The sequence below is a fragment of the Schistocerca gregaria genome, chromosome 9, assembly GCF_023897955.1.
Source record: "Schistocerca gregaria isolate iqSchGreg1 chromosome 9, iqSchGreg1.2, whole genome shotgun sequence".
NCBI lineage: Eukaryota > Metazoa > Arthropoda > Insecta > Orthoptera > Acrididae > Schistocerca > Schistocerca gregaria.
The window spans coordinates 131020497-131080922 of NC_064928.1; the positions used below are offsets into that span (position 1 = coordinate 131020497).

Sequence of the window (60426 nt, forward strand, 5' to 3'; positions counted from 1 at the left end):
AAGATAATTTACAGAATCTTGAAATTTAGCTTATAAGAGTTTACTCAAAGAAACTTTGTTTCGAAAAGTTGCAGAAAATCCAAAGAGATTCTGCTCGTATGTAAAGTATGCTAGCGGCAGGACAGAATCAATTCCTTCTCTGCGCGATAGCAATGGAAATACTATCGATGACAATGCTGGCGCCGGCCGCTGTGACCGAGCGGTTCTGTGCGCTTCAGTCCGGAACCGCACTGCTGCTACGGTCGCAGGTTCGAATCCTGCCTCGAGCATGGATGTGTGTGATGCCCTTTGGTTAGTTAGGTTTAAGTAATTATAAATCTAGGGGACTGATGACCTCAGATGTAAAGTCCCATAGTTCTCAGAGCCATACTGAAACATACAATGCTGGCAAAGAAGAGTAACTAAACTCAGCCTTTCGAAATTTCTTCAACAAAGGAGACATAATAAATATCCCAGAAATCGAATCAAGAGCAGTTGCCAGCATGAGGTACTTAGTAGCAGATACCGTGGAAATAGTGAAGCAACTTAAATCATTTAATAAAAGCAAGTCTTTTCATCGAGACTGTGTACCAGGTAGGTTCCTTTCAGAGTATGCTGATGCAATAGCTCCATACTTAACAATCATACATAACCGTTGGCACGACAAAAGATCCGTACCCAAATTCTGGAAAGTTGCGTAGGCCACACCAATATTCAGTAAAGGTAGTAAGAGTAATCCGCTACATTACAGGCCCATATCATTAACGTCAATATGCAGCAGGACATTGGAACATACCAGGTGGCTATAATTACACTTTCCCTATTTAATACGTTATAATAACGAAACTAATTACTGTACGAGTACCAAACTTGATAGCATTAATGCCAAAATCATACGGAAGAGAAATAACAGAGAATCAATTCAATTGAATCACTTGTAATGTGCTGCTACGGTACATCATGCCATTACATACCAGTACCATTACTGCTGCAAAAGGGGTTCAATATGGCGCCAGTCATTGTCCAGAAGAGTCTGAAAGGCCATGGTTGCCTCTCTTGATATGCTGCGCTTCAGATTAGGGACCCTGTCCTTTACGTAGCCACACAACCAGAAATCACAGTGAGTGAGATCAGGTGAGTAGTACGGTAGTGGGGTTTGTAGGATACTTTTGATATCAGATTGATATTCAAATCAATTAAATTGATCAATTAATAACCCCCACCCCTGTCTACCCGTCCCCTGACCACGCCCCCCTCCCCCCGCAATGACAACACGTGCTTTCTCAGCTGCACATGTGCTTCAGCTCCCTCCTCCCACACTCCTCCCCCACCGCCCTCTACCCAACCTACCCTATTGGCGGGAATTTGTCTGACCTGTATGGAAGTCCGAGAGCGCTATATCTAAGACCGTTCGGTAACAGGTCTCAGAAGCTTACTGAATAGGAAATTCGGATAAAGAACCGAAAATGACGTCACTACCTTGACTAACCTACTGCACCGATCGGTGTGAACGATATCAAATAGGGCCCGTGCTAGCCTTGGGGCCTCATCCGTAGTCTACTGGGCCAGCCATCTCTGTAAACACTGCACACGCACGTGCCCTGTTGATCGGTATGCAGCGCAGGTGGTAGGCTGTCCGTCACAACAAACTACGTCACGGTAGCCACATACGTTTATGCAGGACGGGAGGTGTTTCTGCACATCGACGTTAAGCGCACACCGTCCAGAGCTTTGGAATTATGGCTACGGTACCAATGCACCGCGATATTAGGCATGAGTAGATACCGGATTATATGCATCACAAAAACTTTAAAATATTCGTGCAAATATGCATGAAAAATGCTTAAAAAGCATGAAAAGGGTCTTAATATGCAAGATCAAATAATAGAAAAGCATGGTAGTTTCTGTGTGCATTGTATCTCAAAGCTGAACCATTGCATATCTGACCAGGCAGAGCCATACCGAAATCAGTAGCCTCTCGGTACAGTTGTCGGCTGTAGGACCGTTCGGTAACACGCCTCAGAAACTTAATGTATAGGAAATTCGGATAAAGAACAGAAAATGACGTCACTACACTTTTGATATCAAAATGATATGGAAATCAATTAAACTGATCAATTAATAACCCCCACCCCTGCCCACCCGTCCCCTGACCACGCCCCCCCCCCCCTCCCATCCTCTGATGACAACACGTTTTTTCAAAGCTGTGCTTCAGCTCCCTCCTCCCACCCTCCTCCCTCACCACTCTATGCCCAACCTACCCTATTGGCGGCACTTTGTCTGCCCTGTATGGAAGTCCGAGAGCGCTACATCTAAGATCTTCTGCATCCTGTGGGGAAACAGTTGAGTTAATGCGGCAGGAGCGCGTTTTGACCACCCGGTGGAAATTGGAATACGGTGTCATAGCTCCGAAAACTGTGTACAGTCTGTAAGGCCAGCGCCAAAGGAAGCTTTCCCCTGCAACACGAGTTAGTAGAAGAGATAGTACGAGCAGTTACAGTGGTTGGGAAAATTAGGAAGACTACCCATCATACATGGCATGGAGGAAGGATGAATATTTTGCTATACATCTCCAAACTACCTACAGGTAGTCATAAGGAGATCTATGTCCCTCAGTGTGCATTCATGTCTATAACCAAAACATATGTGACGATCCACTAAAAAGAAAAACAGGTATTGGTATACTGGAGCAGGTGATTCGTCACTTCCACAGACCTGTGTAAAGTTTCATCACCTGTACTGTAGGATGACCATATCCAACAGACTATCAATCACACAAGAGGGTTCATGTATTGCTCCTTCATAATCACTTTAATAAATTGTTTTTTTCCGGTTGTAACACACCCAATCAGTGTACACCACCATACACTGTTTTTTTTTCTACCATGAGTTAGAGATCCATGTCAGCTTCTGCTAAACCAACAATAACACGTTTTGATCCTCTGGCTCTCACATAAAACTGAACATCGTATGGCATAAACTATACAGGTGCAACACAGGCTGGTAGAAATAAAACATAGGCCCCATGTTTCTCATTGAGAAAATTGTGGAAGACACCCCAACATATGGAAACTGGAATAGTTTGTGGTATTGTAGAGCGCTTCAAATAACTAATCGAAGGTGATTACCTGTGCAGTTAATCTCATCTTCCCATCCTCAGATGTCTCGGTGCTCCGTTTCGAAAAGCATTATTCCCTTATTTTGCAGACATGTACTTGATTACTGTTCCGGTGTTGACCGTCACCGGAAGGTGTTTTTCACAACACGTGTGAGGTAGCAGAAATAAAAAGAGGTACTGTTGTCTTACTGGTGAAAAAAAAAGATATGTGTAGGGTATCGCAGCATATAGAAAGGGGACGAGTCTCTCCCATTGAGGAACGCTTCCAAACAACTGTACATTTAATCCCAATTTCCACAGCAACAAGTAGCAGATACCCAGTGTTCCGTGAAAGTTGCCTTCATCTCCACGGAGCAGTGTCAGTTGTTCATTATCTGGTAATCAACAGCGTATCCAGTGGATTATCGATATTGGAAAGACGCCATTGATATGGAGCGATGTACTGTAATACACATCGCAGTTGTCAGCGAGATCAGTTTCAGCAATTTTACCCAGAAGTCGGAGAGAGCTATATCCACCACACTCTGCAACCTGTGTAGAAACAGAGCGGCCTGAGTTAATGCGATAGGAGCGTGTTTTGACCATTCGGTGGAAGTGGGAACATGTTGCTATACTCAGGATCCATTCACGTCTAACATCCAAACATTCTACACGTGTTGTTTTTTTTTCACAATAGGAAAACAGTACCTCTTTTTATTTGTGCTACCTGACGAGTGTTGTGAACAGCACCTTCCGGCGATTATAATCAGGGGCACAGTAAACAGAACAGTAATCATGTACGTGGCGGCAAAATAAAAGAACAATGCTTCTCGGAACGGAGCACCGAGACACCCGCTACCCTGTCGATCGGAAATAGAGATTAACTGTACCTTCGAATAGCTGTTGGAAGCGCTCTACAATACCACAAACTCTTACAGTTTCCAAATGTTGCGGTGTCTTCCACGCTTTTCTCAATGAGAAACGTCGTACCTATGTTTTGTTTCTAACAGTCTGTGCCATGCCATGCGACGTTCAGTTTTCTGTGAGAGCTGGAGGATCGAAAGGTGTTAATGTCGGTTTAGCAGCAGTTCACATGGACCTCTAAGTCATGGCAGAAAAAAAAACTATGGTGGTGTACACTTTTAATATTTCTGTTTTAATCAGCCATCATATTAGGTTCCAAGGAGCTGTTCCCAGAGCAGTGGAGATGCAAGAAGTATATAGATGACGAAATGTGGTGTGAGGTACCTATGACAGATGTTAGTTTTGGTACCATTCCCGTGAGAAAGACCGCCTGCATAATGCTACTGCTCTGTGATATTGGCTGCTGTGTTCGGAGCAAGGGCGCCAAAACGTTAAAGTATAGTTATTATTACTAGTTAAACTACTTCGTGGGAGGAATTATCAATCATAAGAAGCAGTGGTGCAGGATGCGGAGGCGATTATGAAGGACCTCTCAAAACATGGTTTCCAGCTATATTTGGCAGAAACGCTGGGACAGATGCATATCATTCGTGGGAGACTACTTTGAGGAGGACCATCAAAATTATGAGGATGAGTAAAGGTATGTTCTCAAAAAAATTATGATCATTCTTTACTTAACAGCCCTTGTAGATGTAGATGTTCTGAGTCCTTCTGCAAGCAGACGATTCGCAATCACATAGAAGGTGCTAGAAGTGCCCGCATTTGCTAACTGGAGGAAGTTCGTTCGGCCGCCGCTGTTGGGATAATAGGTTCAAAATGGTTCAAATGGCTCTGAGCACTATGGGACTTAACTTCTGAGGTCCTCAGTCCCCTAGAACTTAGAACTACTTAAACCTAACTAACCTAAGGACATCAGACAGCCGGCCGGAGTGGCCGAGCGGCTCTAGGCGCTTCAGTCTGGAACCGCGCGACCGCTACGGTCGCAGGTTCGAATCCTGCCTCGGGCATGGATGTGTGTGATGTCCTTAGGTTAGATAGGTTTAAGTGATTCTAAGTTGTAGGGGACTGATGACCTCAGAAGTTCAGTCCCATAGTGCTCAGGGCCATTTGAACCATTTGCCATCACACACAGTGGGTTGATCTTGACGTGCGTCCGTATGCCGACGGCCATAACGTGGTCTACAGGTGTGGGACTGTTCCACAGACCACTGATAAAACTCGCGACACACCCACATGTGCAGCAATCCGTCTGTACGTCTATCCAGCTTCCCATAGTCTGAAACTGTTCAGCAGGAGTTCGCACTAGTCGGTGAGACCTAGCACGAACGATGCAAACACTGTTTACGTCTTAATTCAGGACAGTTACTCAAAACAGAGGGTGTATGGGCAGTCCTCCTGAGCGCCAATGACCGTGACAAATTAATTACTGACACTGCTACTCCTCAGTATGCACGTATTATACCCTGGTGCAACTGAAGAGACTCCTTGAGGATATTGAGGTTTTTTTATTTTATTACTTTATTTATTAGAGTGTACTTCAGTCTGGCGCATTTATATTTTTACCGTATTATGTTGAAGTTTGATCTCATTTAGTAAGATCGACTTTTTCATAATAATATTTGTGTTTATACAGGATGCAAAGAAAACTACATATACAGATTTGTAGAGTTATTAGGGGAGATTAAATAAATCATTTTCATTCTGCTCCACAAATGTCACTGGCGCATCGTTTCCCCACTATCAGGGGAGATTAAATGAATCATTTCCATTCTGTATCACATTGTGTCATTGGTACATCGTTTCCCCAGTATGGGCGGGCTGTACATCCATTATGTCAACGTCGACAATTGTTTTGACTGCTTGCTATGCAGCACCTTGACAATGGAATTTGGTTTTCAACATATCTTACTGCCATGGAGGGTGAGCTTTCATTACCGCCAGCAGCGTTGGCGTCTCTGTGTAAACAATTAATTATTTCTGTTCATACAAATGAAATGACACAATTTCAGTACTGGTTTCATACAGATACGATTTCTTTGTACATAGACCGAAGTGGCGAGTGAAATCTTTTACCGAGTCCAGGAATTGAACCCGGCTCTTTTGCTTTGCAGGCAGGTGCGTCATCCAAGGTGGCTTAGCAGCTAACGCAGCTCCCTAGTAAGCCTAGAAAGCAAAAGGTTCGATTCCCGGCCTTGGTAAAAATTTTCACTAACCGCTACAGTCTACGTACGTAAAATCATTACTTTTTATGTTATTCTGTGTCTACACTAAGTATTATGCTGACGTTTTCAAGTTCCTGACGACCGATTACTCTGTTAGATGACTTGTACCTCGCTTACCAGGAGACACCATGCCACAGTTCAGCAGCAAGGTGCAGAGCGGTTTCCAGGGAGGAGGTTTCCAAATCGCGTCACGTTTCAAAGACTTGGTGGTAGTCTTCGTGGAGCAGGATACCTTAGAGGCGACTGACGGAAAACAGGTAGACCTCGCAGTGCTCCGACTGTCCAGTCTGAGGGAGCTGTGTTGCAGCGAACTGAGGACAACTCCAGCACCAGCACACCAGCCATAGCCAAGGAGCGTTTCAGAATATGCAGATTCAACAGTTCCATACTTAACAATCGTATACAACCCCTCGCTCGACGAAATACCCGTACCCAAAGACGGAAAACTCTCACAGGTCATACCAATATTCAAGAAAGGCAATAGAAGTGACCCACCAAATTATAGGCACATGTCATTGAAGTCGGTATGTAGCAGGATTTTGCAACATATTCTGTGTTCTAACATTACGAATTACCTCGAAGAGAAGGGTCTATTGACACACGCTCAACATGGACTTAGAAAACATGGTTCTTCTGAAACACCATTAGCTCTTTATTCACACGAAATGTTGAGTGATATTGATAACGGATTTCAAATTAAATCCGCGTTTCTAGATTTCCAGAAGGCTTTTGACACTGTACCTCACAAGTGGCTTGTAATCATATTACATGCTTATGGAATATCGTCTCAGTCATCTGACTGGATACGTGTTTTCCTGTCAGAAAGGCCACAGTTCGCAGTGATTGACTGTAAGTGATCCGGTAAAACAAAAGTGATTTCTGGCGTTTCCCAAACTGGCGTTACAGTCATCTGCTGTTCCTTATCTATGTGAGCGATTTATGGGACAATCTGAGCAGCCGTCTTAGGTTGTTTGCAGATGATGCTGTCATTTAATTTCGTTTAAAGTAATCAGATAAACAAAATAAATTGCTAAATGGTTTTGAAAGCATATCTTTATCGTGGGAAAATTTGCAATTAACGCTAAATAATAAAAAGTGACAGGTCATTCACATGAATGCTAAAAGGAATCCGTTCAACTACGGTTACAGGGTAAATCAGTCATATCTGAAGGTCACAAATTCAATTAGGAAAAAATTAAATTGGAAATGTTGTGGGGACGGCGAACTAAAGCGTGTGTTGTATTGGCAGAAAACTTAGAGCATTGCTGCGTGGTGTGGGATCCTTACCAGATAGGGTTAACGAAGTACATCGAGAAAGCTCAAAGAAAGGGAGCACGTTTTGTATTATCGACAAATAGGGGAGAGAGCACCACGGACGTGATACAGTATTTGGGGTTGTAAATCGTTAAAACAAAGGCCTTCTCACCTTCTCACGAAGTTTCAATCATCAACTTTCTCCTCCCAACGCGAAAATATTTTGTTGACGCCGACCTACTTAGGGAGGAAGATCATCTTAATAAAATAAGGGAAACCAGAGCTCGCACGGAAAGATATGGGTGGAATGTGGGAGTGAAGGGTACTCACGACCAGTCCTATCAATTCCATTTTTTAATCATTATAATATAATGTTTCAATTAGATACAGAGTTTCAGAAATTAGCTAGAAGACATAAAAATGTCTTTTTATACGAAAAGCTCAAAGAAGTTGAAGATTATAACAGAATGGAGAAGACAAGGGATCTTCACAAGATAAATGGAAACATGAAAGGAAAGTTTCAGGCAAAAATTGGAATGATAAAAGATAGAAATGGGAAAGATTTAACAGGAGCAGAGGACGTTAAGGAAATATGGGCAAAATATATAGTAGATCTATATAAGAAAGAACTGCATACTGAAATGCTGATGATTATGTTACTTTAGACCTAGAGACATATTTGGGAGAATGAAGGAAAATAGGATCTCGAAATATGGCTAAACACAAAACCAGTGGACATGATGGAATTCCAGCAGAGTTGGTGAAAGCGATAGAAACAACCCCGTGAAAGTGCTGCATTGAACACGTCAGAAAATATGGAGCACGCGACAGTGGCCAGAAGACTGGAAAAGATCGTATTCATCACGATCGAAAAGAAGGGAAACTCTAAAGAATCCTCAGATCACCAAACAGTCGCACTTATGTTATATGCTAGCAAATTCATGTTGATAATCTTGCAAAATAGTCTTCGTCAGTATCTAGAGCAAGAACTACCCGAAGACCAAGCTGGATTTCGTAAAACAAGAGACACAGAGATCACATTTCCAACATTTGGTGGATTATGGAATGGCAAGAGAATTCCAGAAAGACGTGTCTCTCTCCTTTATGGATTGCCCCAAAGCCTTTGACTATGTCGATTACGATAAATTACGGGAAATACTCAAAATTATGGGAGTACCAGATCACCTCAGTCATCTCATACCGAGTTTATACTCTAACCAAGAAGCCACTGTGAACATTGTGTATGGAATAACTAAACATAAACAACCTTAGATACGTAGATGGTACTATACTGTTGGCTGAAAGTGAAGAAGAGTTAAAGACTCTCTTGCTGAAGGTGAAAGAAGAAAGTGAAAAAAGCTGGACTTAGGCTGAATGTTAAAAAAACGAAAGGTATGCCAAACCACAGCCATCATTTCATGGCACGTAGGAGGAGAAGCAGTGGAGGTAGCATCTACATTCAGTTAGCTCGGTTCCCAGATTTCTGCTGGTGGTGACTGCAGCCATGAACTCAGGAGACACTTGCTGCTGTGTAGAAAGGCAATACCAAACGTTGACAAGGATTTAAAGCGTAGAAATATAACTTTAGCACCAAAGATCCACATTGTAAGGGCTATGATCTTTCCAGTTTTGATGTATGGATCTGAGACCTGGACCATTAGAAAGGTGGAACGACAAAGAGTATGCTCCTTTGAATTTTGGTGTTGGAGGAAGCTTCTAGTGTCCCAAGGATTGAAGAGGTAAAAAAATTCGTCATTTCTTCTGTTTTCCGTCGTTCCTTAGTTGCTTCAAAATTCATGGAGGTACGTTCCTATGCAGCTAATTGAAGGCAGTTTGTTTATTGCCATACGAGTTTTGCATCCTTTATTCGTGATGAAACTTCACAAGAAACAGAATCAAAACGCTTATGGGAATAAACTGCATTCAATTAGGTGTATAGACGGAAAACATCTCCATGAACCCAAATAACTGTTTAAGAGAGTGTCAAAGAATAAGAAGATGCACAGAATGTGGTTGCAGCTCGCTCCTAGAGATCCAAATGATGAAGTAACCTACTTCCCTACATGATACATCAACGATTTCGTTCATAAAACAAATTTAAAAAATCGCCTTTTCGAGAGTGCGTGGCGAGTGCAGCTATACAAGTTCGTTGTAGTTTATAACATGCATCTGATGAATCAAAATGTTTCATATCAGCTGGTATAGTCTGTGGCGGAAACCTTTCATCTCTGCCTACTGTTGTTAACGTTTCGATCGCAGAAAAATTCTCGTGATAAGCTAGACGTTTGCTGCTAGTTTCATTTGTAGTAATCTACGTAGTGCTCTTAGATTTCTGTCTGACCACACTCTCGGAAATCGCTATATATTCCGAAAGAAGTGGTGACTTATTTGTGACAAGAAGTAGTATAAATGTCAATAAAATTTGTTTCACGAACAGTAATGTCATCTTTAATTTCTTAAACACATGAAAGTCATGAAATCAGAGATACTCGTTACTGAGAAAGCGCGCTCTTACGTGTAAATTACAACGGATATTTCAGAAAAATGATTAACTTTGACGAGTAAGGAAGTGTTAGAATGTGTATCAAACATGAAGGAGAAAATATCGTCGCATCGAGTGGTATACGAACCTGTGCCCTTTGCCCTTTGCTCGTTGGCAAATAATGTGAGCGTAAGCTGTAAATGCATGAAATTTTGGAAGTTTTCCTCTACCAGAATTCAGAAAATTCCTTTGCATTGTTACTTAAAAGTTTTGAACGAGTTTCGATAGTTAATAAGTAAATCATTTGCGGAAACGAGTAAGCGAAGTCACTAGTAATTTCAGATAACACTCATGCAATATATGTAAGCAGAGCCGACGTCTTGATATTTAATGATCTTTAAACACTTAATTGCATAAAATAATGGGTATTTTGAGAGAATATTGACCGAAGACTTTTTTTTTCTTTTTGGATATTGTAATCATTCACAGCAACAATATAACCTAACCATATTTCTAACAAAGGAAAATAGTCGATTGTGAACTCACTTTCCAAGCAGACGCGTTCTGTGGTGATTCTTTAGTAACACAATCACTGAATCCAAAGCTAAAACTCCTCAAAATGTTTAAAATAAAAAATTATAGGTATAAATAGATTACAAAATGACAGGGCATACAGAAATCCAGAACCTCTCGGTACAATTGTCGTAAGATCGGTGGGAGGACGTTCGGCAAGAAGTCTCAGAAGCTTACTGAATAGGATTTTTCGATAAAGAACCGAAAATGACGTCACTACCAACCTACTACACCGATCCGTACGAGCAATACAGAATAGGGTCCCAGGCCCAAGCACCTGTGCGCACCTGCTGGTGCATTTGACTGCCGTGTGGCGGGTTTTGCTACTGCGTTACACACGCAACCTGCTGTGACAATGCTTTGGCCCCACCCACAATGCGACAACTGGCGGAACAACTGAGACAGCAGTCGCTCTCTGGTGCATGGCGCCCCTTGCCGCTGTACTCGCAGGCCTTCCGCTGTCGCTTTGGCGGCATGCGTTCTGTCTGGCCAGGTCTTAAGCCTCGCCCCTGCCCCCTCCCCTTCTCCAACCACCCTCCTGTCTTGTCTACCTTTTGTATAGCAGTTTCCCCCCTCCTCTTTGCTCTAAAAACAGACGCATCGCTCATCAGTCGCAGTCCACCTGTCTAGGCTACAATCCGACTATTATCAAAGTCGGAAACGTGATGGTACGCATTTCTCCTCCTTACACAAAACAACACAACAACAACGTTTCACTAGGCAACACTGGTCAACTGCTGTTTGTGTATGTAAAATCGGTTGGAAACTTTCCTCACGTCAGTAAGTTGTAGGTTTCGCCACCGGCGAGAACCTTGTGTGATGCTTTGAAGAGTTAATCATTTGCATATCACAGCATCTTCTTCCTGTCGGTTAAATTTCGGATCTGCAGCACATCATGTTCGTGGTGTAGCAATTTTAATGGCCAGTACTGTAACAAAAAAACGAGGGAGGAGTTGTCGTCCATTTCTAAAGATCACTACAAAAATGTTTCGAACAGTGGAAGCACTGGTGGGACATATGAATTAGTTGTAATGGAGACTGTTTTCAAGAGAACGAGGTTATTTTGTAAACAATTTGAAGATACGTAGCTTTTGAGAAACAATTCTCGTTTCTTGGGGATACCTCCTCGTATTCATGAGCGAGGCCTCCCTTGCCATGTACATCTTACTTATGTCTGGACAAACTGCAGTTACGACCAAAAAAAGTCATGGGGCAAGTTCTCAGACAGTCGCTCTCTGTGAGTTAAGAACTCCAATGCAGGCAGCAGGTTCCATCTCTCGATAGGTGCTTACTGTAGCTCACGGGCAAGAAAAACCACAGCGGCACTGTCGGAAGAGCTCAGAGTGCTCAGTTAGTGCTGAGCGCCCGTATTGCGTCCCAGCTTTGTGGCGTATTTCACAGTTCCTATGGTAGCCCCTCTCGATAATATACTTTGCAGTACTCATGCACACATTACATGAAAGAGTTGATGAAAATCTCGATGCTGCTGAAAAAAACTAATGGACGTGTTCTGGTAGGAGGGATGCGTGCGTTCTAGGGCAGCACCTACACAATGAAAGTAGCACAGCACAGTGAACAGTAAAATATATTCCTCAACTTTGGATACTGCAATTGTAGACTGCAGGTTTATCCTATTTGTTCTGCATTGACTACAGTTCCACACACACACACAACCTAAATAATGTTTTCTGAACTAAGGTAGGAGTAGGTATTAAAATCCGTGGAGATGGAATAAAAACTTTTAGGTTTGCCGATGACATTGTAATTCTGTCAGAGATAGCGAAGGACTTGGAAGAGCAGTTGAACGGATGGACAGTGTCTTGAAAGGTGAATATAAGATGAACATCAACAAAAGCAAAACGAGGATAATGGAATGTAGTCGAATTTAGTCGGATGAGGCTGAGGGAATTAGATTAGGAAATGAGACACTTAAAGTAGTAAAGAAGTTTTGCTATTTGGGGAGCAAAATAACTGATGATGGTCGAAGTAGAGAGGATATAAACTGTATACTGGCAATGGCAAGGAAAGCGTTTATGAAGAAGAAAAATTTGTTAACATCGAGTATAGATTTAAGTGTCAGGAAGTCGTTTCTGAGTGTATTTGTATGTAATATAGCCATGTATGGAAGTGAAATAAATAGTTTGGACAAGAAGAGAATGGAAGCTTTCGAAATGTGGTGCTACACAAGAATGCTGAAAATTAGATGAGTAGATCACATAAATAATGAGGAGGTATTGAATGGTACTGGGGAGGAGTCTGTGGCACAACTTGACTAGAATAAGGGATCGGTTGGTAGGACATGTTCTGAGGCATCAAGGGATCACCAATTTGGTACTGGAGGGCAGCGTGGAGGGTAAAAATCGTAGAGGGGGACCAAGAGATGAATGCACTAAGCAGATTGAGAAGGATGTAGGTTGCAGTAGGCACAGGGAGATGAAGAAGCTTGCACAGGATAGAGTAGCATGGAGAGCTGCATCAAACAAGTCTGAGGACTCAAGACCACAACAACAACATGGAAATATCCTTGCGCGAAGTGTACGACTACCATCGTCACACCTTAGAAGAAGATCTGGCAGAGAACCCGAGAAAATTCTAGTCCTATGTAAAATAGATAAGCGTGTCCAAGATTTCTCCTTAGACCCTTGTTGACCAGTCTGGTGCGGCAGCTGATGATAGCAGAACGAAAGCCGAAGTTTGAAAGTTCACGTTCAAGAGATAGTTCACCTCAGAGACATCGTACAAACAAATCGTCATTTGACCATCAGACGGACTCCCGTATGGACGACATAGTAATAAGCATCGCTGGAGTAGAGGAACAACTGAAAGTTTTGAAAGCAAATAAACCACCAGGTCCGGATGGCATCCCAGTACGATAAGAGCACTCTACGAGACTGGGCCCTCACTGTTGCAGCTTCTGAAGGAAGATCCTCAACAATACCTACATTTTACCTCGACTGTATTTAAGGCGAATCTCTCGCCCAGCACAAAGTCCCAGTCGACTGAAAAAAAGCGCAGGTGACGCCAGTAGATGAGAATGGTAAAAAACGGACACGAAAAATTGCAGACCAATATACCTAACTTCTGTCTTCTGCAGGATCCTTGAACATAATCTCAGTTCGAATATAATAAGCTTTCTTGACAATGAGAAGCTTATGTCCACGAATCAGCATGGTTTTAGAAAGCGCTGAGAGCTATGGATGAAGGGCAACAAACTGATTCCATATTTATATATTTCCGGAAAGCATTTGGCACGTCCGCAGCTCGTGGTCGTGCTGTAGCAATCTCGCTTCCCGCGCCCGGGTTCCCGGGTTCGATTCCCGACGGGATCAGGGATTTTCTCTGCCTCACAATGACTGAATGTTGTGTGATGTCCTTACGTTAGTTAGGTTTAATTAGTTGTAAGTTGTAGGCGACTGATGACCTCAGCAGTTACGTCGCATAGTGCTCAGAGCCATTTGAAGCATTTTTTTTTTTTTTTTTTTTTTTGTTCTCAACGGCGAGTATCATCAGGACTGGCCGTGGAAATGTGATAGGACGGCTGTTGTTCTCTGTGTGATAAACGATTTGGCAGGCGGGGTCGTGGACAGCAATCTGCCATTGTCTGCTGATGACGCCGTGGTGTACGGTAAGCTGAGTGACTGTAGGGAGATACAAAACGACTTAGACAAAATTTCCAGTTGGTGTGATGAATGGCAGCTAGCGGTAAAAGTGGAAGAATGTAAGAATGCGGATGAGAGTGAAGATCAAACCTGTAAAGTTCGGATGGAGTATTACTAGTGTAATGATTGACACAGTCGTGTCGTTCAAATATATGGGCGTATGGCCGGTATTACACTATCAAACTTCTTTGTCAAAGATTTGTTCAAAGATGTGATCAAATATTCCGTCAAATATATTGTATATTGAGAAAATTTAGTGAAGCAGCATTTGAAGCTGACTGCAAACTATTCTACTCCGGCAACATACATTGGGCGTGTAAGTAGGCTGTTTACGTTTCTTATTGGTAACGCCACGTAGCGCTCTGTATGAAAAATCACTGGCTGTGCCATGTGCAATCTGTGGCTGGTTTGCATTGTTGTCTGCCATTGTAGTGTTGGGCAGCTGGATGTTAACAGCGTGTAGCATTAGGCAGTTGGAGGTGAGCCGCCAGCAGTGGTGGACGTGGGGATAGAGATGGCGCAGTTTTGAAATTTGTAAGAATTGGTTTCATGAACTGATATATATATATATATATATATATATATATATATATATATATATATATATATATATATATATAATGACTGTTAAGGTAAATACATTGTTTGTTCTCTATTAAAATCTTTCATTTGCTAACTGTGCCTATCAGTAGTTAGTGACTTCCGTAGTTTGAATCTTTTATTTAGCTGGCAGTAGTGGTGCTCGCTGTATTGCAGTAGTTCGAGTAACCAAGATTTTTGTGAGGTAAGTGATATGTGAACGTATAGGTTAATGTTAGTCAGGGTCATTCTTTTGTAGGGATTTTTGACAGTCAGATGGCGTTGCGCTAAAAATATTGTGTGTCAGCTAAAGCACAGTCTTGTATAATTTTTCATAAAGGGACGTTTCAGGCGTAAGAACCACGAAGATAAGATACGACAAATTAGGGCTCATACGTAAGCATACAGACAGTCGTTTTTTCGTTTTTCCGTCGCTCTTTTTGCGAGTGGCGCGAGAGAAGAAATGCCAAGAAGTGGTACAGGGTACTCTTCGCCACATGTAGATGTAGAAATAATTTCGTCCACATCCATCCCTGCTATTTTCGTAAAATTTCGGTGTTGTCGAGGATCTTTCATCAGAAGCTCCACAGTGTGATTCTTGCGTGCTTCACAATCACTCCGCCGCCTAATGCACTCTCTTATCCAACACAAACAGGGTCACTTACGTTTTCTATTTGCAATTAAAAGTACAGCTGCAGCCCGACGCTCTTCCATGGCAATCTGTTTCTTCATGCACAGATCTCTCACCTCTCACAAACCCTCCACACTCCAAGAAAGTACTCGCAAGGAGATATCAGATAGTAGCTGGGAGCGAAAATTCGTCCCTAGAGTAAGCTATACTACGAGTACTATCTGATAGTACTAAACTGTCAGATAGGAAAAACTTCTCCCTGTTTCCCAGCCATTCCTGTCTAGTTGTTTACTTCCATTCTTCCTGGCAAAACGCACATAAAGCCGTGAAACAAATTATAGTCAACATTAATTAATACCACTGCCAACCGCAAGGATTGTTAATCCATAATTCACCTGTTAAAGTAGGGCAATAACGATTTTGCCTGTGATGGAGAGTGCTGCATCGCACCCTCAAGAGTCAGTTCTCCATCTGCTGGCAGATTGTGTGATTGCTCGCCTTGCGTGTTTTTTGCCGAGTGTGCTGACCTGTTACGTGTTATCTGTGTTGCATCAGATCAGGGGAACGCCCAGATAGGCTAGGGGGTTCCCCTGGGTGGCAGGCACTGTTCTTACGGCCGGCTGCTGCAGACAGCTTCAGTACGAGAGTGGAGCTCCCAACATGAGGTCGGCGACAGTTGCTATCCTGCTGTGTTTGCTCGTGACCTCCCAGGTACAGTGTGCGTGCAGTCTGCTCCATCACGCCCTCGTATTTCGTACATACTATTACTAGAATGAAACATGCTCCTATCTTAGCACAAAAAAGGCGAACTTGTCTTGGGCAGAGTTAGGGGTCTAAAAGAAAACATTTCGACTTAGCTGGCAGCTTCAAAGCCATTTAAATCATTTTGATATATTTGAGCATTTTTATACGTTAGTATTAGTACCCTTGCGTGTAATATAATGCATCGTGTTAAGTAAAATAACACAATACATGATGTCATGGCGTGTAACATGGCACATGCCTTCATGTCATCCGACACGGCATTTGTCATATTGTGCAGCATGACACAACGTATCGTTAGGCTTGCATCTCCACTCTGGTATACTTCCTTTTATAGATATACAGGCAGTCTCGGATACTTCCTGTTGTAGATCTAACCCACTCTCTAGAAGCACATAAACTCCTGTCTGTATCCTCTTAACACACTTCACCATATCCGTAACAGGGGTTGGGTATAACTGAGCTCATTGCGCTGGGGAAGCAGGGTGGACTCTTTAAAGAAGCACCAGGGCGTCAAGATGTTTTGATTTAAATGTCTTTGAAGCTTCCAGATAAATCGCAAAGCTGGTTCCTTTCTTTTACATACCTAACTCTGTCCAAGACATATTCGTCTTCTAATGAAAAGAGCGTTTTTCGTTCGGGTTTCCAACTTTCACTCGAACGCAATTTCGACGTTAGATCACCATAGTTTGGCAACCGTTGTAGATTTTTGATGACTCGGGTAGCGACTGATCTAGTACAGTTTTCTTACTGTCTTTCGAATCATGTTGCTTATATCGTAGCAAAGGATAAAGCTTTCACGAAGCAACAGGACGGTCCTGAATTGTATTTGTCTATCCGCTTATGAATATTCAACCGTTTCGGACAAGTTTGAAACACAGAAGTTGCGAACGTAGAGAACCTCACAATAAATGCCTGTTGCAAATAAAACCCTGATGAAGCTAGAGTTTTGAAAGGGAGTTTTCAGTGCTATCGTAAGAACACATTTTTTATTTATTCGCCGGCTGCTGTGACCGAGCGGTTCTAGGCGCTTCAGTCCGGAACCGCGTTGCTGCTACGGTCGCAGGATCGAATCCTGCCTCGGGCATGGATGTGTGTGATGTCCTTAGGTTAGTTAGGTTTAAGTATTTCTAAGTCTAGGGAACTGATGTTAAGTCTCATATGCTTAGGGCCATTTGAACTACTTTAATTTATTCGATTCACTTTAAATCGTTTCCGCGCATTAGGTTAATATAAGAACGAATTTTAAGTGCTACGTTTAGCTCAGTTTTAACCATCGTGTCTCGTCAAATGACAATGATCTTTTTCGTTTTGACGTTGTCCATTTATCTACATTCGTGCAAAGTTTGAACCGATACGTACAAGTTTATTGTATAGAAATGGCACACTCCAAGAACTCTCAGAAAAAATGTGTTTTTTGAATGTCAAATCTAAAGGAAGCAATTTTTTTCAAACGGTTGAACTTTGTCTTAGAACACGGTCCGATACATCTGCGGAGCACATTTGAACGATCAGTCTCTCTCCAGTCTGGAATCATTTAAGGATGATTGTTTTTGCACGAACAACGGCCTGATTAAAATCTTTTGCAAAAGGAGTTAATCTAATTGCAAAACTTGATTAATATACTGTAACACAGGTACAGTAAGACAGATATTGGAATAGCTATACAAATGACCGCTGGTCCGGGCTAAACCAAAAGATTTCCCCCCGTGTTCCTAGCTGAAACAGGAACCAAGGATCCAATCACTCCACCCTCGCAATCCTCCTCCCCCCCCCCCCCCCCCCCTCCATCACACACGTGATCTTTGTTGCAGCGCGGAGGCCTCTAGTTGCAGCTATTGGAAGTGCAGCAGTTGCCGGAACTGAACGAGTTGAGACCAGAAACTAAACGAATGCGATGTTTGCCCACTTAGGCTGCCTTTATTTAACCATTGTCTTTTTTCTACATCTACTTTCAGCGTTTTAATCCGTTGTCTACCTGTAATAAGAATCTCACTAAGCCGTCATCATGAAAAAGGAGCAGTTTAGTTGTAATGTTAACTAACGGAAAAAAATTACATAGTAGTCCACTCAACGAAAGAAAATTAGTGTCAAATTTTTGTATATTCGTAGGAGAAAATGTCATGAAAAACATACTAAAGCTCCCTACCGGGCTAGGGGAGACGTAGCGGGGATGAGCAACGTTTAAAAATCGGTTTTTTATGTTTTATTTAATGACTCGAACATAGTTGTTTCTGGCAGAAATATTTCCCAGTACAGAATTAAACTGCACTGAAGCGCCAAAGAATCTTGTATAACCATGCATATTCAAACATCAACGTATAACGACTTGGGCAACATAGAGATATGTGAACAGCCAGAATACGGCGCTGCGCTCGTCAACGCCTATACAACAAAACAAGTGTGTTGTTAGATCTGTCACTGCTGCTACAATGGCAGGTTAGCAAAATTTAAGTGAGTTTGAACGTGGTGTTATAGTCGGTGCACGAGCGATGGGACACAGCATCTCCGATGTAGCGATAAAGTGGGGACTTTCCTGTACGCCATTTCACGAGTGTACCGTCAATATGAGGAATCCGTTAAAACATCAACTCTCCGACATTGTTGCGTCCCGAGACAAATCCTGCAAGAGTGGGGCCAAAGACAACGGAAGAAAATCGTTCAACGTGACAGACATGCAAGATGAGCCACTCGTTTACCCTTGATGACTGCACGACACAAAGCTGCCTCGCCTGGGCCAATCAACACCGACATTGGACTATTGATGACGGGAAACATGTTGCCTGGTCTGTCGATACTCATTTCAAATTGTATCGAGCGGATGGAAATGTTCGAGTATGGAGACAGCCTCATGAATCCATGGACCCTGCGTGTCAGCAGGAGACTGTTCTGGTGGAGGCTCTGTAGTGGCGTGGGTCATGTGCAACTGGAGTGATATGGAAGCCCTGATACATGCAGATACGACTCTGACAGGTCACACGTATGTAAGCGTCCTGTCTGATTGTTTGCATCCATTCATGTCCACTGCGGATTCCGAAGGACTTGGGCAATTCCATGAGGACAATGCGACACCCCACACTTGCAGAATTGCCACAGTGGCTACAGGAACACTCTTCCGAGTTTAAACACTTCCGCTGCCCACTAAACTCCCCAGACATGATTATTCATATCTGGAATGCCCTTTCAACATACTGTTCAGAGAAGAACTCCAGCCCCACCTACTCTTAAAGATGTATGAACAGCCCCATTCGATATCTCTTCAGAAGCCAGTTACAGTGTTATAGCGTTTCTTCATGTGTGTAAGAGAGAGGGGTTTCTATGTGTATGGATTATTTGTGTGTGTGTGTGTGTGTGTGTGTGTGTGTGTGTGTGTGTGTGTGTGTGCGTGCGTGTGTGCGTGTATGTTCCTGGGTGGGTGGATGAATGTGGGTGTAAGTGTAAGTGTGTCGGTGGTTATTCAGAGGGAGCAGCGCTTCGACATGTGCTCCATGGACGCAAACCAGTGCCGCTCAGCAGAGAAAACTACCAAAAAGGACTTTACATAATAATGCATGTACCGTAGTAACTTAGTCACAAAGCTAAACAACAAAATTAAAAGTAAAATAGAAGCAGAAAACACAACATAACAGACAACAACACATCAGAACCAAACACAAACACAAAAACTCAGCACCATAACAACTACTAGAATAATCAGGAAAATATTAGAGAAAAGACAAGATGGTACACAATGACATACAAACTCACGCATAAAATTACCGACATTTTGAGAAGACAAGGTATAAACATAGCATACGCAGCAAACATTTCTATCCTAAAACACGCCACAAAACAGACAAAAACATAGATAGATACCAGAAAGAAGATGCATATGAATTACAGTGTAATGCCGGCCAGAGTGGGCGAGCGGTTCTAGGCGCTACAGTGTGGAACCGCGCGACCGCTACGGTCGCAGGTTCGAATCCTGCTTCGGGCATGGACGTGTGTGATGTCCTTAGGTTAGTTAGGTTTAAGTAGTTCTAAGTTCTAGGGGACTGATGACCTTAGATATTAAGTCCCATAGTGCTCAGAGCCAATTACAGTGTAATACATGAGATGGTAGATACACAGGGCAAATAGGCTGAACATTTGATGTCAGATACAAAGAACACATGAGAGCCTCGAAGTATGGGACAAATCACTCTACATTTGCATATAACCTAAGAGAAAACCATTACAAACCAACCTCTAAAGAAGAAACACACCTGAAGAGCCAAGGTAACTGGTACATCTGCCTAATATCAGTAGGTCCCCCGCAAGGACGCAGAAGTGCCCCAACACGACGTGGCATGTCTGAAGTAGAGCTGTCCATAAATACGTAAGAGTACGAGGGCGTGGAGGTCTCTTCTGAACAGCACGTTGCAAGGCAGATATGCTCAATAATGTTCATTTCTGGGGAGTCTGGTGTTCTGCGGAAGTGTTTAAATTCTGAAGAATGTTCGTGGAGCAACTCTGTAGCAATTTTGGACGTGTGGGTTATCCCATTGTCCTGTCCGTCAGAATGCACAATGGACATTAATGGATGCAAGTGATCAGACAGAATGCGTTCGTACGTGCCAACCGTCAGAGTCGTTTCTAGACGCATCAGGGGTTCCATAACACTCCAACTCCACGCACCCCACTACAGAGCCTCCACAAGCTTGACCAGTCCTCTAGTGACGTGCAGTGTCCATGGCTTCGTGCGGTTGTCTCCATACCCGCACACGTACATCCGCTCGATACAATTTGAAACAAGACTCGTCAGACCAAGGAACATGTTGCCAGCCTTCAACAGTCCAATGCCGGTGTTGATGGGCACAGGCAAAGAAATTTGGGAATTTGTGGTGAGTACTATAGAAACAAACTGCTGAGGTCATCGGTCACTAGGCTTATGCACTACTTAATCTAATTTGAACGAACTTACGCTAAGGACATCACATACACCCATTCCCGAGGGAGGACTCCAACCACCGACGGGAGAAGCCGGCAAACCGTGACAAGACGCCACAGACCGCACGGCTATTAGGCGAGGCCCAGGCGAGGCGTAAAGCTTTGTGCCGTGCAGTCATCAGGAGTACAGGAGTGGGCTTTTGACTCCGAAAGCCCATATCGATGATGTGTCGCTCACTGACACTTGTTGATGGCCCAGCAATCTGCGGAAGGGCTACTCTTCTGTCACGCAGAACGATTTTCTTCAGTCGCCATTCACTTTATGTGATGTGCTAATGATCTGTGTAGCTAAACATGTTGTACATGCCAGTTAGACGTTTGTTGCATGCCGCCTTTATAATTTGGCAGTTTCAATCTCCATTACCGAAGGCTATACTTATTCACACATTTACCTGAATTAATACTGTCATCACAAGAGATAAGTTATTTGCATATTAATGAATAAGACTAATACAAGTTTCTTTTTTATAAAAAAAATGACCTACTTTCAAAACTCGATGTTTACTGATAAAACATACTACAAACATGGAATGAACTGCAAAATGCAAAATCTTAAAAAAAATTAGCTATGGTATTACAAATACTCTGTGTGTCCACGAGCAGTAGCACGAACAACATCTAGACAACAGTTAAATTTGTCATAAACTTTACACAATGTATCTGCTTTTACAGAATTTATGGCGGCTGTTATTCTGTTCCTTACTTCTTCTGTGTCACGAGGTAAAGGGGAGATGAACACACTTTCTTTCACATATCACCACTAGAAAAAAACGTATGGGGTCATGTCTGGCGATGTCGGAGGCCAAGAATAGGACAGTGGCTTGGAGTCCCGTGTGCCCAGCCCGGCGCTCAGCTATCTTCAAATGCTGCATAATTCGCTTTTTCCACAACTGCAGGACGACTGTAATGACTTCACTTTCGAACCGAGCGAAACTCCTACCACACGCACAACGACGTGCGCCAGTTTCTCAATGACACTCTGCCTCTACGCTGGATCGTGCGCAGGGCAACCCGAGGCGTTGTCCTGCATTCGTGGATTTCGAGGTCTCCAGACATTACCCAATTCCTCCAGCATGAGATTTCACTCTGAAGCGAAGTGTGCGCTGATATGAAACTTACTGGCAGATTAAAACTGTATGCAGGAGAGCTTCTGTTAAGTTTGGAAGGTAGGAGACGTGGTACTGGCAGAAGTAAAGCTGTAAGGACGGGACGTCAGTCTTGCTTGGGTAGCTCAGTTGGTAGAGCACTTGCCCGCTAAAGGCAAAGGTCCTGAGTTCGAGTCTCGGTCCGGCACACAGTTTTAATCTGCCAGGAAGTTGCATATCAGCGCCCACCCCGTTGTAGAGTGAAAACCTCATTCTGGAAACATCCCCCAGGCTGTGGCTAAGCCATGTCTCCGCAATATCCTTTATGTCAGCAGTGCTAGTTCTGCAAGGTTCGCAGGAGAGTTTCTGTAAAGTTTGGCAGGTAGGAGACGATGTACTGGCGAAAGTAAAGCTGTGAGGACGGGGCGTGAGTCGTGTTTGGGTGGCTCAGTTGGTAGAGCACTTGCCCGCGAAAGGCAAAGTTCCCGAGTTCGAGTCTCGGTCCGGCACACAGTTTTAATCTGCCAGGAAGTTTCATGTCTAGCGGTTCTAGGCGCTCAGTCAGGAACCGCGCGGCTGCTACGGTCGCAGGTTCGAATCCTGCCTCGGGCATGGATGTGTGTGATGTCCTTAGGTTAGTTAGGTTTAAGTAGTTCTAAGTTCTAGGGGACTAATGACCTAAGATGTTAAGTCCCATAGTGCTCAGAGCCATTTGAACCATTTTTGAAGTTTCATGACCCAATGCCATTTTTTCTTGTGAGGATATGTCGAGGAAAGTGTGTTAATCTCCACTTTACTTTGTGACATAAGTGAACAGATTAACTGCTGCAGTAAGTTCTGTAAAAGCAGATTCATTGTGTAATGTTTATGTCTAATTTATCTATCGTCTAGATGTTGTTCTTGCAGGAGCTCGTGGACGCACATAGCATTTGTAATGTCATATCCAAAATTTTAAGATTTTGTGAGTATTTTACAATCCATCCCATGTTTATAATACATTTGTATGAATAAATATGGAGTTTTCAAATCAGGTCATTCTTTTTGAAACGCCCTGTACTAAGAAGTTAGACAAGTGTCATTTTGTCTTGCTAACAGTCTGATGTATGACATACACTGAGCGCCAAAACATATATGGCCAGTACTCATCACAAGGCTGAATGCTGGCCTTTGCATGCATGTGATACAGTACAAAAGAAAAGCACACAGGCTGTCCCACAATGAGTTGTACACTGTTTGAATTCTAACAACTGGAAAAAATAAGAAAAGATATGACATTTTAAGTGTCGTATGTGACTGTGACATTACTGATGATGTTTTGGTGCTGAAGATGTTCATAATGGTCCTCCATCGACAGCAATATAGCACGTGGAACGCTGCGGAACAGATCGACACACACGTATGTTGGTTGCCATTGGAATGGATGCACAGCCAGTCGTAATCACCTCCCCGATATCATGCAGCGTATGTGCCATTGTGGCGTGGAATGTTTCCTTCACTGTTTCCCGAAGAAAACCTCACGGCGTTCGATCGGGAGACCTGGGTGGAGACTCAGCGTTTCCTCGTCGTCCTCTCCAGCTCTCAGCCAATGTTCGATCCAGGAATTGACGCCTCTCACGATGGCAATGCGGCAGTGCACCGTCTTGTTGGGGGATTTTGGTCCATTTGGTGAACAGCCGGTACAACTCGTTCCTGCTACGTGCTAAGGTTATTTAAGCCTGTCACTGTTCCTTTGAAAGAGAACGTCGCTACCGGTCCTCTGTCAGACGTACCACACCACACTGATAATCTGGGAGGAGTAACAGCTCCATATTGCTTGACATGGGGAGCATCTCTTGCCCAGTACACACAATTATGTTGACTGATCGTTCCTTTCAATTTAAACGTCATATAATGCCCAGTCACCCGTGTATTATCGCAAATCCATTCATAAAATTCTAACCGGTTATTTCCGATCGACCTCACCCATCGCTCGAAACAATTAGGGAATGTATGCTTCTCACTCTGCTTGACTTAAAATGCAGTGAACACTGGATTTGCCTACACCTAAGCGCAGTCAATGGATCTCTTTGGGCATCTTGTTCATTCTTGTATAACCATGGACACCCCCCATATTCGTCACGTAATTCGTTAGTATTCCGCGTGACGCTCCCGCCCTTTTCAATTCTGCCCGCCATCGACTACGTACTAGTTTCGAACAACACTTTAAAATCCACTTCCTTCGCTTCAAGAACAAGATTCTACTCATCTGTTATTTATCTGTAGTTACTGGCAACTGAAAATAAAAGAAAGAAAAACAAATCAACTGGCAACACAAACTACACTCCTGGAAATTGAAAAAAGAACACATTGACTCCGGTGTGTCAGACCCACCATACTTGCTCCGGACACTGCGAGATGGCTGTACAAGCAATGATCACACGCACGGCACAGCGGACACACCAGGAACCGCGGTGTTGGCCGTCGAATGGCGCTAGCTGCGCAGCATTTGTGCACCGCCGCCGTCAGTGTCAGCCAGTTTGCCGTGGCATACGGAGCTCCATCGCAGGTCTCCACAGTACATCGATGTTGTCGCCAGTGGTCGGCGGAAGGTGCACATGCCCGTCGACCTGGGACCGGACCGTAGCGACGCACGGATGCACGCCAAGACCGTAGGATCCTACGCAGTGCCGTAGGGGACTGCACCGCCACTTCCCAGCAAATTAGGGACACTGCTGCTCCTGGGGTATCGGCGAGGACCATTCGCAACCGTCCCCATGAAGCTGGGCTACGGTCCCGCACACCGTTAGGCCGTCTTCCGCTCACGCCCCAACATCGTGCAGCCCGCCTCCAGTGGTGTCGCGATAGGCGTGAATGGAGGGACGAATGGAGACGTGTCGTCTTCAGCGATGAGAGTCGCTTCTGCCTTGGTGCCAATGATGGTCGTATGCGTGTTTGGCGCCGTGCAGGTGAGCGCCACAATCAGGACTGCATGCGACCGAGGCACACAGGGCCAACACCCGGCATCATGGTGTGGGGAGCGATCTCCTACACCGGCCGTACACCTCTGGTGCTCGTCGAGGGGACACTTAATAGTGCACGGTACATCCAAACCGTCATCGAACCCATCGTTCTACCATTCCTAGACCGGCAGGGGAACTTGCTGTTCCAACAGGACAATGCACTTCCTCATGTATCCCGTGCCACCCAACGTGCTCTAGAAGGTGTAAGTCAACTACCCTGGCCAGCAAGATCTCCGGATCTGTCCCCCATTGAGCATGTTTGGGACTGGATGAAGCGTCGTCTCACGCGGTCTGCACGTCCAGCACAAACGCTGGTCCAACTGAGGCGCCAGGTGGAAATGGCATGGCAAGCCGTTCCACAGGACTACATCCAGCATCTCTACGATCGTCTCCATGGGAGAATAGCAGCCTGCATTGCTGCGAAAGGTGGATATACACTGTACTAGTGCCGACATTGTGCATGCTCTGTTGCCTGTGTCTATGTGCCTGTGGTTCTGTCAGTGTGATCATGTGATGTATCTGACCTCAGGAATGTGTCAATAAGGTTTCCCCTTCCTGGGACAATGAACTCACGGTGTTCTTATTTCAATTTCCAGGAGTGTAGTCACGGGAACACCATAAAATCACAATTTAATCCGCTAATCTTTCACACCTTTTTAGTTATTAAAGTTCAAAGAGTGCAGACTAGTTTGTGGGACACTTTTTATAAGAAGGCAGAGACGAATTTGCTATCATTTTAGCGTCGACACGGGCCACAAATGGTGAAGTCCACTGACTTTCAGAAAGGGCATGCTCCCCTGTTGACCCAACGACATTGTCAATTACGACTGCAGTGGGTACTGGATCAGGCCTACGGCTTTCCCCCCCCCCCCCCCCCCCCTTACCTAGCCTGCGTTTATCGCAAATGTCTCACCCAGCGCAAAGTCCCATGCGATTATAAAAATCATATGTGATTCCTGTAGATAAGAAGAGCGAAAGAAGGGATCCGCAAAATCGCAGACCAATATCTCTAACATATGTTTGCTGCAGAAACCTTGAACATATTCTTAGTTGGAATATAAAAAATCTTCTTCAGACCGAGAATCTTATGTCCACGATTGGGAATGGTTTTAGGAAGCAACGCTCTTGCTAAACTCAGCTTGTCGTTTACTCATATCATATACCGCGAAGTATGGGTGAAGCGCAACATGCAGATTCCATATTACATTTCTATATTTCCGGAAAGCGTTTGACACAGCACTCCATTGCACGCTGTTAAAGAAGGTACGAGCATATGGAGTAGGTTCACAGGCATGTGAGTGACTCGAAGACTTCTTAAGTTTCAGAACGCAGTATGTTGTCCCCGACACCGAGTGTTCATCAGAGTCACGGATATCGTCAGGAGTGTTCCAGGAGCACCGTTACTTTCAATCGTTTGGCGGAAAGGATGGGCAACGGTCTGCGGTTGTTCGCTGATGTTGCTGTGGTGTACGGTACGCTGCAGTCGCTGAGTGACTGTAGGGAGATACAAGACGACGTAGACAAAATTTCTAGATGGTGTGATGAATGCCAGATAGCCCTAAATGTGGAAAAAATATAAGTTAAAGCTGAAGAGTAGGAAAGAGAAACCCGTAATGTTCGGATACAGCTTTAGTAGTGTCCTGCTTCACACAGCCACGTCGTTTAAACATCTGAGCGTGACGTTGCCAAACGACACGAAATGGAATGAGCTATGTGAGGATTGTGGTGGGTAATCAAACGGTAGACTTTGCTTTGTTGGGTCCAACGCTAGTGCGACATATTCTTCAGTACTGCTTGAGTGTTGGGGATCCATACCAGGTCCGATTAAAGGAAGACATCGAAGAAACTCAGAGGCGGCCTGCTAGATTTATTACTGATAGGTTCGAATAATACTCAAGTGTTACGGAGATGCTTTGGGAACTGCAATCGGAATCCCTGGAGTGAAGGCGACGTTATTTTCGAGGAACACTATTGAAACAAATTAGAGTACAGGCATTTGAAGATGACTGTAGAACGATACCACTGTCTCCAACATACATTGCACGCAAGGACCACGAAGATAAGACACGAGAGATTAGGGCTCACACGGAGGCATATACAAAGTCGTTTTTCAGTCACTCTGTTTGCAATCTAGATGCAGGTGTAGATGTAGACCGTCGATCTACGGCAACGAGTAGCCTGGTCAGATGACGCAGGATTCTCATTAAACAAAGTCGACGGTGTGGCCGGATACTCTGTCTTCCACGGGAACAATTGCGCGGCGGGCGCAGGCAGATGGGGACAACACTACGCTGGGCTCCTGGTGCTCCATGGGACCTTAGGAAGCGACTGAAGGTACCTCGACAGCTGTGGGTCACGTGAACACTATTGCGACGACGCTTGACGTCTTCCCACGCGGCAGTGACAACGTTCAGCAGGTTAATTACCCGTTCCACTAAGTGAGACTCGTGCTATAGTCATTTGAGGACGATGCCTTGGCCGCCAACTCGTTCGATCTGGCCCAGACGAAGCACATCTGTATGGCTAGTGAGTGCCATTTCTGCACTTACCAACTTCCTGCCCATGAATTACCAATTGGCTGATTTTCGTATAGACGTCAGGTAACACGTAGCTCCGTACACCTACGAAAGACTTTTTGAATCCAAATCACGCACAACTGCTGCTCTATTGCACCCTAAACGTGGACGAACACCCTGCTAAGTAGGTGGTCGTAATGTCCAGTGTAGCATGTTGTTGTTGTTGTGGTCTTCAGTCCAAAGATTGCTTTGATGCAGGTGTCCATGCTACTCTACCCTGCACTAGTCTCTTCATCTCCGAATCCTGAATAACTACTGCAACTTATATACTTCTGAATCTGCTTACTGTATTCACCTCTTGGTCTCCATCTACGATGTTTACCCCCATACTGCCGTCCTATAGTAAGTTGGCGATCCATTGATGTATCAGAATGTGTCCTATCAACCGATTGCTTCTTCTAATCAGCACGTTCCACAAATTCTTTTCTCTCCAATTCCATTCAGTACCTCTTCACGAGTTACCCGATCTATACATCCAACCTTCAGCATCCTTCTGTAGCACCACACTTCAAAAACTTCTATTGGCTTCTCGACTAAACTGTTCATCGTCCATGTTCACTCCCATAGACGGCTAAACTCCATACAAATACTTTCAAAAAGACACATAAACCTGTGTTACATGTTAACGAATTTCTCTTTTTCAGAAATGCTTTTCTTCGCATTGTCAGTGTGCATTTTTTATCCTCTCTATTTCGGTCATCATCCGTTATTTTACTGCCCAAATAGAAAAACCTCACCTAGTACTTTAATTGTCTCATTTACTAATGTAATTCCCTCAGTTTCACCCGAATTAATTCGACTACATTCCACTATCCTTGTTTTGTTTTGTTGATGTTCACTTTATATCGACCTTTAAACACAATGACAATTCCGTTCAACTGCTCCTCCTTTTTATTTGTTCTCCCTGAACTTCAATTCCTTTTCCAAATTTTTCTTTCATTTCCTTGACTACTTGCTCAATGTACTTGTTGAACAACATCTGGGATAGGCTACAACCCTATCTCACTCTCTTCTCGCCACTGCTTCCCTGTCTCTCAACTATAAAAATCGCCGTCTGTATTCTGCAAAAGTTGTGAAAAGCTTTTCGCAGAATTTCAAAGAGAGCATTCCAGTCAACACTGTCAAAAGAGTTGTCTAAGTATACAAATGCCCTGAACGTAGGTTTGTCTTTCCTTACCATACATGTAACCAATGCAGCATAGCCAGTAAAGAATGCCTGCACTTAGTAATGAAATCATCCTATCATTTCAGGTTGAGGCGTGGGAGTGGACCCACGTTTCGACGCTTGTGAACACCGCTTGCTCTGTCGTTGACAGCCCATGGTGTCATCTTGCGTGCCTCATCAGTGACGGCTATCTCACGTATGACGATGGTGTAGCCGTCGTGAAGATTGTGGAAAAACTACAAGAAGAGGGAACGTTGGACTTCAAGGATATCTCTGATGCACTGCTCAGGGCCGTGTTGGCAATAGAAAGGGGACGCCGCAGTGTCGAGATGGTTCACAAATTAAGAACAAGAATGGGGCAAACAGCAGACAAAGAGCAAGAAAGAAGTGAGGAAATTTACTACATGCTGAATAAGAAGATGAATTTCGCGGCCTCCGGCAGGAATTGATCCAGTTATCCAGAGCCCGCCAAATTCATCTACTATATTTCCAATATTCAAGTCTAACTCACCTCACTTTCATTCAAAAGAATATATTTTTGCAAAGGTGCACGTAAGAAAAATTAATATTACTGTTTTTTTTATAAAAGGTGCATGTAAGAAAATAAAGTTAATAGAATTTTTATAAAAGCTGTTCTGTGACTTTGACTCCTTCTCGTCGCCCGCCCATCATCTTCTTCAGGCAGCGTCTTGTTATCTATCTATGGAATAGATGGAAGAGCTGCTAATGGCAGATGCTGGCATCTTCTTCTTGATGGGCTGCAGTGGTGGACGACGATAACAGATTACAACAGTATTGGCCGGCCGACCCAATCTATAGCAATTCATCTTCTGCCCCTGCAGGCAAAGCAATAGCGCTGGCAATCTGTACATACAGTTAGTATTCCAGTTTCATTGTACCTTCTAAATCCTCTACTTCTATAATCGACTTTTGATGAAAGTAGGCAATATTTTTCACTTTACTACATTTTGTAAATACAGAACACATGCTAAAAATACATAAATGTGAATGTAATTAAGTTTAAAAAAAGATTATTTATGTTTAATACCAAATACGTTCCCCCGTTAATTGTTATGGACCTTGTATCAACGTCATCTACTATCGGAACTTTTCAAACGCCAATTCATTTTAGTAGCTTAGAAGTGAGTCACTGCACTAGTCTACTAGAGTGTCTGAGGAGGTGGCGCGTTTCTGCGGCAGTGAGAGCTGGCTCAGAGCCTCGATGAGCGAGCGCGGTCTTCGCACTGTCAGAGAGAAGGAGCAACCATCAGACAAGAAGGCGCGCTGTCAGCCATCGCTGTTTCCGATGCTGTCACTTTGAGTTAGGCTTCGCTTGGAGCAGCACTTTATGTAACACACAACTTTCCACAGCTAATTTCTCAGCCAAATATTAAACGATTTTAAAATTCCAAAGCGCTAACATGACGGAGTCAAAAACTGTTTTTACTTGCTGTATCTTTTTTAAAATGTTTCAGTTATATATATAAGCATGAGCTTAACACTTCTACAATTTTTTTAAAATTTTTCATTCATTTATGTACAAATAAAAATTAGTAATTAAAATTTTTTAGTAAGTATTCTGTGTTGAGCATCATATCTGAGATGCTTCTTTCACTATATAACTATACATGCAAAAGTGTCTGTAGGAATTTTATCATTAAAAGTTGCACACAGTTTCATAGTCGTTTTCTATGATGTTACAGTATACTTCCTCCGAGTCATATTAATGACATAAATAAGATACGAGGGCTATCCACAAAGTACATTACGTTTTGGAATTAAAAATAAATAAAGTATTGGAATTTTTTTAATTATATACAGATGAAAGCCACACTTAAAAACTACTTTTCTACATAGTTACCATTTAAATTAAGGCACTTATCGTAGCGATGGACGAGCTTGGAAAAACCTTCGTCGTAAAATTCGGCCGCCTGGCTCTTCAACCACGTGGTTACCTCATTTAGGACAGAAAAGGTGTGATTTTTGTGGATTTCCTGGAAAGAGGCACTACAACAAACTCTCAGAGGTATTGTTAAACTCTCCACAACCTCAGAAGAGCAATGCAAAACAAGCGCAGTGGAAAGTTGGGCTCAAAGATCTTGCTGATTCACGACAACACCCGGGCCCACACGGCAAATGCCACTCGTGCAGTTCTCGAATCTTTTAAATGGGAGTTGTTTCCTCATCCACCGTACAGTCCCGACCTGGCACCGAGCGACTTCCACTTATTCCCAGCAATAAAGAAGTGGTTGGCTATGCAGCGTTTTGATGACGACGCACAGCTTCAAGAAGAGGTTACCACGTGGTTGAAGGCGCAGGCGGCCGAATTTTACGACGAAGGAATTTCCAAGCTCGCCCATCGCTACGATAAGTGCCTTAATTTAAATGGCAACTATGTAGAAAAGTAGTATTTAAGTTTGGTTTTCATCTGTATGTAATAAAAAAATTCGAATAGTTTATTTATTTTTAATTGCAAAACGTAATGTACTTTGTGGATAGCCCTCGTAATTCATTATGAAATTATAGGGGCTAATATCAAGATCTGCTGTCTGTTGTGTAACTCGTTTAAAATCCAGAAATCCATCATATGCTTTAAGAAAATTATTTGAGGATTAATATTTCACATCTCCTGTGAAAAAATTTCGTTTCTTCCATTCTTCAAATACATATTCTGTAGCTTAACCTGATCGAATAATGAAGAGTCGACTAACTGATTATTTTTACTATTTGTCTGAAATGTAACAAATACGAAATATGCCATATCAAATTCTACTGAGTTGTAGTAATTCGTGATATCTAGTTCAAAGTTATTCTTAGCACTCAATCCAGCAACTTCTACAGATTGTAATTCATAAAAAGATATCGGAAGTTTCAGATTTTTCAGAATATTTTCACTTTGTTCTAACTCGTAATGTCGCTCATATTTAACAATTGGTACACGAATTTCCATAGACTCTACAACAATTTTATGTTCTTTTGGAAGAGTGTATTTTATTTCAATTCCAGCATCATTATAATTAGACCATCAAACAACAGAACCATAAAAACTTACTGTTAAATCTCCCTCCCACATAATTTCCTTATAATCCTTAAAAAAATCCACCATGTTTTCCTAATAGATAAAGAACTTCATTTCCTTGCTCTTTATTTTTTCATTATTTAGAATATGCCCTTCCATACCTATTTTATCAGCAGTAGATGAAGTCAAATGCTTCAAAACTAATGAGGAAGCAAAAGGATAAAGTATTCTAGACATAATATTATTTCCCTTCTTTACAGTTATAAAATCAAAAAGTTTTGTCACATAATTATCGATTAATTTTTTATTGTATCTTCCATGATAAGTTGGATAATCTGTGCCACACTTCCAGTAATACTGAAATTCATTTATAATTGGGCATAATTAGGATGAAGCCATCCATCACCAATTTTTATGTTAGTTTCAGTATTCTTCTCATTCACAGGGAATGAGTAAAACTGACAACTCTAGATTTTGTTATTGCTTTAGGTGTCACTGATTTATTCAGAAAAAAATGCTTAAGACCTTTCTGAAACAACTGTTACAGTAGCTCCATTGAAGTCAATCATGTTATCATTTTCATCTGTTATAGTTATTTCCAAATTTTGAATTCGATCAAAATTATGAATATTTACAGGATAATGTGATTTGTGTATTATTGGTCTACCAAATTTGGCCTTAGGTTTGAAGAAAACATTAATATTAATTTCTTAATGACAGTGATCAGTATGCTTTACAAACATCCTATCAGCCAAATTAAAATATACATTTATTAATTCAAACAGGATAATTTTTGGAACATCATTATTAACAGTCTTTTCATTAGCCTCAACACTCTGGTTATTAAAACCAAGCACACTTCCAATACTATTTTTTACAGCCAAATACAATTTTACATCACTCACAATACTAACACTGTTTAAAACTGCATCTCCTTTTGTGAATATTAAGCTTTTTCGAATGAATAAATTTGGCCAAGTTTTTCAAACTGCACTGACCAGTTGGAATTTCTTCTATTTCTCCATTGCAATATAATTTATTATTTTTCAGTGTAATATTTACAGTTAAAAAACTTGAATAAAAAGCAACCACTGCAACATTATTAAAGCCATCTTGCATAAGTACAGTCAATCTCTTTGTGAGAACATATGACTTGTCACTCAGTTGAAATAATCTGCACATTTACTACTAAAAACTTTTATTTAATTAAATGAATACTGATTAGGAACCAAAATTAAGAATTCCTGGAAAGAAATCAAAATATATACATGGTAAACTTTTAGCAAATTCAATTTGATGTGCAGTCATAGGACCATGTGGTAGTGCTAAAACCACATTAATAATTGACAGTTATATTCTAGCTCCAGGATGGTTGAATAGGAATAAAATTAATCATTTGTATGTCTTCTCTAAGACTTTATATCAACCAGAATACCAAGAATTTATAAAGAGGTGTGAAAAAATGGAAGATAAACATAAAGAGAAAATTGCTACTTTTATTGAAAGTAATTCCATTAGATAAACGCTAAGAAAATTCTGTAGTGGTATTTGATGATTTCATTCTTGAAAATTAGGATATAGTTAGAGAATATTTTACTAGAGGAAGACATAAACGAATAGACTGTTTTTATTTAGCTTTAACTTACTAAAAATACCAAAACAATTAGTCACACATAATTTTAATTTATAAAATATCTTTAGACAATATGATATATATTTAAATCACATTTACAATGAGTACACTGGAGGCAATTTTATATTTGATGACCTTAAAGAAAAGTGTAGTATATATTGGAATTATTAGTTTTTTATTATAGACATGACTAGAAAACCAAATGGAGGTAAGTTCAGAAATAAAATCACTTAATAAATGTTTAATAATTTTTATATCTAAGAAATAAACAATTTAAAAATGATATTGCATATCCATTAGAGCATGGTGATGGTGTTTTACCAGAACATATAAATGAATTTAAAAAATGTTTTGATTATATAACAGAATATGAAAAATTAGGAAATAATTAATGAACATTACACTAATTGTCCTTGGTATATAATTGATGCTAGAGAAGGTTGAGGAACATGTCCTTGTTACTATTTCAATAAGTGTAAAATGAGAATGTGTTGTCTTACTAATTTATATTAATGCAAATGAAGATTTCAGTAGCACTAATTAAAAATAAACATTCAACATAAACATAAAAACGTTCAACACAAATGTTGGAAATATTTAGTTAATGTTTCTTCTTCCTTAATAAATGTTTGCAAAATATGATCTGGAAGTTGTTAAAAAGCTAAGCAAAATAGGAAGAAAGCTGAAGAACTCAAATCACAATTCAAGCTTCGCAAAAAACAACCAAGACCAGATCATGAAGAATATAAAAAATTTGATAAATCAAATTGGGGATGACTATTGCCCACGTGTAAGAAGACCGACTATATAATCTTCAGAATATTGCCACCTCCTAGGTTCTTCAGAAACAAGTTCGCCTAAGAAAAAAGGTAATGCTTTGATAAGGCAATATGTAGAAATACCAGCTGAATATGTTTGGATGAATGAAGTTAGAGATTTAATCGATAGCGTAGCCATAATTCATGGAGAAGAAATAGCAGAATATAACAATTATCATAATGAAAAAGTTGGTATTGCACAGATGTTAACAAATAAATTCAGTGATTTCATACTCTATATTCTAAAAGGAATACGTTATCTAATCAGATTTTTTAATAAATTCCTCACACATTTTGGAAAAGTGACAAATATGGTAGAGGTTTAAAAGATACATTAATTAACAATTATCATTTGAAATGCATCTTCCAGGCTATTGATTTTGTGGCCCAGGGACCAAACTAGACGATAAATTAGCTAGAGGAGATCAAGGACTTAATCCATTAGATGAAGCTTGCATGCAACATGACACTCCTTATGGAAATAATAACGATTTAGAACAAAATCATGAAGCTGACAAAGAACATCAATTAGCTGCAAAAAAAAGAATGCATGCAAGTGACGCTTCAACTGATGAAAAAATAGCTGCTGCTGCAGTTAGAAGGATAATGTATGGAATTTGAAAATTATGAATGGGTTTAGGTGTGGATATCAATGGTTTGGAACTGTGAAAAAATATTAATAAATTTTTAATCTATGTAAATGAATAACTTTTGCATCGATTATAATTCGCTACCTAGTGGCAAAACTAACCAAAATAAATTAAATTTAAGCAGAATAATAATCACTTAAATAGCATTGAACCATTATTAACTGATGTATGACAGAGTAAGAAAGAGGAAAAAACAGCTGGTAATTTACTCATTACACTAGGTATTCCTGTTGTGAAGAAGCTTATTGAATATCTAACGAAAAAGAAAGAAGGTAAAGGACTAACACAACATGAAGGTGGATTTCTTCCATTACTTTTGGCTGTATTACCATATCTAGCAGCTATAACTCAATAAAAAATTGCTTTATCAAAAAGGAAGTAGAAAAAGTTTTTTCAGTTTATTTGTGAAAAACAGATTTAACTTCACACTTAGATGAGTTCAGTAAAAAGAGGCACAATTTCGAGTACAAGTCCATTTAAAAAAAATAGTTGTTATTCGTCGACATATAAATAAATTTTTTTTTATGATTTTGATATTACAGTGTTTACAATAATCTTCGTGAAATAACTCCTACTTATCAGTCAATAAGTGTAAACAAATCAAGTTTTCTGAGTGTAAGATTGAAAGATTCTGTTATAACTGTTCCAGTTGTAGAGATAATTATATTTGGTGAAGTAATTTAATTGTTATTAAATTTTTATTCTATTTAAATGAATGGTCACACTTTTCACTCAGCTCTTCAGAGTGATCACATCTACAGTTTAAAGTGCAAAAAAAATACTAACACTCATAACCCTCACAGAATCAGCACTAAAAATGAATGACAGAGGATTAGATGCCTTTGCACAGTACGTTTTAAAAATTTTGCAGGCAGTGAAAGGATAAATATTCGTGATGAAATCATTAATGAATTACATAAACCAATGAGAAAACATTTTAAATGAAGAAATGTAATTTCTCTCAGTATTGATGATCTGTGGCAAGCTGATCTAGTAGATATGGATTCAGGTAATTTAAAAGGACTTTCGAAGATAAATTGATGATATAAATATTTATTGACTCTTATGGACATCTTTTTCTAAATTTGCTTGGGCTATCTCAGTTAAAGATCAAATAGGAAAGAATGTAGTTGACGCTTTTGAAAAAATTTTCAAGTCAAGACTACCAAAAATTTTACAGACAGTTAATGGTAACGAATTCTATAGTAAAGATTTTCAAGAATTGATGAAGAAATACAAAATTAATCATTATTCAACTTTTAAAGAATTAAGAGCATCTGTTGTTAAAAGCTTCAACAGCACTTAAAGAAAACATGTGGAAAAAATTGTCTCTTTAAGGAAATAATAAATGAGATAAATTAGTTTTGAAACCAGTTGATGAATACAATAATACAAACCATTCAACTATAAAAATGAAACTAACAGAAGTTAAACAAAAAGACTATAAAATAGGGATCACTGTGCCTAATGATAAGGCGAAATTTAAAAAAGGAGATAACCAGAGGATTAGTAAACTTAAAGGGATTTTGAAACCAGAAATTTTTGAAATTGAAGATGTTATTCATTCCAATCCAATCACATATAAATCGAAAGATATTGAAGGTAATTTTTATGAGCAAGTATTACAGAAAACAAAATATCCAGATGTATACCCAGTTGAAAATGTTTTGATAAATAAAGGATATAAAGTGTATGTTAAATGGTTGGCATTTGATAACTCAAACAACAGTTGGCTAAATAAAGAGAATGTCTTACAGTAATTCTGTCTTAGACTGCAACTGCCAAACCAGCCTTAGACTCTTTCCTGATTATGAAATCACTTTACTTTACTGTAAGCCATTTCTTATTTTTTTCCAAATCTAATAAAAATATTTGTAATAAATGGCAGCTAACACAAGCACATCTAAAGTTGACTCATCTACAATGAACTTGTTCGAATTTATCATAATAAAAATACAATTGTTTATAACAATTAAGAAGTGTTTGTAATATTTGATAAAGAGAATAATCAATGGTTTAAAGCTAAAGATGTTGCAGAAATTTTAGAATATAAAGACACTGATAAAGCAATTAGAGACATTGTAGATGTTAAAGATAAGACAAAATATGCAGCTATTTTGGGGGCCACCTCACAGGTGGATCCAACTTACAACGAAAAACGGACAATATTTGCCAATGAATCTGGTTTATTTTAATCGATTTTAAAGTCTACAAAAGAAGAACAATTTAGAAAATAGGTTACAGATGAAGTTTTACCGTCAGTCAGAAAATATAGTCAATATAAACTACAATCAACAATTGAAAACTTACAAGAGCAAATTGCAGTTTTATAAACTGATAAAAAAATCGCTGTGTGTTCTGAAAAAAAGAAGAGAATACATTCAAAACTTAAAACAACAAATTAATGGGATACATGGAATAATTAGAGAAATACAATTACATGTAGTTCGACCAAATAAAGATATTAATTTGAGACATAAGTTTGTTCTTTTAAAGTCGTTTGATAATGAGTGTGAATATGATTACTATATTATTAGAACACAAAGAAGAAATTTACAAGGACAGTTATATGAACTTGTAGATAGGCATCGAAACTGTGAAGAACTGTTAAGGCTTCAGTATAATGCTAACTTCATAAATCTGTATCAACAAACGAAAGAAAATTTGGGAATTGTTTGTCATCTCAACTACTTCAATATTTTTAAGAAGAATTGATAAATGGATAAAGAATATTGGAACAATCTAAGACTGCTTCAGCTGCCGCTGGTTCATAGATAAAAACAGTGTTTGAAGGGGTGAACGATCTGTTCACCCCTAGCTTTTCATAAATATTATGATGTTTTTCTCTTGTATGTTTTAGAAGTTCTAGTTCTTTGTTCATCATGTTGTATTTCTGGTGAAGAAACTGAACTTGATTTTCAGGTTTTTGTTCGGGAACTCTGAAATTCCATAATGAGTGAACCATAAAACTATCTTTAGGAAATTGATCATAATCTTTTTGGTCTAAAATTTTCAAGGGTCAAATAATTGACCGCTTGAATATCATATAAAAATACTGAAATATCATTATTAATCAACATCAGTACCGCATTTATTTTTTATTTATTTTCTGGAGGTGAGTGACATCTTATTTTTGTTGATAAATATAGTTCCTTTTTCCATCATATCGTTTTTTTGAAACTCTATTAAAAATTATTTCTAATAAATTGTGGGCCTGAAGAGTCTTAACATCAATGAGTTGATAGCTAGAGCAAAAGAATCAGGGCTGTAAAATATAGACCTTTTTTAAACTTATCAAAATTATTTAATTTCAAAAAGTTTTCATTTACGAAAAAATTAATGAGAGAATTTCAAGATCAATTAGATTGGGAATGTATTTCTAAATATGAAATTCGTAAGTTATCTGAAAATTTAATGACAGATTTCAAGAAAAAATAAATTGGGGAATTTTACTGGGATGCAATATAAGATGAATGAAGATAGTCTGAAGATTTTCTAATGGAATTTAAAAATGAAATTAACTGGGAAATAATTTTAGACATCAACAGTTATCTGCATCATTCTTAAATAAAATATATAAGCCTTATTAGTTGATTAAATGGTCTGAAGGTTGGGAATATTCGATATATTTAAGCGATGAAAATCATCAGTTTATAAAAACAAGCCATAATCATATTTTTTATATTGAATGTATTGACAAATGGTTAAAGGAAGAAGAAGCTTTTCAACTGAAATGACTCAAGTGAGTGATGATCTATTAAGATTCGTTAATGTTATTTCAACTATACTGTGCGACAGCATTAATGGCCTGTCGCCACGCCACGCAACTTCCAAGGAGTACTGCGTTGTCAACTCGGCGCTGGGTGAATTGACAGAAGCTATGCTACTATCAGGTTCATTGTTGCTCTATTCCCCATTCCGTGATAAATTTATTAAATGTACCTAATAACTGTTACATACACGTAACAGTGCGGAATCTCTATTCAATCTTTCCCAGTCATAACTACATTACAAAATACATATTCTCTCACTGCAGAATGGATTTTATAATAAGTTGCACTTACAGAAAGATTACACCTTCCGTTCTTCTTGCTTTCTAAACAAAAAGACAAAAGAATCAAATCTAAAATACCCACCCCAGTCACCAGGACGAACAGCATTTTAATCTATGTTATATCGGAGAGTAAAATAAACAAATTTGTTTGAATGGCCATTATCCGCAGCAAGTATATAAATAATCGTTTTTTGAAGTAAACGCCTTTTATAGCTGCAATCTGTTGTATTAATCCAGATGCGTTCCATATTTTCTTTTAAGGTATTGTCGGTGGATATCATCTGAAATAGTACACTGTGGCTATATGCTGTCAATGTAGATTTAAGAATATTTTTGCATATAATCATAAGTAATAATTTATTTATGCAAAAATAAGGGCGTACACTGTTTTCAAATCAACATGACGCCATATAATAGCTGCAGTGTACTACATAAGATGATATCCACCGATGATGCCTTAAAATAAAATTCTAAACGTGTCTGGATTAATAAAACTGATTGCAGCATAGAAAGGCAATTAATTTAAAGAAAACAAGAAGTAAAATAAAATTGTCATTACAGAATAGATATTCCACTGAACTGCTTTCTACGGCACAGACAGCTTGAGAAGAAAGTAAATGTTCTTGATAATTGCATAGTAAGATTACATTCCATTCACATACCTTTTTACTAGGAGGTTTCATTGTCGCTGCCTTCAGAACTTGAGTTTCTGGATGTGAGAGTTAGACTGACGTTTAACGAATCCATTCTTTCGTATCTGACAACTCCAATCTGGTAATCTTCTTCTTGCAGTGTGACACACACAAACTTCCCAATCAGCAACGATGTTTATCTCTGTTGCTTCATGGGTGAGTCTCTCAGTGTCAGCCATTTTATATGTAGCATTTTTGTCTGCCACGTATTTCTTCACCTGCAACTACACCAGTTCAATGGGGTTATAATGGCAGTGATAAGGAGGTACCCCTATCACTCTGTGCTTAGCCATAGAGTCAATTTCGTAGTTTTCAACGCTGGTCTCTGACATCTTCACCAGTTCCAAAAGCTCTGATCTTGTTTGTGTTTCACTGTGCATTACGTTATTATTTTGCAACCAAGAAACAATATCACTTTTCATTGTACTTGTATTGGGAAGACTGTTGAGAACAACAGAGTGATAGCTTGCATTGTCCATAACAATGGCAGAGTCTGGATGCAAATAAAGCAACAGCTGATTCCGAAACTATTCTCGAAATGTTTCTTCATTCATTTCGGTATGGTAGTCAGATGTGGTTTTTGATTTTGATTTGAAAATAAGTTTGCTTTCAGGCACAAATCCGGTAGCAGCAGAACCAGCATGACATTATAAGACGTCCTCCTTTTCCCACTGGAACTTTTAAACTGCCTTGTCCATCTGTTGTCTACCAAATAAAATTTCTAATATTGTTTTGATTTACCCAAGTCTCATCCAATTAATAGACAGTTGACGTTCCTTTTGATCTGATGTCATGCATTTTTCTTAGAAGCGTAATCCTAGCAGCAGCAATATCATTACTCTCCATTAAAAATTTGCGTCCATCATTGGACTTTACATATTTAAATCCGATGTTCTTCAGCATTCTTTGCATTGATCTTGCACCTTCACCAAACCCAGTAGCTTCATGCATAACAGTACACAATTTCCCTGCTATGGGGAACTCGCCTCCTTCATAAAATTCGAAAACCTTCCAACGTAACACATTTTGTTCGAAGTCGTCGATTCCTGTTACCCGCTTTGGAACACTATGTTTCTTCCCTGGAGATCTAAACACACATTGCCAACTGCCTCTTCTGACAGCTTCGCCTCCCGTATAACTAACCTGACAATTCATACACCAATATCGCCACAGGCCGCAGCAGTGCATTCCTACACCTTGGCAACCTCACAGATCGGCTCGCCTAAAACTGCCTCACCCATGAAGAAAAACTCTAAAAGGAAGGTCTCTGCCTGTTTGTGCACACTTGATGTTTAGGTGTTTCAGCCATTACGACAAGTATACAAGTATACGACCCAGTATACAACATAAATCGGCCAACCGCACTTTTCCTCACGTAATACACGGTAAAACTCGGAAATATGAGCTTCAGACAGCACGAGGCGTGGAAACCGAATGAGCGCTCATTGGCCAGCTGCGCAGTTGTCTACTGCGCATCGTTGGCCGAGAGGCCATCAACGCTGTCGCGAAGTATAACACACAATCTTGAAATATCTGGCGAGTTAAGTGATGATACTTTAAATTTCATGAATCGCCCTAAATGTGGTGTAGAAGATTCATTTGGTAGTTAAAGAACTAGTATGTATAAATGAAATAAAAAGAATATAAAATGGTTTTGTAAAGGTGCAACGAGGAAAGTATTAGAGATAACAGGAAAAGTATTTAATTTATGGCAAAAATATACTGATACAAAACTTCACATCAATAACAATAACATGAATATTTTAATTTCAAGTAAAAGATGATTACATAAAAATGAAATATATGGTCATCGTTGCCCAAAGGATGTAGATGGAGAAGGAAATGTGTTAGGTCATGCACTTTTTACAAATAAGAATAATGATCCAATAGAAATACATACAGACAATGATGAGTTATGGTACTTATAAATTGACAAAAATATACCAAAACATCTGACAAATTTATTTGAAGTTTTAGTTCATGAAATTGGGCACTCATTAGGGCTATATCTTTCAGAAGTTAATGAACCAGTAAAGTATTCATACAACAATGGTTATCATTTAGAATTTTTTCAAGATGATATTGCACTATTCAAAGTTTTTATGGTAAAAGAATAATAACACAACCAACTAAACCAGTTCAGCCATGATCAACACAACCTCCTATACTAAATGAATGAATTGACTCATTATGTCAAATGAAAGAGTTCGATTGCTTACTTTTTGTAAATGGGGTTTTATATATTTTTCATAAAAATTGTGTTTCAGTATGCGATAATAAGCCACAATTGATAACCAGTTGGTTAACATTCCTACCTCAAAATTTCCTAAAAATAAACAGAATATATGAAAGACTAAGTAGCGAATTAAAGCAAAAAAGATTTTGAAAAAGATTTGTACAATTCTGTGTTTGGTAAGGCAATGGAATATATAAGAAACAGAGCAGACATAAAACTAGTTACATATGGAGAAAAATGTGATAAATTTTCCTGCGAAAGTACAGTATGTGAACCCACTCATGTTGGCCTTAGAGCTGCAGTAGTTTCAAAAGGAATCATCACAGTAATTATGAAAATAAATGAGTAATTTTAAGTGAGTATAAATTTGAACAGGACAGTTTTCTCTACCTAATGCATGCCCAAAACAAGCATTATAGAGATGATTAGAAAACAAAGACAATCATGCTCTGCATACAAAAAGGGCTCCAACGTTTACTCGCTTAACTGCTAAAGGCACGTCCACACGCAACGATCTGTCTGCGCAAATGTCTGCGCACCCATCACATCTGTGCAGACAGATCGTTGCGTGTGGACAGTAGATTTGCACCAACCTGAGGTGTGTGCAAACCTGGAAGTTGGAGTTGGAGGTTTGAGCGAAACCTCTCAAATCTGTGGGTTCAAACCACATCTGCGCAGACACGTTGGAGCGAGTGGACTGGAGTTCGCCCCAAACCTGGCACGAAACAGCTGTTTTTTCAGTCTAATGTTTGTATTTGTGCGCACAGGGCATTAAAATGGCTGATACTCGTCAGCGTTCTCAAGAGTTTGTAAGTGAATTCATTGAAATATATAGAAACCATCCATTTTTGTGGAAGATTTAAAGTGACTGAGACAAAAAGACAGCAGCTGTAATTGAAAAATTGCGGGCAGTTGATGCCTCGGCAAACAGAGAAACAGTGAAAAAAAATAAAAAAATATCATTGCGAACTGTTTACCGAATAGAGATATCCAAGGTTCAGAAATCTAGATCTGGTGTAGGAGTAGATCAAGTATACCAGACAATTTTATTTTGATCTGCTTGGCTTAGGTTCATTCTGCAACTCTCGCAGTAAATTTATGAGAAAACTGCTTTCGCTTTAGCAGCCACTGTCTACACCATTTTGATAGCTTTCTCTGTTTTCTGCGGTTGGTCTGAATGTTTTTTGCAACACAAGTGGCGAACACAGTCCACAACCGAACTTCCTCCATTTCTATGTTTCAAAATAGCTGATTTAAATTTTTGACGTTTACGGGGAGCGAAGTCGCTTGTCACTGATATTTCTCTCCTACACCGACAGATGGCGGGCGAGTAGCAGATTGGGGTTTGTGTCGTGTGAACACACCACATTTACAGCGATCTTTTGCATGTACAGACATCTGCGCCGATGTCTGCGCAGACACATCGTTGTGTGTGGACCGGGCTTAAGACTCAAAACATACGAAGTAGTTTAGGCTCGAGCCGCTAGAGAGCACCATCTACTGCAGACGTAAATGGTGGCTTCAGTCAGGACCACATAATCTAAAATGGTTAAATGAACATTTTAATTGTCGTCTGCCGCCACTAATATAGACAGTTGGCGGTGGTAGGATGACAGTAGAGCTGGTGGAGAAGAAATGAACTCAGGACATCAGCGTGACACGAAGAATAAACAGACACTGTTCCTTCCAGAAGTCCTGCACCTTGAGTAGTCTTTCTAGGGACCCGTGCATACCCTTGTTGCCCCACTGTTGTTTTAAGTCCATTTCGTCACCTCTCCTCTACTGTCATCCTGCTACAGGCAGCTGTCAGTGAGATCTGTCTGTATGACGCTCTCGTGTCCCTCATGCTAATGATTCGGTCTTTATCAGAGTATGAAAGATGATGATAAGTTGCCTGTACATGACCACTAGACATGTTATGTTGGAATCTGCAGCTGTAAAGCATCACTAACATTAGACCCGCCCAGTACACGCTATGTACTCACGCCAGCTAACATCTGTTGAAATGGAATGTGATAGCAAACTCACTTAAGGACGATATGTTTTAATCAATATAACGCACCAGCAGGAATCTCCTGGGATATTACACTGAGGTTACAAAACACATGCACATGCACATACACACGAGGTATAAAAGGACAGTAGAAATGGAAATGAGCGTTTCGTTCCATTGGACGGGAGGGCAATTAATACGTCTGACCGTGTATCCGAACGTTGAACGTGCCGAGTTTCTGACGTCATAGCGTAGAATAGCACGTTCTGGAGTCTTTCCGTACGTGCAGAGCAATATCTGGCATTTCAGATATTCTGAACGTGCGTCTGAGCGTTGACCAATGAGATGCCATAACGCCACCTATGTCACACGCACGCCATCTCCCTACAGTACAGAGTTGTGAGGCGCCATATTGGCATTCATTTCAAGCCTAAATGTATATATGCCGTTTCTGAGCACCAGAAAACTGAGAATTACTGGATAACCCTTTGTTAACTGTATGATTCGTTGCAATAAAATAATGAGAAACTTCATATTCGTGGCAAAAAAATTATTGTAACTTGCGTATTATGAGAGTATGCTATTTGAAGGCAGCGACACAATGAAGATACACCCAAAACGCATTGTTCTTGGTAGAATTTGTTATAATTAGATTTCAATTAGTAACATATCTACGATTAAGATTTTCAGCAAGTGGTAAGAGACTATAACTGGACACAAGTACTGTGTTGTTGGTTTAGTGTAATGAGTAGCGCCACCGATCTGTATTGTGGTTGTATGTTAGGGCGGTGGATCGCGTCTCTAAAATTTTTTCCTGACATTCCCGTTTTTATTAAGTTCTGATACTTTTTTTATCAGTTTAATATAAGTATATTCTATAAATATTTGATGTTACGTAAGTATAAGTTCACCGTTTTTTGAGGACTGATTTTTTTCGATTGGCTTAATCTACAGGAGAGCGTGCGCTACTAGTATAATGAAATTTTGCTCCTTTTTCTTTTACGCTTCGTAATTCACATGTTGGAAAGATTCTGCTACTGGGTAGGAACATTGATTAAGTAAAGCTGATTTTGGCGTTTTACTAAAGTTTGGGAATGATGAAATAATGTTTATTTTATGCGGAGAAGTATTCCAAATTTGTACCGCTCTGCTTGTAATAGAATTTCTATAATCCTGTGTCCTTATTGATTGGACATGGTACTTTCATTTTTGTGGACGACGGAGAAAATATGCGTTTCAATGGAGCTAACGTGGGAATTTTACGCGCACCCGTTTAGTAAACAGTGTGATTTGCGAACGAGAATCATCCCGCAACAGCCGCTGGAGTGCGTCGTGATCGCGTATACCACGTTGGTGTCCACGTACCGTGTGCACAAGTCGCATCATTTCTGAGTGTTCAACAACACGTTGAAACTGGTATGCTCAACTTTTACGTTCCACTGTACGGTCCGTGTGCCGACGGCTTTGCAGGACAGGTCCAGTCGCCTTTGGCGCTGATCTTATTACATCCGGTGCCAGATTGGGCGACCTGCGCGCCGGATGGGGATGAAATGTTGATGAAGACAACACCCAGGACGACCGCGGTGGCCGAGCGGTTCTAGGCGCTTAAGTCCGGAACCGCGCGACTGCTACAGTCGCAGGTTCGAATCCTGCCTCGGGCATGGATGTGTGTGATGTCCTTAGGTTTAGGTAGTTCAGTTCTAAGTTCTAGGGAACTGATGACCTCAGTCCTTGAGCGGAGAAAATCACCGACCGAGCCGGGAATCGAACCCGGGACCCTTAGGACGACAGTCCGTCACGCTGGTCATTAAGCTACTGAGGCGGACTAAAATGTCAGTGCATCGGCGGAACTATCATTTGTTTGGTGTCTTTACCTCTCGTCGCTAATAGGGTGCCTACGGGATGCAGCGTTCTCGGAATGCTGTACAATAATCTCCAACAACCAGAATTAACAGTTTTATTCGCATATGAGTATATAGTTCTGGTGATACCGGCCATGACCTTATTCTTCTGTGCGGATGCACCGATACTCCCCGAACTCTTACGGGACTTGGACCGATGCCTCCCACGAGTAATGAGTGTGTTGAGGTGGGATACTACGAATGTAGTGTGTGGACATACGAGGTGAGAATGTGAGTCTCGCGGGAGGCGCGCGCAAGATAGTCCCTGCAGTCGCACTATCATTTGTGCCATCGGTGGCTCAGATGGATAGAGCGTCTGCCATGTAAGCAGGAGATCCCGGGTTCGAGTCGCTGTCGGGGCACATATGTTCACCTGTCGCCGTTGATCAATATCAACGCCCATGCGCAGCTGCGGTAGTAATATGATACTAATTTCGTTTTAACAGTTTTATTTCCAGAAAAGCAAATTGACAATACTTAACTTTTATTTCATCAAATGTCGCAAGCGCGAGGTGACATGGAAACAACAGAGTTGTTGCTTTACACCAAGTCGAAGGAACCGCTTGATGCGGATCTGTACAGTGGAGCGCTAATCACGTTGCAGACGGCCCGAAGCTAGCAGGAGCGCCGTTTATATGCAGCTGTTGCAGGCGGCGCGCCTGATCTTTCGTTCCGCATCTTTATTCCAACGTCTGTGGTTACGCCAGGACATTCTCCCCCTCACTCCCTGCGCCCAAATCGACGGACCATAGGTATATGAAGTGCGACAACGGCGGGTGATGCAGGAATGTGCACGCTCTGATGGGCCAGAAGCTGTGGCTCCAGTGGATGACAAGCTTCTGGCCATACCCCACCATCCAGGCTGAGCTCTAGCTGTAATGTACGACCATAGGGGTACGCCTCCACCTCCTGCTTCCATGGACTAATTCTTGACGGCGGCGACTTGTGCGGTGCAGGAGCATTAAGCTTCATAGGTAGGTCGAGAGGAAGCAGAGGAGGCGAAGGCTCGGTCTCCATGGGGTCGTGATGAAACCCTCCCACTGCTGCTGTGGCCGCGCAGTCCCTTGGACCCGTGAATCTGGGGGAAGAGACACTGGCAGAGACGGAGTTCAATTTGGTGGCAGGACTGCAACCATCCGGATCTGAAACAAGATTCATGCAAGCCCCTAGTCGACGTACGATCTCGCCTCGCGCCCACCGTCTGCTGCCGTTAAAGACCCTATAAAAAACAATAGCACGCAGAGCGAAGGGATACTTGCCGCCTTACTGCCGATCCGGATTCTAAGCAGGGTGGAGCAGTGTGCGATGGCTGAGGCCGTGAAGCGGTGCGTGCGAACAATACAGTGCCAAGGCTTGATACCTGGTGTGTGCGGGGCGACGTTTGGTCATTTGCTGCTTTAATGTTCTGACAAAACGTGCACTACTTAGACGCAGTATGCCACTCCGATTACAGAGTGTTTGAAATTCATGTGACGTGAACTGCGGTCCGTTGTCTGACACTATTACTTTTGGTAAACCTTATAGGCAAAAAATAGAAGATAACACCTGAACTGTGCTATGTGTCGTTGTATAGTTCATTGGCACAGCAAATGGAAACTCGCTATATGAGTCAACCACAATCAACCAGTGAGTGTTCCATAAAGGTACCGCAATGTCTATGTGCTCACGCAGCGGTTCGTATGTCGCAAGTTACAGGAAGAAGGGGCCTATTGGCACAACCGGAGTGTGGGGTGTATGTGACTCGGAGCGATACGTTAGCGAAACTGAAGTGCACAGCAGAGTATAAATAGTTGCTGTTTTCTAACGAGATTTATTCAAGTGTGGCAGCTCTCCTGGACGGCGGCCAGTGTCACACTGCCGGGCTACACGCAGCAACAGATGGGGCGACAGCGACCCAGTCCACGGCGGATCTTTGGTTCGACCCTCTGAGGTCCACGTAGGGTCTACAGCCAGCCAGGGTGGACCACTCTTCGGGTCGCTACCGTGGTCAGTCATCTCGGCTCCCTATACACGCTGAAGACTCCTGAGATGAAGGACGCAAGTTCGAACTCCGGATCGCGGGTGGTCGTTGCCGCCGAAGAAGAAGCGGCAGTGGGGCTGGCCTATGGCTCCCGATAGAGCAGCGCAGAGTCAACGGGGACGGTGACTGCTGAGTCTGCTGCTGGCGCAGCAATCCTGACGTAATTGGAACTCTACAGCTGGTGAACAAGGCCTCCACGATACAGTGTTGCGTTTCACAGGTCGCTGGGGCAGTGGCCTCAGCAATGCGGGGTGAACGGAGCTCTCTAAAGGAATCGAATAAATCATTTGGAACGTTCTCGCTGAGTTTTAATATGTCACATTCTGGCATCCATCCACTACAACAGTGTCGACGCTCTAACTGTTTCCTTGCTGAAGTAACTGCAACACTTCTTTTTGCAATACTTTATCGATCAATACACGTGATTGTCCATTGTCATTTTGAACAAGAATCGCAACTTTCTGTACAGCGAGGCTATGTCGACTTGCAAAGTATCAGAGTACTACAGAGTTCTTTACGCCATTCAAGGAGTGAGACCAAGATGTGTGAATACAATCGAGCAAAATGGTCAAATCAGGACCAGCTTCCGTGGCCTGTGCGATTTTCCTATAGTTCAGCTGGAAACAGTGAAGCAATTCAGAATCCTCAGCATCGATATTACTATAAGATGCAGCAGAAGTGTCAAAATCTGTATCACTGCCAATCGGAAGTGTAAAAGTGCGTCCGTGTTACCACGTTGAGATGTCGGACGATACACAATCTCGCACTGGTATTGCGAGAAAAACAAATCCCATCTTTGCAAATTTTGGACAGTTCGTACAAGAACCGGTTTTGTCGGATGAAACAGACTGCAAAGGCTTTTGATCCGAAACTAAGTAGAATTTTCTGCCATACATATAGTTGCGAAATTTGGTGACACCATACACTATAGCTAATGCCTCTTTTTCAATTCTTGAATTGTTGCACTGATATTTGGAAAACACTTTTGAAGCAACAGGTCTGTCTTTCTCACCAATTCTGTGCGAAAGCACTGCACCGATACCGTAAGAGGAAGCGTCAACTTGCAAGACAATTGTTTTTTCAAGATCAAAGTGGAGTAAGCATCGATCACTGAGCAATGCACCTTGAAGTTTTTGAAAAGTTACCTGGCACTCATCTGTCCAAACAAAGAGGACATTCTTGCGACTCAAGCAATGCATTGGAGCAGCGATTTGTGCAGCATTCGATATGAACCGAATATACAGAAAATAAACAACTTTTTCAGCCTTCAGTTGCAAGGTAATTTTTTACTCGTTTAGCTAGGTTCCTATTTCAGTAACGGAATCTTCTTCAGAACCTATAAATTAAACCACATACGGACATATATTACTCACTGAAATGCATCATCAGTCTAATGATTGAATAATAAAGAAATCGCGATACTTACAAAAATTATACTATTTTGAGAGCCAAACACTGGCCATGTCACAGATTAAAAATTAAAACAATAAAGACGCATAATCATAAGATTATGTCTGTCAAAATTAAAACCATTAAGGCGAACATAGACGGAGCTACGCCGGCTGGATATAAGGACCACACGTGAGCGGCACGGAAACGAGGCGCCGCGAGCAGCTCCGTGGCGAGGCTCGGCCGCGCGAGCGCAGGCGCGGGAGACAAACTGCCTCAAAATTACTTGGAGCCAATATACACATAAACAAAATGTGACTGAAAGTCGTCCTACAAATGGACAAACCTGTCTATTGGTATAGCAACATTAGACAATTTACCTGAGAACAAACTACAAAGACAAGGTATAAAATTTTTTTGACATTGAAATATTATAGTAAGAGGGCGAAGCCCCGCTACAGTAACTAAAAAAATTGTGTCGAAACCAGGCGTGCTAAGCATAAAATGTCTTTAACATAAAAACTCCTTAGCAACTATGTGTCATTACCAAGCATATTACGAAATACACTCCTGGAAATGGAAAAAAGAATACATTGACACCGGTGTGTCAGACCCACCATACTTGCTCCGGACACTGCGAGAGGGCTGTACAAGCAATGATCACACGCACGGCACAGCGAACACACCAGGAACCGTGGTGTTGGCCATCGAATGGCGCTAGCTGCGCAGCATTTGTGCACCGCCGCCGTCCGTGTCAGCCAGTTTGCCGTGGCATACGGAGCTCCATCGCAGTCTTTAACACTGGTAGCATACCGCGACAGCGTGGACGTGAACCGTATGTGCAGTTGACGGACTTTGAGCGAGGGCGTATAGTGGGCATGCGGGAGGCCTGGTGGACGTACCGCCGAATTGCTCACCACATGGGGCGTGAGGTCTCCACAGTACATCGACGTTGTCGCCAGTGGTCGGCGGAAGGTGCACGTACTCGTCGACCTGGGACGGTAGCGACGCACGGATGCACGCCAAGACCGTAGGATCCTACGCAGTGCCGTAGGGGACCGCACCGCCACTTCCCAGCAAATTAGGGACACTGCTGCTCCTGGGGTATCGGCGAGGACCATTCGCAACCGTCTCCATGAAGCTGGGCTACGGTCCCGCACACCGTTAGGCCGTCTTCCGCTCACGCCCCAACATCGTGCAGCCCGCCTCCAGTGGTGTCGCGACAGGCGTGAATGGAGGGACGGATTGAGACGTGTCGTCTTCAGCGATGAGAGTCGCTTCTGCCTTGGTGCCAATGATGGTTGCATGCGTGTTTGGCGCCGTGCAAGTGAGCGCCACAATCAGGACTGCATACGACCGAGGCACACAGGGCCAACACCCGGCATCGTGGTGTGGGGAGCGATCTCCTACGCTGGCCGTACACCTCTGGTGATCGTCGAGGGGACACTGAATAGTGCACGGTACATCCAAACCGTCATCGAACCCATCGTTCTACCATTCCTAGACCGGCAAGGGAACTTGCTATTCCAACAGGACAATGCACCTCCGCATGTATCCCGTGCCACCCAACGTGCTCTAGAAGGTGTAAGTCAACTACCCTGGCCAGCAAGATCTCCGGATATGTCCCCCATTGAGCATGTTTGGGACTGGATGAAGCGTCGTCTCACGCGGTCTGCACGTCCAGCACGAACGCTGGTCCAACTGAGGCGCCAGGTGGAAATGGCATGGCAAGCCGTTCCACAGGACTACATCCAGCATCTCTACGATCGTCTCCATGGGAGAATAGCAGCCTGCATTGCTGCGAAAGGTTGATATACACTGTACTAGTGCCGACGTTGTGCTTGCTCTGTTGCCTGTGTCTATGTGCCTGTGGTTCTGTCAGTGTGATCATGTGATGTATCTGACCCCAGGAATGTGTCAATAAAGTTTCCTCTTCCTGGGACAATGAATTCACGGTGTTCTTATTTCAATTTCCAGGAGTGTACAAAGACAAGCATGTACAATCGCACTATAATAAAGGGACAAAGCAGATAGGGAAACACCATCGGCCATTCGATGCGGACTGTGGGTCAACTTCACTGGAGTAAAGGTTGAAATCCTACGAAATAACTTATATTTTTAAGTTGCAGCTGATCATTAAGTAAGTTGTCTCTATCAATAATAAGATGTTTAAAAATTTGCAATTCTTCGAGGGTGCCTAGCCTACATCGCTTGACTTCATTATGCAAAACCTCTGCGTCTTTTAGAGGCTTGGGAGCATGCTCCTTTTGGACCAGATGTTCAGCAAATGTAGATCCTCGTGTTTCATCACCGCTTTATGTCTGCAGATGCTCTTTAAACCTAACAGACCCTTCCTGTCTGGCCAATGTAATAAGAATGGTATTCCGCACACGTGATCTTATACACAACTGACAGCGATGATTTATCATTACCTTTATCCAGAGAATGAACTAAATTCTTTTTGAGGTTGTTGGTGGTAGAGTATGAAACTTTACACCCTAGGTTTTTTAATAAACGACCTACCTTATAGGATATGTTACCTATAAAGGAAACTGATATGTATTTCGTTGCCTGGTGTTGATTGTGGGTACCTCAACTGGAAAGGGTGGTAGTCTTCTTTCGTGTTTTTTTGTTGAACAACTGTCTCACTACTCTGAGATTATATCCATTATTCTGAGAGATGTTTTCGAGGACTTTTAATTCCTTCTGTAAGTTGACTGGTGAAAGCGGAATGGAAAGGTGTCGATGGGTACTCGAGTGAAGAAATGCCATTTTATGGGCCTGAGGTGGGTGGAATCAGCTGGGATGATGACGTCGGAATAAGACGCGTTCCGAAAAATTTTGAAATCTATTTTGTTGCCAATAATAGATAGAGTCAGATCGAGATAGTCTAAGGTCCTATCAGCTGTCTGATTTTCTTGCGTCAATCGGAATCTCTAAAACATCGGGGTTGAGAATGCTGCATCAACATCGATTGCACCCGTACCATATTTCTATGCACCAGGAATTGCATGGCAACGGCATTGAACGTAGTGTACAGTTCTGCCACTGCGCAAAAGAGAAATTACGGGACGATACAGATTTTTTGCGACGAAGCGCCATTCACCAACAGCGGTAACGTAACCCGGCGTAATATGCACTATTTGGCAACGGAAAATCAACGATGGCTGCGACAAGTGGAACATCAGCGACTTTGGCAAGTTAATGTATGGTGCGGCATTATGGGAGGAAGGATAATTGGCCCCCATTTAATCGATGGCAATCTAAATGGTGCAATGTATGGTGATTTCCTATGTAATGTTCTACCGAAGTTACTATAAGATGTTTCACTGCATGACAGAATGGCGATGTACTTCCAACATAATGCATGTCTGTCACATAGCTCGCGTGCAGTTGAAGCGGTACTGAATTGCAAATTTCATGACAGGTGGATTGGTCGTCGAAGCACCATACCATGGCCCGCACGTTCACCGGCTCGGACGTCCCCGGATTTCTTTCTGTGGGAAAAGTTGAAGGATATTTGCTATCGTGATCGATCGACAACGCCTGACAACATGCGTCGGCGCATTGTCAATGCATGTGCGAACATTACGGAAGTTGAGAGGTATGTCGTTACACGTATTGCCAAATGCATTGAGGTTGACGAACATCATTTTGAGCACGTATTGCATTAATGTGGTATTTACAGGTAATCACGCTATAACAGTATGCTTTCTCAGAAATGTTAAGTTCCCAAAGGTACATGTATCACATTGGAACAATCGAAATAAAATGTTCAAACATACCTGTGTTCTGTATTTTAATTTAAGAATCTACCTGTTAGCAACTCTTCGTCTAAAATTGTAAGTCATATGTTTGTGACTATTACAGCGCCATCTATTACAAAGCGAAAAAGTGGTCCAACTAAAACAGTCATAATTGTTTACGTCATACACGAAAATGCAATAAAAATGGGTTTTTCTATTTAAAAAAAACGTAGTTGGTATCCGTTTGACCTATGGCAGCGCCATCTAGTGAGCCAGCCATCGCGCCATCTCTATTCCCTCTTCAGATTAGACGAGTTTCGTTCTTTGTAGTTTTTTCGTTTGATGCTTAATTCGTGAGATATTTGGCCCTGTCACGATCAATGGACCACGCTGTATAACAGCGAGGGCAAGACTTAAGTCTGTTCGCCTATGTAGGCGCCAGTAGTAGGGCAACCTTCACGTTACGACACGCTGCATTGTTGCCAAATTTATTCAAGATGGCGGCGATGACATCATCCAAGTGCACTTGGCAACAGGGCATGACGTCATCCCAGATGATGGCTTTAGGCGGGAAAATAGGCCAATTGTGCTATGTCCACAAACCTAAGGCCCCAGAAGAAAAAAATGGCGGTGAGTTTGAATTCCAACAGGATAATGCATGCAAAACTTTTCTTTTATTATTATTCATTATCATTTATTAATATGTAATATCATTTATTTTTATTTATTATTATTTACCTGCCTCCACTAGAAAATGCCCTCCAAATCCAAATTCCATCATGATAATGGATGCAAAACCTTACTTTTGTTTATTATTCATTATCATTTATTAACATTCATCATCATTCATTGCCTTTTATTATCATTCATTACCAGTTATTATCATTCATTATCATTTATTATTATAGACCTACCTCCACTAGAAAATTGCGCCAAATTCCAGCACGACAATGTCTCGAAAACTGTACTTCTATTTATTATTATCATTTTTTATTTATTCAAGATGTCCGATTTTCTCAGCGAGATAGCAATTTTCCTTACATCCGTAACAAAAATCTATCACAAGTTCAAATCCCAACACCATAATCGCTCACACGTACAAACTTTCTCCGTCACTGATCTTTTTTCACTGGTAGTCTATCAGAAAAGCGTCAAATAATAAACTGCACTTATAGTAATGTAAGTCACATCCTTTGATTTTGCAGGGGGGAAGGGAGTGAAGACTTTATTTCAGGCAGTAAGGTCATCACTTGTTCTCCAACACAGTCAGCACACACATCTCTGATATCGCAGTGCAGTCGCCACGACGTCCGTGCTCCAACTGAATTAGTTCAAATCTTGCCACCCGATGGCCAGCGCGCGGAGACACTGCCGACACCTGTCACATGAGGCGGCCGGCCACTTGCGCGGGGGGCCAGACCAGCGATTGCTCCCACGTCGTAAAGATGTTTTCGCTCGACACGCTGCAACTTGCCGAGTTTGAAGTCACAGTGGTCCCTTGTCCGCTCACCACGTGCATTCGTCGCCTCCGCACGTTTCCCGCCAAAATTGTTTGCCTCTGATCTGAATAACAAAACAGTCGGCTGTTCCCTGCCACACTTTTGGCGCCCAAGTTGTTTTTCTGGGCACGTTCAAACCTGTCCATACCGACCGCTCACCGTGCGCCACGTTTCCTTCTGTGAACGAGAACGCAGTCCTACACTTTTGGCGGCAAAGTTTGCTCGACAATGGAATCCGCCATGACCGCATAACAGCACATTTGGTCGTCACTAGAACGCTCACTAATTGACTCTCTTTTGCGCGCGCTATAACTCTACAATCACCGTGCCGCCGCCCCACTTAGGTCACACACCCTCCATGCATGCGACGGACATAGACTTCTGTAAATACCTAAGTCCTTAATTCCATTTCGATTTTAATCATATTAAATAATTCAATTTAAAATTTCATATATGTATGCAAAGGTGTTCAACTACCTACTTTCAACTACTTTTCGAGGGCCAGACAGCCACATCTACCTAGGAACAACTTTGAATTCTGGCAAGAAAGAAAGGTCACTTCTGCTTCCTCTACCAACCTAACAAAATTGTTGGAAAGAAATGGCACTTGTACTAACCTGAGCCACCCGACCGCCACTTCCTCCTAGGAACCAGTGCCAAGTTTGAAATCTGCCATTAAACAAAGCTAACTGGCACTTCCACCACCAACCTAAGAAAATTGTTCCAAACCAAGCTCATCACCGCTAAACTAAGCCACCAGCACTCAACCTCTTCGTACACGTTTCCGGTAAAAGGACTCACACTGCACTACGCCCATGGATGGAGGAACCAACTTACTTTATTTAGGAATGGAGTGTATGTATCACACCGATATGTTCCACACCATACAGACCTGCAAAACACTCCTACATAACTCATTTATAGTGCTATAGACACTTGCTTGCTAATTGTAAACAGTTAAAAATAACTCATAGCACAGTCTACAGACAAGCGAACCGCTCGTAAATTTTGCAAAACATTTGCGTCCAAATAGCCAAACAAATGGTAATTTTCAGAAATAATTTCAGTGCATAGACTGATGGAAGGAGGAACGAGCGTACTTTATTTATGTGCGACATATCTTTTTGAAACTTTTGCTTCTCATAGGTTTCGATATGTAAGGCTGACCTAGGACATGTTCTGAACTCCAGTAGTGCACTACATTTGGCAACACAACCACACCCATCAAGATATTCATTCCAATCCAGACCTGTAACTCCTCTACAGATAAATTTGTCCAGTTATTTGTCGACTCACTCACAGTCTGACCAGATTGCTGTTATGGCGCAAAAACAGCTCAGACTACTCTGTGCTGCTCGTGGAAGTAAGGAAGGACTGCACTCTATTTATTTCAAGCCTTTTATTTAGTAGTGGAGTATATTTGTCACAAAACACCCGCATTGATCCGACTGTGGTCATCTGACACACGATACAAACACGTCAACAGCTCCTAATTTCACCACAGAATAGCAAACAGCTCTTAAATGATGCAGTACACAATATCAGCAGACGAGTTCTGTACTCTTAAACTCTCCAAATAAAGCACAGCACAGTGCACAGACATGCTCTCAAAATAGTGCAACAGACGCGCCCAAACACCCACAGCTGCCAAACCGATCATAAGTGTCAGCTCGGCCTCCCCCCAAACATGACCTAACACAGTCGCATTCGCGCCCAACACCGGAGAAACTGATATCGCCTATGCGCCTTAGATTACGCTCCAAGGCAGGCCTCGCGCGCGTGGAAGGGTTCCAGAGTCTCCAGCCAAGTTCTGCTTCCGAGCGCTCGTGACAGCCGACACATGTGAAAGCTGCATTGTTCTTCTCATGTATACCGCCGGCGTCTCAGGTCTGGACCTGCCTTCACGTCTATTGTCAGAATAGTCCATAATTCATTGACACACACGACTAATGCGGCCGAGAAAACATTTACTACTCACATGCAACCGAGACGGTGACGAAAAACCAATCACTCTTATCTGTGCTGGAGGCGCGTGTAATCATTGAGAACACTCTATTTGTTTCTTCGAACAACTTATTTAACCATACAGTATATCTATCACGCTATCGCAAAACACCCAACCAGGTGTGCCCTGGGCCATGTTGCACAGTCCATAGACACGCACCCAATCATAATGTCAGTACACACTATAGCAAACTGCTACTAAATAATTCTTCACACAGATGTGTATCTACGCTCAGTACTCGTAAACTATCCTAATAACGCACAGCAGAGCCTGCAGATCCGCTCGCAAAATAACTCATTTAGGTACGAGAAGGGGTTCGCTACACTTCCAGCTACCTAGTTTCAACTACTTTTCAAGGTCATCCAACGGCTCAGTTCCACATCCGAAATACAAGCTCATAGATCGTTGTATATGGGAAATATCGTACGGTTTTCGCTAGCTTAGCAAATAAGAGAGGTCGAAATTCTCGTATAAAATATTCATTACGTTTGCATATTCATCTACACACAGAAAGCAACTCGTCAATTGTTTTGGCTGCTTGCTATGCAGAACCTTGACAATGGAATTTGGTTTTCAACATTTCTTACTGCAATGAAGGGTAAGATTTCATCACCGTCAGAGGCGTTGTCGTCTCTGTATAAATAATTAATTATTACTCTTCATACAAATGAAATGGAACAATTTCAGAGACTTTTTCATACAGATATGATTTTTTTGTATATAGGCTGAGGTGGCGAGTGAAAACTTTTACCAAGTCCAGGAATCGAACCCGGCTCTTTTGCTTTGCAGGGAGGTGCGTCAGCCAAGGAGGCTTAAGGGCTAACGCAGCTTCCTATTAAGCCTAGAAAGCAAAAGGTCCGATTCCTGACCTTGGTAAAAAATTTCACTAAATGCTTCAGTCTACGTACGTAAAATCATTACTTTTTATGTTATTCTGTGTTTACACGAAGTATTATGCTGACGTTTAGAAGTTCCTGACGGCCGATTACACTGTTAGATGACTTGTACCTCGCTTACCAGGAGACACCATGCCACAGTTGAGAAGGAAGGTGCAGGGCGAATTCCAAGGAGGAGGTTACCAAATCGCGTCACGTTTCAAAGACTTGGTGGTAGTCTTCGTGGAGCAGGATACCTTAGAGCCGACTGACGGAAAACAGGTAGACCTCGCAGTGCGCCGACTGTCCAGTCTGAGGGAGCTGTGTTGCAGCGAACTGAGGACAACTCCAGCACCAGCACACCAGCCATAGCCAAGGAGCGTTTCAGAATATGCTGATTCAACAGTTCCATACTTAACAAACGTATACAACCCCTCGCTCGACGAAATACCCGTACCCAAAGACGGAAAACTCTCACAGGTCATACCAATATTCAAGAAAGGCAATAGAAGTGACCCACCAAATTATAGGCACATATCATTGAAGTCGGTATGTAGCAGGATTTTGCAACATATACTGTTTTCTAACATTACGAATTACCTCGAAGAGAACGGTCTATTGACACACGCTCAACATGGACTTAGAAAACATGGTTCTTCTGAAACACCATTAGCTCTTTATTCACACGAAATGTTGAGTGATATTGATAACGGATTTCAAATTCAATCCGTGTTTCTAGATTTCCAGAAGGCTTTTGACACTGTACCTCACAAGTGGCTTGTAATCATATTACATGCTTATGGAATATCGTCTCAATTATCTGACTGGATACGTGTTTTCCTGTCAGAAAGGCCACAGTTCGCAGTGATTGACTGTAAGTGATCCGGTAAAACAAAAGTGATTTCTGGCGTTTCCCAAACTGGCGTTACAATCATCTGCTATTCCTTATCTATATGAGCGATTTATGGGACAATCTGAGCAGCCGTCTTAGATTGTTTGCAGATGATGCTGTCATTTAATTTCGTTTTAAGTCATCAGATGAACAAAACAAATTGCTAAATGGTTTAGAAAACATATCTGCATCGTGGGAAAATTGGCAAAGTGACGCTAAATAATGAAAAGTGGCAGGTCATTCACATGAATGCTAAAAGGAATCCGTTCAAATACGGTTACATGGTAAATCAATCATATCTGAAGGCCACGAATTCAATTACGAACAAATTAAATTGGAAAGAGCACATTCAAAATGTTGTGGGGATGGCGAAGTAAAGCGTGGGTTTTATTGGCAGAAAACAGAGTATTGCTGCGCGGTGTGCGATCCTTACCAGATAGGATTAACGAAGTGCATCGAGAAAGCTCAAAGAAAGAGAGCACGTTTTGTATTATCGACAAATAGGGGAGAGAGCACCACGGACGTGATACGGGATTTGGGTTTGGAAATCGTTAAAACAAAGGACTTCTCACTTTCTCACGAAATTTCAGTCACCAACTTTCTCCTCTGAACGCGAAAATATTTTGTTGACGCCGACCTACTTAGGGAGGAAGATCATCTTAATAAAATAAGTGAAATCAGAGCTCGCAAGGAAAGATATAGGAGGTCGTTTTTTTCCCTTGCTGTTCGAGAGTGGAATAACAGAACTATTGTGAAGGTGGTTCGATGAACCCTCTGCCATGCATTTAAGTGCATAATGTCCATGTTGATGTAGAAGGAACTAAATACCTCCAGATGTGTGGAACGTATGGCACACACGACGGTGGAGGTGGGTGGACCGTGGGAGTGAAGGGTACTCACGACCAGCACTACACAATTTCATTTTTTAATCATTATAATATAATGTTTCAATTAGATACAGAGATTTCAGAAATTAGCTAGAAGACATACATGAAAGGAAAGTTTCAGGCAAAAATTGGAATGATAAAAGATAGAAATGGGAAAGAGTTAACAGAAGCAGAGGACGTTAAGGAAATATGGGCAAAATATATAGTAGATCTATACAAGGAAGAACTGAATACTGAAATGCTGATGATTATGAAGTTAATGTTACTTTAGAGCTAGAGACATATTTGGGAGAATGAAGAAAATAGAATCTCGAAATATGGCTAAAAACAAAACCAATGGACATGATGGAATTCCAGCAGAGTTGGTCAAAGTGTTGGAAACAACGCCGTGAAAGTGCTGCATTGAACACGTCAGAAAATATGGAGCACGCGACAGTGGCCAGAAGACTGGAAAAGATCGTATTCATCACGATCGAAAAGAAGGGAAACTCTAAAGAATCCTCAGATCACCAAACAGTCGCACTTATGTTATATGCTAGCAAATTCATGTTGAAAATCTTGCAAAATAGTCTTCGTCAGTATCTAGAGCAAGAGCTGCCCAAAGAACAAACTGGATTTCGTAAAACAAGAGACACAGAGATCACATTTCCAACATTTGGTGGATTATGGAATGGCAAGAGAATTCCAGAAAGACGTGTCTCTCTCCTTTATGGATTGCCCCAAAGCCTTTGACTATGTCGATTACGATACATTACGGGAAATACTCAAAATTATGGGAGTACCAGATCACCTCAGTCATCTCATACCGAGTTTATACTCTAACCAAGAAGCCACTGTGAACATTGTGTATGGAATAACTAAACATAAACAACCTTAGATACGCAGATGGTACTATACTGTTGGCTGAAAGTGAAGAAGAGTTAAAGACTCTCTTGCTGAAGGTGAAAGAAGAAAGTGAAAAAAGCTGGTCTTAGGCTGAATGTTAAAAAAACGAAAGGTATGCCAAACCACAGCCATCATTTCATGGCACGTAGGAGGAGAAGCAGTGGAGGTAGCATCTACATTCAGTTAGCTCGGTTCCCAGTAATTTCATCTTTAATTTCTTAAACACATGAAAGTCATGAAATCGGAGATACTCGTTACTGAGAAAGCGCCCTCTTAC

General features: G+C 41.6%; 1 protein-coding gene across 1 annotated transcript; it reads left to right on the plus strand.

Moving 5' to 3' along the window:
- Window positions 1–16002: 16002 nt before the first annotated feature.
- On the plus strand, window positions 16003–29589 carry LOC126292211 (uncharacterized). Its single transcript, XM_049986065.1, has 2 exons — window positions 16003–16111; window positions 29042–29589. Exons 1-2 carry the CDS (start codon window positions 16061–16063, stop codon window positions 29402–29404), a joined length of 414 nt encoding a protein of 137 aa, XP_049842022.1. The 5' UTR covers window positions 16003–16060; the 3' UTR covers window positions 29405–29589.
- Window positions 29590–60426: the final 30837 nt, after the last annotated feature.

Bases quoted from the DNA above. Each gene is read 5' to 3' on its own strand.
- LOC126292211 (XM_049986065.1), top strand. From the start codon at position 16,061: ATGAGGTCGGCGACAGTTGCTATCCTGCTGTGTTTGCTCGTGACCTCC. The intron at 16,112-29,041 runs GTACAGTGTGCG...CTATCATTTCAG, and splicing joins GTTTGCTCGTGACCTCCCAG to GTTGAGGCGTGGGAGTGGAC.